Genomic DNA, 72,089 nt, shown 5'->3' on the forward strand with positions numbered 1-72,089 from the left:
AGTTCAGAATAGTGAATAGTTGTGAATAGTTCAGAACAGCGTTTATTACAAGATTTCGTAAAATATGAAGAAAGTTTGACATAATTTTTAACTCTAACTTACCTTCTTCTTATTATTATATATTGCAACTCTATATATTTAATTTTTTTATGTCTTTTTCCGCAGTTTTGGGTTTAGTGTTCCCTAATTTATGTGAAGACATTACAATATCATCGAAGTAATGAAACCTTTGAGATAAATCATTTACAAAAAAATGTGCTCTGCAATTTCGATATCAATGTCATAAAGCGCCAGTTTTTAGTATAGGAGAGCCCCAACTTATTTAAGTGATATCACTTGCAGTGAACTGTGGAGTGAACATTGTTAATAACAATTTATTTTATAAGTGAAGCTGAGATAAGATATCACGTACGCCTCTCCTAGATAAGAAATCAGTCGTTTTAGAGGCAATATTAAAGTGCATATTTGCCGCTCTTATAGCTAATTAATTAGTCATTTCATTACCTTCATGTCATTTACCTTCATATAAAGTAATTAAAAAGTCTAGACATATAATAAAACTGATAAATTATAGTGACATCTCATACGAAACAATATTAAGGTTGCTTCATTCTTTTACTAAGGTTCTGAAAAAGTTCAAACTTCTGTCACTTAACATACACTATACTTATTTGGATCAGAGAATTACAACTCCTAAGAATCACAACTCATACTCGCAAATATTTCCTCTTTAAGTCTTACTTCATATACTCCCGCCCCCACTCCTTCCATTGTTTTGGAGCCATCCGTGTACCACAGATGGTAGTCTCCAGCGAATGGAGGTATGTTCCGTTCCCATTCATTTCTGTCTGGTATTAGTATTAGGAACTTTTGGTAAAAGTTGAATTTAGGTAAGCAAATGTCAGATATGGTAAATATTTAGTCCTTCCTCTCTTTGCATTTCCCTACCTAACAGGGAGTTATCGAGTACTCTTATTGATTGATTGCTAGTCAACTGTAGCTTGGCCATAAAAGTCATTGCTTCCTTTTTGACTAGTAGGTGAAGTGGGGCGAGCCTCAATGCAACCTATAGGGCTGCTGTCGGGGTAGTTCTCATCGCTTCACTTGTCATTATGCAGGCTAATCTCTGCAGCTTACGAAGTTTATCTATCACAGTCTTCTGTTGTGTTTTTTGTACCAGATAGCTGACCCATAAGTAACAATTGGTCTGGCAATAGATGTGTACATCCAAAGGCTGAGTTTTTCATTGTCTCTTCGTATAACATTGTCTACATGAGAATTCCACGTCAACTTCTTATCCAGAATCATTTCCAGGTATTTTACTTGGGTAACGGCTGATAGCTCTTCTCCATTCAGGAATGGGTTACTGGAAAGTACTCTTTTCCTTTTCTTTGTGAAGACTACCAGACTAGTTTTTTTAGGATTTACATTTAATCCTACTTCACTGTATCATCTAGTTACGATGTTCAGGGCTTGTTGGAGTCGATATGAGATCATGTCTTCATATTTACCCCTGACAAGTATGACTATATCGTCAGCATAGCCTTGTGCCTCGAAATTTTTGGCACTGTATCGATGCAAGAGCTCGTCCACTGCAATTGACCACAGGAGTGGGGATAATACACCCACTTGTGGGCATTCTCTTACAATATGGCTTTTATTTCGGCATTGCCGAGAGTGGATTTAACCATTCTATTTCTTAGTACATTGCTTATCCATGTGCGTGTCGTATCATCTACTCCCCTGTCATGGAGGCATCTTTCGATATGTGAGTGATCATTATTGTCAAACGCTCCCTCAATATCAAGAAAGCATCCCACCGCAAATTCTTTGCAATCTACAGACTCCTGTATTTTATTAGTAAGACTGAGTAATGCATGTGTGGTGGATTTATTTTGTTGGTAGGCGTACTGGTTGGCGTGGAGTGGATTTATAGATAAATACTCTTCCCTTATATGCCTTTCCACTATATTCTCCATAGTTTTTAAAAGAAATGTAGTCAAACTTATAGGCCTATGGGATTTAGGAAGTTCGCTAGGTTTACCTCCTCCTTTAGGTATGTATTTGACAATTGCTTCCTTCCAATTAGTGGGAATGATTCCCATCGCCAGCCCAGCTCTAAAGATATTAATGAGGTAGGGCATAAGGTGAGTTAGTCCCTTTTGTAGGAGTGCTGGAAATATTCCGTCTGCTCCAGGGGCTTTGAAAGGAGAAAATGAGTTGATCACCCATTTAATTTTATCTTCAGTGAAGATTTTACGAGCAGTCTTCCAGTCATTGTTTCTGGGACTTCAGGTCGTTTCAAAAGCCCAATGGGATTAGTGTGGCTTTTCGAGATGACCCTGTGGATTTTTGCGCTACTGCTTATGTTTTGAATCTCTGAGCAAAAGCCTCTCTCATTTATAATGATTTTGCCCTTTTAATTTCTTTATTTCTAATTTCTTTAGGCACCCTATACGATTCCCTTACTTTCATATTTAGATCAATATCAAATCTTATCTGACGATGATCAGACATTGATGTTTCTGCTGAAACATTCCAGTTTTTGATAAAATGTTTTATAAATTGTGTAGCTAGGGTGTTGTCTAATACCTCTTCCCTGATTCTGTTTATAAAAGTGGGCTTATTGTCCGTATTCAAAATATTTAGGTTGTTACCAGTTATAAATTCAAATAGACACTCACCTCTTTTATTGATATCGGTGCTGCCCCAGATAGTGTGCGTCACTTCCAACGTTGAGTTGCCTGTTGCTTTTAACACTGTAGTCTACTAGTCCTTTCAGTGACAGGAAGTCCAGGTCTTGGGAGTCTCCAGGTAGGTAAGATGAGCAGACAATGAGCTCTGTCTTACTTACTAGGGTGTCCACAGAAATTATAGCTGCTACCTGGTCCTTGTTGGTGTGCTGTGGAATAATGAAAGCATTAATGTCATCTCTTACCATAATACAAGCACGAGGTCGACCATGGCTGGCATGATCGTACAGTAGCTTACCTTTTATTCCCTTTATCTGGTTCTCATATACATATGGCTTCTGGATAAAGGCTAGATCAATCTTTTCAGATAGAAGTCGCTGTGTCAACACCGCCGTAGCAGCTTTCGCGTGTTGAAGATTAACCTGCAGGCACCTTATCATTTTATTAGTAATGTCCCTTGCCGTTCCGCATCCACTTGGGCAATTTTGTTCCATGAGTGGGTGCTTCCTGTCGAGAGGATCTTGAAGCTGGTTTCTTTGGCCCTTGCTTCTGGTCCTTTATACTAGATACCGGTGTGCCACATTGCTGTTTTAAGGTGCTTTACTAAGTTACATTCATCTAATTAATTTTCTGTACAACAACAAGTTGCAGTAGTTTTGTTCAGATTAAGATCATCTGGTGAAAGCACATCCATTAAAAAAATGGCAGCAATTTTTGAAATAAAAGATGATGGAACGATAATGAACATAACACGCAGGGTATTTAAGGCTATTTTGTAATTACAACCTAATTATATCTTTTGTCCGAATGCATATGAACGTTCGAAGTTTGTTCCAGCAACTATGCACAGCAAAAAAGGAGGATTATTCACAATAGAGTCTTGAAAATCAAATATGCAAGAGGTAATTGGTGTTGAAAATATGGTCTTGAATATTGTCTTGCAAATCAAGAGCAGAATTATAAATAAGGAAATTGTTTTTGTGAAATTAAATAATTTTGCACATGCAACGATGCACAAACATCGTGAATACCCCTATAGTTTTGATGAAATAAATAAGTATTCAAAAATGATTTGAAATATATATACTAATATTCACTACAGCAATAAAATAGAAGACTTTAACACAGTAACGCGGTCATATAAACATTATTGACTAAAGTCAGATACTCATTTAGCAATAAAAAATAATTACAGTTAATGTTGTGTATGTACTGTGAAAGATTAAATTATTTAAGTCACATATTTGTTCAACAATGTAAAAAAATCTGTGTGTAAAATCCACTGTCTAATTGCATTAAGGATATAGCAGTGACATTAATGAAAACGATTTTAAAATGTTACACACTTAACAAACTGCAACAAGGATTGGTGTTAAAACGGCGTATATCCTGTGGGAATAATAATTTACTTCCCCTCCACTGTCGCTACTCACAGCAGCAACAGTGATGCGTTACTGCCGCATTCTATGCTAGACGCCAGTGTCGCTTTGTTTTCAGTTCGCCATTATTATGTGGAGATTTCACATGCAGACTATGAAATTCGTACTTCCGTTCTCATGTCCATACGTTTCTTTGCCGTCTGTTTAACTTTGTACTTTTTTTGATATTAAAATGTTTTTAGGATTAGTTAAATTTTGTATTATTGTAAGTAAGTAGAGTAAGTGGAGCAAGTATGAAGGACAGACTGATGGCGGCGGCATAACCGAACGTGTACATGTGAAACGGATAATGTCTCGAGCAAGTGCAAGCTTTGCATTTATCATTAGATTCGAATGCAAAAGATGCAAAACGTTCGTACTGCATTGTTTGCACAAAAGCAATTTAAGTGTCTGGATGAACTGAATTGTAGATTATGTTCACACTTACACTTGGTTAGAGTGTCCCGTGCCGCAGTTTAGCATAGATAAGTTATACTTTTAAATTTTATTTTTATACATCTCTCTACTTAAGTGTTGGTTAACGACTTACTAACGAAAGTTAAAAAGACTACAAAGAAATTTATCCAGTTATATCATGTTTCCATTCTAGCTAAAACTACTTATGTTAATGAAATTAAAATTTGGTCGTTTCCATTGTCATAAGTTGATTTATGCATGTGAAATACGTTATTTGTTTACATTTTACATATAAAACATATGACAATTATTTTAAGTTTTGATAATTTTTCTTGAGAAAAATTTATTTATGATTAATCATTAGATGAAATAAATCTGTTGATTTATTTATAATGATCTTATTTATAATGATATATTTATAATGATCTCATTTATTTATGATTAATCATTAGATGAAATAAATCTGTTGATTTATTTATAATGATCTCATTTATAATGATATATTTATAATGATCTCATTTATTTATGATTAATCATTAGATGAAATAAATCTGTTGATTTATTTATAATGATCTCATTTATATGAAAGTTCCTTTTATTGTAAATTATGCGTAATGGATCAATTCAGAATACTTTTCACATGTTTTTGCAATGCTAAATTCTACAGTATTTTTGATCGTTCATCACAGTTTGTGGCACGAAGCGAGAAGATACCCTTTATTTGTATGTGAAATGAAGTGAATACCATAATGTTTTCAGGAAGTGGAATTGAGAAAATCACTAAGATTGTGAAGCTTCTTCACAATAGATCTTAAAAATGAAATAATGTGTTTCCTCATAAAGTTCAAATTGTTCAGCAATTGAGGGCTAGGATTCGATGACTTAGACCGAAATATCGAGAATTCACAGTTAGTTTTTATTGCACGATAATGTACTTTCGCACAAAGCCAGCATGATACAAAAATCGCCTTCAAAAGATTAAAGAAATTTGGATTGATACTGTCCTGATCATTTAATAGACTTCGAAAAATACACTGAAGGTACTTTCAGATGGTGAATTCAAAAATAATTTCGAAACTTTTTTGAAAGTATCCAACGTTGTTTAAGAAAGCAATTCTTAATTAATTAGATTAAAAAATCAAAATAATAAACGCTTTGAGATTGTTTTGAAACAAGTCTTATGAGATTTGCTATTGCACTGGAATACTATCTTTGTATCTAGTAATACCATTTCTTTGTTAAAAGTAAACAATAATTAATTAAATAAACATCCAAATAAATAACAAAAAGTTTTTCCTTCAGAAACATAAGGCATTGATGTACTTAAGTAATTTTCTTATTAAATTAAATTTCAATGCCAACCTTAGATGTAGTGATGTTTCATTTTTCACATCACTAGTGGCGTCAGATGCAATGATATTTAAATTTTTAAAATAAAAATATTTTATAATTTCCCTTTAATATACAAAGATATTTTCAGAGCTCATACACAATAAGTCACAGTGTAATTCTATTCATAGTAGCGCATTTATTCGGTTGTCAATGCTGTCAAAATCAAGAACACGCCGAGCACTTAAGCCAGAACCGGAACAGTAACAATTGACGCAGCGAAACTGTTCATCGCTTTTGGTGGCACGTGATTGATTGAGTAGCAGAAATAGGGTACCTCAATGTCAGCTGAAGATCTTTTCTGGGAAATATTCCCAAATAAAAATTAAAATTCTTTTTTATTTTCATGCACTGACTGCGCTTTTTATAAGTTTTAGGGATTTTTTCAAAACCATCTCGAATATATAAAAAAATGAGTGTATTTATATGTAATGTTTATAAGTTTTGGATACGAGTATTTATATAAATTTGAATGTGCTCTTAAAACAATGGAAATGTTTACACAAGTCCCTCATCGAAAAGCAGAAATTATTTCTGCTTAAGGAACTCTTCAATCTCAAAGGGCCAGTCAGTTCAGTTTTTTCTTTTCTCAGATAAATTTGCTCTCTTCAGTTGATGTGTGATCTTTAAAATTGTTACAAATTTTTTTATTATACACTTTTACTTGCCATTGAGTTGTTGACGTCGACCCACCAAGAAGATGGGTTCAACATGTTTTTTATCTTTTATTTTTTGACATTTAGTACTAAAAACTTAATATTGGGACTCATATCTATAATTGAAAGCATGTTATTTTGCATTCAAATAAGTAAATCAATATTTAGAGTTGTAATCGGTAATAATTTATATAAATTATAATTCATCACATTTATCAAATAGTCACTTTAATAGATTCGATAAAACAAATAAAATAATGATAATAGGATAAGAATAGTTAGGAAGATACGAAAGAGACAATTTCACTTCAATTACAAAAAAAAAAAATATCCATTAAGTCAAATAATGGATAATGCCAAAAAGTACCCCTTCATATCATAGTAACCAATTGATATTTTTGATCTCTTCCAATTTTCACTTTCTAGAATCGATTTAAATTAAGATTTCAAGAAATAGATAGTCACAATACTGAAATTAAAGTAAGTACTGCATAATTCCAAGCAAGTGTGTTAGTAGAGGCACACCAGAGAAATGGGTTATTTTATCGTTAATATGGCAAGTAGTCGTGGATCGCATTTTTAATATTCTAGAGAAAGTGCCTTGATTTATAAAAGTCAAGTTGTTAACTAAGTATTAACCTGCGATTTACTGAACTGATGCAGTTTACCTTTGAAACTAAAATATCATTTTTTAATATGTATACATTAGATGGCAATAATTAAAACCGTTAGGACATGAATTTTCGGCTCAGCATATATGTTAGACACTTAATATGTTACGAAATAACCGGTGTCAGTAATTTTTTTGGAAATATTTCGGCTATATTAATTATTATTTATAAATAAGTTTTTGAGACTACAAGTATCACAACTCGAACTTGTACCCCGTCAAAATTGAAGCTCAGAATCGGTGTTAATTAGAAGCCGTTTGAAGCCGTACTTAACTTGTATTGCTTCAAATTGCAGTCATTTGCTAAGTTATATTAAAACGAAATCATAAACCAGCTACAGAATTATTGATTTAATTAAAAATAGTTTTGTAATTGTTAATTTTCAGTATTATTCTCTTTGTAGAGCTATTATTTACTAATAAAAATTCTTAAAAATTATTGACATATAATTAAATATGAGAAATTACTATGATAATATATCAAGATTAAAACAAATCAAATCACTTATTGGTACCTATAACAATAAGAGATATCAGGATTGTATGCACCTATCAAAAGAAAAACTTAGAATCATCACAGAAATCCTAAAAGGGCACTGTAAACTAAAACACCGCCTTACAAGACTGGGTATACTTATGGAAGCAAACTGTAGATTCTGTGAAGAGAATGAGGAGTCGGCCACTGAGGAGTATGCTGTTAGAATGCTCTGCGCTAATGCCCATACGGAATAGGCTCCTGGGAATGTATATTCTTACAAAATAGGCAATAATTGTCTGTAAAGTAGGTTTTATACTACTTTTTATTGACGCAACAGGGCTTAGAGGCCTACTCTAAACTCAAAAGGGGTACAATAGACCCTACGGTTGCAGTGCCATATCCTCTAACAATAATAATAATAAATATAAAAATTATTTCCAAAACGACCACTGATTATTGGTATTTCATCTAAATCGAATCAGCTAAATGATCACCCAAAAATAATATTAGAATTTTTTTAAAAAATTATATACTCGGTATATAATATCGCGTTATTTTAAAAATTTACTGTCCATTCCAGAAAATAATTGTAATTAACATATAATCAGACAATCATTCAACTATGTTATTATGCTTAATACACTGTTTTTATTTTTATTTAATAATTTCCTTGAATATCCTGACTAGATTACCTGAAATGCCAAAAGGAGTAACTGTGTAAATCAAAAGCAGTAATTAATGTAATCTACTTCAACTCCAATTGTTGTAATATTTCGCTTGTAATTTATTCTCACGTTAAAATGTTGCAAAACACTTTATAAACAAAATTCTGTAATTTAATTTAATGCTCATTATACATTATTAATTTAATTTGCAATGCTCAGTTTTGCTTAAACTTTCTTGTTGCCAAAGGCAGATTGAAACTTATACATTGTTGTTTTGAACATTTGTGGATGACTCGATTCCGTTAAAGGTTCACATAATTACACGCGAATCCGCGAATAACAACTACAACAACAACAGCAAGAGTCTTGTGATTGCCACAAACATTTTTATCCGGGATATTAATAGTTTACCCAAAGGCTTAACGAACTTCTAAGAAGAGTTTTCAGGCCGCCAGGCAGGCTTCCTTATTAATTATCAAACAAGATTGAACAACTGCATGTGTCCAAAAAATATGGGCAACTTCTTAAGAGTATCTGATTAAAATTAATTTTCGAAGTAAAAAGTGAAAGTATAAATTTCCTGAAATGAAAACTTCCACTACTCATCCCAACTAATAATAATTAAATTTTGTAGTTTAAAAACCTAAAAACATATTTAAAAAGCGATTGGTATAATTTTTATTTAATTTCTTAAGTATTTTTCTATTTTTTAAGAGTTATATTTTTAAGAGACATATTTTTATTTTATTTTGGGTTCGTCACATACTCAACGTCTTCACACGCTGAAGAAGATTTAGTTGTTAAGGCTTCTTGACCGAACTCATTATGAATTTTAAGTAACCACATACCGTACTCTTCAATTTTATCTTGCAATGAAGAAACTGAAGTGATTGATATATTTTATGTTTCCAAAAAGCATAAATTAGTTGAGGTAAATATTTATGAAGCGTTTAAGTATATGCGTTTCCTGTGTATTGAAGAATTGTCATTCGCCTGACAAATTATTCGCAGGTGCCAATCCGTTGGAAGTTGTATAGTGTCTCTGATGTGAGCCAAGCTTGACAATATCTTCCGCACGTGCTTAGCAATAAGTGACGCATTTCTTACCAGCAAAATTATGAGAAAATGATCGTTTGTATTTCAGAGATATATTTTTAAAATTTTTTGCTAAAATGCTGTCTTTCCCATTTAATTACTTAAAACTATTATAACTCAACAGAGTATCAGAAAGCACACCATAAATTATTTGGAATAGAATTAAAAACATTATTAGCATTACTGGTATAAGGTACTAGATTTTAATTAATAAACTTCAGTATTTATAGATTTTTTTTTTGTATCTCCAATATAACTCTCTGAAAATTGCACTAAATTTATGATTATTCGTATACACGGTAAACATTTCACAATAAGAAATATACAAGTTCGTAAAAAAACAATATTATTAATATTTTTTTTAAAGTATTTTAATTTTTTCTAAATTAGTTTAATTAAAAATTTCTATTTAGCATTTATTTCTTATAACTTAGAACTTATATTGAAGTCAGAGTTTTTACATCATTTTTCTACTATATTTTAAACTCGAATATTTAAATTTTTGGTACAAAAAAATAAATGGAAAAAGTGAAAAGAAAAATGTGGTTGGTCTTTAGGAACGAGTACTCGCATTAAGAACTTTAGTAACTAATAGTTATAAATACGCACTTAAAAAAAAATCAATAATAATAAACATAATAATAATAATAATAAAATAATAATAATAAAAATGGCGTACTCCGTTCTATCTTCTTAAATCCATGTAGACTTTACGTGCATTTGCAGACTCTTCTTTAAGAAGACAAGTTTACGTCAGTCTGCATAATTCAGTTAAATATTAGTATTAGCACAGTTTTAGTATACCTTTATTTCAATGTAATCACCCTAATTCGCATGGGATTGGACAGCGATCAATACAGTACAATCATATCATATTGTTACAAAAAGTCCAGTCAATATTTAAACATATACCATATATGTTCGATAGTTCTGAATTTTAAGTTTTACTGAATTTATTAATTTTTTTGCACGAATTAAACATGCACACCCATTTAAGAACAGATTTCAATAAAAACAGTTTTAATTAATCCAATTTATCAGTGTAGCTCAATTTTGGAAGAATATTGGAGTTTATTTTTTTGCGGGTAGGTGAAAAATATAAAAGCCACAATATGTGACTTGAACCCACTAAAATCAACTCTTTGGAATGAATGGAGAAAAATTTCACAGAAATGTAGAGACTTCATTCAAGTAATTAGGGGAGAGAGATATGAGCAGGAGCATATATCTTTGGATTCCAAGTAATAGATGCTTTAAAACGTCCTATTATTACTATACTTGCTGTGGGTATTAAATTAATTATTCCGGATTAAAACACAAAAGTTTTAGCTAAAACTAAAAGATTTATTTGTTTTTCATTAAACTTATATTTCAATTTCTTAAATCTTCTTTAATACTTTTTCCATGTCAATTTTCCGTCTGGATTTAGGTCCAGATATTTGATACGTTCGTTTTATGAATTAAAATTGTATTTGATTTAATTTTCTGACAAGTTTTTTTTCCACTTTACGTAAATTTTGTGTGAATAATATTCTATACATTTATTTTAATTCGACACTTCGTCAACTATCTTTCAAAAATATTTTAGTGGGCGGTTAAATGGACTGCAGCAACTTGAGATCAATAATAAAGAAGTGCTGTGTCGTCTACAAATGTTTAAATAGATGTATTGGAATGAGCTGGGTAATTGGGCACATAATTTGTTTAACTAAGCTTGACTTGTTAAAAACCAACCATCATATCTTATATTTTGAATATAAAATATTGTTATATTAGGACAATTTGATTGGCTTCCATTGCTTAGATCTAATAACTAGCGCCTAACTTTTATTCGGTAATGACTCAAACTATCTGTTAAGTCGTCTCAATATGTTATTAATATTTCTGTCATTCAATATTTCTAAAAGTTTGATACTAATTGTATTGTATGTATATTTATATGTCAGATATCCTTTATTATTGCTTAGTATATTCTTTTTAAATTTAATTGGAATATATTTCTAAAAAATTTTGTCGTTAACTATATTATATCATCTCTTACTATGTACCCATAAAGTTATTTACATATATTATTTATACTTTAATTTGACCTAATAAAAAAATATAAGACACTCAGATATGATCTTTTATTATACAAATATATTGCGTAAAACTATTATGAATAAAATTAACTTGGTTTACAAACAATTAAACATCTACTGAAAGGTATTGAATTGAGTATTTACACTCAACTTTTGACCTTTGATGAATCCACTGCACACTTTGTGCCGAACAACCCTCATGTTCTAGGAACATCTGCCTCTATACTATACTACTTTTCTTCACAATAGACAATAACTCATCAACGAATCAACTTAGTCTGACTATACCTTGTAATATTACTACTGATCATACTCAACTATAAATTTTAGTTAACATTTAAAACGATAATCGTCGAATTAAAAAAAATATGTTCTTCGATATCTCTTACAGTATTTGGGTGTGACTTACTTAATAAAATAATTATGCCTATAGGTACAAAAATACTCTTAAATACTGCTTTAAACTATTTTGAGGTACTGAAGTGTGAATTTAATAGTTTCATTACCAAAGGTCTTATCTTTAAATATGTTAATCTTATTTAAAGAGTTCTATGTTGGGGACTTTTATGTTGGTCGTAACTCGTGTTTATTGAACTAATAATAGTTATCTTTAGATGAGGGGCACGAGGTGGTCACTCGTTGGTGGGCTTTAAAAAACGTTGGTTTCCTAATAAGTAATTTAAATGGTTAGAAGAAAATAATATGAGAAATTGTAACTAACTTTCAGATAATGTAAGTATATAATACATATGTAATAAATCTTCTTAATATTGTTTTAGAATTTATTTTTTATTTATATAAACACAATGTTAAGTCTAAATTTATTATTAAATTTAATTAAATTCAATTAGAATGGAACAAAAGTATAACCTAAGAACTAGTTGGGAATATTCAACTCTATTGTGGTATTTTTTTTTAAATTCTATGCTTTAACAATATTGAATGGTGATCATTCGGAGAAGAAAGTCTTATTATAATAATGCATATAAATTTGTCAAATATTGTGAAAAACCATATTTATTTAATCAATTTTAATTAATAGGCCCATCAATTTGTTATTTTTATCTGTCTGCATAAGCTGAAGATTCGATTATATAAAATACTGAACAATTGGTTCACACAAGAACAACCAGATAAGTTAATATATAGACAGTAAAAGTCCAGCACCAATACTAATAAATTTGAATATACCCTTTTAGAGATATAGAAAATTTTTTATGGCATAATATTTTTTTCAAATAGAATTTCATTTGATATCTTGTATCTTGGTGAATATAGAAAATAGACTACTTTAAAATATTAACAAAAGGAAATATGTGCAGTATACAATACTAAAGATCATTTGAACGAAAACTTTTGTAATATTATTTTATTTTACATATAATATATTACATATAATATTTCATACATAATATCTAATTCATACATGAAAACAGATTAAACAAAATTCTAAGTATTTTATACAAAGATCTGCCAAAAAATATCTTATTAATTTAGTTTCAACATGCTCACATCTGTACCAGCATTTAGTACAATATGCTCTGGTGTCATAGGTGCACATAGTGGTATCCAAATCTTTTTCAAGCCTGCATCATTGCGAGCAGATTGCAAAGCTTCTTGTAAAGCAAAAGCAACAGCAATCGCTAAACAAATTGCTGGCTCTCCAGTAGCTGCAACACAAAAATAAATGTATGATATATCTATGTTATTACCAAATCTTTGAATCATTTCGAACCTTTAGATCTCATGAAACCTGCCGGATTTGAGCTTTGTGGCAACATTTCAACCCTAAAATCGATTGGAATATCCTTGGCACCAGGTGGTTTATAATTCCAAGTGCGATTGGTTTTCAGTTCACCAGTAACCTTATCAACCACAATTTTTTCTGTAGTCCAATAACCCAAGCCCATCATAAATGCACCTTCAATTTGTCCAATATCAACGCTAGGATTTAAACTCTCGCCGGCATCTTCAAGTATATCCACACGATTTATTAAATAGTTGCCAGTTAAAATATCGACTTCGACTTCCGTAAGACAAAGCGCACATACAGTATATGGTTCCATATCACCTTGCTTCATGTCATCACTGGCTATCATATTAACTTTGCGATTGTAAGCTTCACTTATAATTCCTTGCCAGTCAGAATCTTTTAAGTCTTCCTTAACTGCTTTCAAGCGATCATTCAAGGTGTTGCAACATTTACGCACGGCCTACCAATTAAACAATTATAATAATAGAGCTTATAATAATAATAAAATATATTATAATTTAGTATATTATAAAATATACTATACTTACGAAACAAATCGATTCACTGCCGATCGAACCACCAGTTACCATGGAGTTCGCTCCATTTACTGTGTTACTTCCTTCGATTTTGATCATTTCTACGGGAATTCCTAATACATATGCAGCAACTTGTGCTATTTTCGTATTCATACCCTGACCCATTTCAATACCACCATGTGAGATCACCACAGTACCATCACCGTGATATATAGCGACAGTAGCTGGGAATTGCCCAAAATAACCCATATGATATTCCATAATAGCAATACCCAAACCCTTCTTACGCCAACGATTCTCTGTGTTAAAAATGTTAATTGCATTTTTACGCTCCTTATACTTTGTAGAATCTACAAAACGCGGTAACATTTGACCCATTTTGTGACCTGGTAGTAAATTTTCTGTTCGCACATCAACTGGGTCTGCGCCAGTTTCAAAGGCAATATGTTCTAGAATATTTTCAATCATTGCAATACCTTCCACTGATCCTGGAGCTCGACATGCCGAATTACTGGGTGAGTCGGTAAATACCATGCTGCCATCTAATTTAAAATTATCACTGAACATGTAACAATTTTTAGAGACCAGCTGTGTATGACCAAGTGGAGTTTCATTAGGCAAATAGCCAGCATCTTCAAAGAAAGTGCTGTGTATGCCAACTATTTTGCCAGTATTCTTAACAAAAAATTCATAGTCTGCTTGGAAGGCCCAGCGTTTACCTAAAGTATCCATCATTGATTCTATGCTCTGCACAAAGCGCACTGGTCGGTTTAATTTATAGGCGGCTAAAGCGGCAGCACATGCAACTGGATTGCATCGCGTGCCTTTGCCACCATAACCACCTCCAATACGACGTACCTTAACTTGTATTTCATTGTTCTTCATATTGAGTAAATTGGATAATGACATTTGTATGAGATCCATCCACTGCGACGCTGTGTGCACCTCTAGTGCACCTTCTATTGGCACAACGACAGTGGTTTGTGGTTCCAAGCAGTAATGGTATTGCAAACCCATATCAAGTTTGCCAGTTGCTGTATAATCATAGGGATCATTTATATTCAATTTATTTATTATTGACTTGACGCTGTGTTCAATTCGGTTAGTTGGGTTTTCACTATTGAGTACATCTTTCAAAGTTGGCAACACCTCTTTACTGCCACCAGTGTAAGTCAGTTTTACTAATTCAGCTGCTCGATTGGCCAAAGCATTTGATTCTGCTAGCAGCACGCCAACTGGCTGATTATAAAACATTACCTTGTCGGCAACAAAAAGTTCTTCTTCACGTGGAAAGAAGAAATCATCTAAAGGCACAAATGAATTTTTGCCGGGTATATCCTTTGCTGTGAAGAAAGCTACAACACCAGGTAATTTCATAGCTTCAGAAGTGTCAATATTGGTGATTGTGGCACCAACCTTTTTAGCAGGTACAAATGCGGCCCAAACTTGATTTGGTTGCACGGGTAAGTCATTAGCATAGGTTGCTTCGCCGGATGTTTGTATAAGACCCTCCAACTTTTGAGTAGGCTTGTTAACGGGATAACTTTTTTCAAGAGTTTCGTAGCTCTGCTTGCCACTTGAAACTGGCCTATGTAGTAGGCTGCCACCACTCTTGAGTTCTTTTCTTACAGCATTTGAGGGTGCATGTTGTAAAATAAATTTATAAAGTAAACCATAAGCAAGTTTCTTCCGATATGCTGGGGAAGGTTCCGGAAGCACAACATTTGGTTGAAGCTTTTTATGTAGTTCACTAAAAACTTCATTCAAAACGTTTTGATCAAAAAGATTTTTATCTTTTAGAAGATTCTCAATTGTGTCGGCATGTATAAAATCTTCAGTAATACCACCGAAGCAAATTCTTGCTAAATGTACTTTATAAGTGGGTTTCTCAATTTCAACTAAAAAGGCAGCATTAACATAGGCGTGTGCATTTTGTGCGCGTGGCATGATCTTTAAATTAATTAATTAAATATAAAAAATTTGAACGATTAAATATGAGTATTAGTACCTTATAAGAATCGAATATATAGGAATCTTGAGAATAAGGTTTCAATATAAACGCGGTTATAACCTTCTTTATCATCGGTGTTTTGAGGTACTCAACAAGTGATAAAGTTTTCTGTTCTGTAGCAGTCATATTTACTACAATTTTCACATCCAAAGCCTCGAATACGATGAAAATATCAGAAGGAAACTCCTTGTTCTCATGTTTGATAGCAAAGTTACCTGCCAAAGTACCAGCCTATAGAAAAATGAAAACATTAATATTATATTTAAATTTAATCGGAGTCTAATTAATTATAGATAGATTTATTTGTAGTATAATAATTAGGGAATATAACAAATTATTTTTATATATGTAACTTGATTGGTTAAAAAGATTAAAAAATTTTCTTTAGCAATACATAACTATATAAATAAATCCTTTAACACTTATGATCGCTTAATTATTTAGATTAAATAGTAGAGCTATTCAGACCTAACTCAGTAATTCGGTACTCGGTGAACTATTACGTATAATTTATTTTAGTGTTATAACAAGATACCAAATTACCGACTTCGATCACTAATATTAAAAAGCCTTGTACTAAAGGCTGATTATTAATGGGACTACATATATTAGATTTAAAAATAATTGTAATATATATACATATTCTATCTTTTTAAAAATTTCTACAAATAATATGCGCTCGTAAGAAATAAAATCAATTCAGCTTTGACAGATGCCTTTTGTTTCTTTCCGCCAGAACTCCCAGAACTCTTGCCCTAAAGTCGCAGCTTGACTTATAATTGTTTTCTCCATATGTTGTGTGAACGCCTGCATGTGTATTAGTTGCATTTCTAAGTTTCTACGATGTCAGTTTATAGAAACAAATTAATAAGTAATACTCTAAGAACATAAGTCTAAACCCATTGAAATCGTTATGGAACCATGATAGTGACAAAGCTCCAGTAATAAAATAACTTGAGGTTCGGACACATAAATAATGACATCTAATATTTTTTCTATATATACCCATTTTATAATATATATTTAAATAATATAAATAGAAAGATAGTAAGCTAATTAATAAACTCTTTAATTAATAATGTTAGGTAACAGTAGGTAAGGTACGTACTGGTATGGTACACTTTGGTATGCACTTCTCTGAGATGTATGGGTACTATAAAATAAAAGCTGAGATTTATTATATTTTCAGTTAAAACTATTTCATTCTATGTAAAGAAAAGTATGTATTTTAATTGTGTAAACTATGTCTAGTTCTATCTGTTCGACAAAGTAAAAATCTACTATTGAATCTCCTATGAATGTCGCAATAAGTTTAACAATTCTCTCTATTAGGGGGCTTACAAATAATCTAAAGTAGTTGTGCTATTTTTTGGCTGCATCTATATATTATATGTATATATAATATTAAAATCAAATAAACAATATTTAAACAATTCTAATAGATTGTATTACTTTACAAATATATGTACTAATATATGTATATTGATAAGATAAGTACAATTTCGATTTTTAATTGCTTAAAGAGTCTAAGAACACTTGTAAACTGAGTACCTGTTCTACTTTGGCTTATATCTCAAAAACAGATTTTTATCAGAATCTCAAGACAATCTAATCTTTTTAATGTAAATTATTTGATTAATAATTTGCTACTAAAATTAAATTCTTTTTTCTTCATTCAGTTTATATTATGTTAATACACTGATAAAAAAACATTTTTAAATTATTTAAATAAAAATGTTGGGTGTCTAATAATTTCTTTTATATGAAAACTTCTAGAATACAATAAAATAATTTAGTTTTACCGGAAATTAAAATTTCATTTAAAAATAGTGTTAAATACAATATATAATTATAAAATTAAACATAGTATTATTCTTAAATTTAAACTTTAAAATACACGAGTAAAATATTAATAATAGTAATAATAATTAAAGATTATTGAATAAACATTAAAGATGTATTTATTTATATATTATTTTCAGTTCTTCTACTCACATTTCTGACTGGTACATTGGCAATCCAATCAAAATGTTGCCACAACTGTTTACAGTACTCAAAACCAGATGTTTTGGCAGCTTCTGTGAAAATTTCCATAGCCTCTGTTAAGCTAAGATTACCGCCAAGTGTAAGCGAATCATTATTGAGTGTATATGTCTTAAGTTCAGCTACGCCGTTAACGTCAATGTATGCTTTAATATTATTGTCACGTCTGTAAACACCATGAGCTGTATTACCAGCTACTAAAATGTACTTTTGCTCTTCTAACTGTTGAAAAGCATTAAAAATATCAGCAATAGATTTTGGCCAAAACCATTGACTGCCATCCTCATAAGACAAAGGCTTTTTAACACCATTGCAAGTACCACTGCAGCGTCCACCAGTTTTTGGACATGTTTTCGTTTTTAAATCCTCAATATCTTGGCATTCTGCTGGTACTTCAATATTACTATCGACAGCAAAAGATTTCATAGCATCCAATATAGGACGATAGCCAGTACAGCGACAAATATTGCCACCGAAAGAATTTTCAACTTCTTCCATAGTGACTGTACCATTTTTCGACTGCAGCAGAGCATACATATTCATAACGAAACCTGGTGAACAGTACCCACATTGAGTACCATTCATTTTCGCCAAACGTTGTTGTATGGCATGATAGCCCTCACGTTTGTTGCCAAGGCCTTCAGAAGTTGTTATTTCAAGGTCAGCACAAGTATTAAGCAAGGTCAAACACTGATGTTTAATGAAAAGTATAGTAATTAATAAAGCTTGTGTTTTATTCAATAAATCAACAAAACTAAAACTCACTGAATTCACTGCCCAAGTGTGTACTTCTCCAGTACCAGGATGCTTACCGGTTACGGCACAGACACAAACGCCGCAGCCTCCTTCTTGACACATAAATTTTGTTGCTGTGAGACCGGCATGTTCTCGGATGAAAGTATTCAATGTGATATCCGCCGGTAAGTTGCTAAGATTTACTATATCATTTTATAATAATTATTATTAATATTATTATTATTTTTATGAGATTATTTGATCAAAACAATTAGTTCTTATGCATACCCGTATGGTTGATACCGTTAATCTTAAATGTTGTTGTCATTTTAATGTTTTATACTTTTTTGTTTTTATCAGCTGATAAGTTCTAGAGTCTCTGCGGCCGTACCAACGTCTCGTACAAACGCTCTTGAACAATTAAATAAATTCCAAACAATTTTCCAGTTCCATGCAGCTTTTAATCGAAAATTCAAAACCTAATTTAAGTGATGTTATCTCTATTCACTATCAAATTCTGCTCAAAATTTGACTCAACTATCAAGTGCGAATTCTCTTCCATGTTGTTTGCAGATTGATTGAAACCGGCATAAAACCAACAACAAAATTAACGTTAATTGTTATTTTTTATTTTTGTTTATTTTTCAAATGAGCTCAGCATTTTTTTCCAAAAAAAAAGAACACTTTTTACACATTTTGCTGTGTTTTTTTCTTTCTAAACATAGAAGTCGGTGATGACGACACTCGATAACATTAACTAAAGCAGTGTGTCAGCGAATGTGCAAACTATTAAAAAATATATAAAATAGCAAATAAAAAATATTATTAATGAAAAAAAAATACTAATAAAAATACATTAAAAAAAAAAAAAGAAAAAGAAGAAATAAGGAAACACACACAAAACGAATTGTAAATCGAATTGTAAACGAATTGAAATAAACTAAATAAACTAGCCAGATCAGGTTGCTTCAGTCTCTTCAGTCTCGTATTTGAATGTCCAAATGTTTATGTCTGGCATAGAAAGATAATGTAGGCAAGTAGGCTTGAATGCAAATATAACATATGTCCGCACCATAAAATACGACATTTGTGACCTGCACATCAAGTCAAGTTTAATGAAAAACGTTTAAAATTAATTAATCTTTACTAATAAAAAAAAAACTTGTAATTACTTGTTTTATGGAAGCTTGAGCTCGGATGTTAATTATAAACAAATGATTAGGAGAAAAAAAAAACAATTTAGAAATTTAAATTTAAATTTAGTAGAATTTTTAGTATGACCGTATATGTATATGTATAGCTCCTATAAATCGTATAAATATCGTGCAAAATATGTATTTTAAAAAAATATATATTAAAATATGGTATAGTTCATGTAGTAACCTATCGGTAATGTTTTCACGGCACATAATTTGGTACAATCCAAGATCAATACGAAATAATCTTGTTAAGATAAAAATTCTCAAAACTATAACGTATTCCACTCCGTGCATGCTAGACCGTATTTACAAAACGTTTTTTTTAAATCAAACTAGGGAATATACAAAATATGGTAATATTAGTTTGGCAGCGGTATTATCTGTATATTATATTATCAAAGAGATATGTATTCGCTAAGCTTCATTGGATACGCCAAAGCCACATTTAATTAATTATCAATGTTTTTAGTTACTTTTTTACTAAATTAGCATAAATACGAGTTCAAAATAAAATTGCAAGATTGCATATAAAATTGTTTATTATTGATAAGATTGATATATGATATATAGTTGAAAGTATGTAATATGTAAACATGAATACAAACTACTTAAAACTGTTTTTAAAAATTCTGAATATTTAAGGTTAATTATTTTAATCCCCCACCGATAATATATCTAACCACTGATGATGCCAATATTTTTTATGTACATTTAACAATATTTCTTTCGAAAACCTATATATAAGTGATCAAAATTGACCCTAAAAACGAAAACACTAATTAAGGGTGAACATGTCAACTTCATGCCCAGCTGCTAATACGATATCCTCTGGCGTTGTTGGCGCACCTAAGCGAATATATTCCTTTCTGTGTCCAGCGTCATCACGTGCCGATTGTAGTGCATGCTGTAAAGCAAATATTGAACTCACTGCTAAGCAGAATGCAGGCTCTCCAGTTGCTTTTGAACGCATGAAACCATTTTCATTTGGTATGCTCTGTAACAATTCTATACGAAAATCAATTGGTATGTCCTTTGCACCAGGTGGCTTGTAATTCCAAGTTCGATTGGTTAGCAGTTCCCCAGTTTGGCGATTATAAACCAATTTCTCAGTAAGCCAATAACCCAAACCCATCACAAATGCACCCTCAATTTGTCCAACATCAATGCGAGGATTCAGACTTTCCCCCGTATCTTCAAGTATATCCACACGCTTTATCAAATGATTTCCAGTTAATAAGTCCACTTTCATTTCAGTGCAAGCTAAGCCGTATATATAATAATTTTGCATATCGCCTTGTTTATAGTTTTCACTCGCAATAAGATTAATGGAACGCTGCCAGGCTGTTGCGACAATTTGTTGCCATGTAGAGTTTTTTGCAAGCGAGTCTTTGACAGGTTTGAGTCGATCGTTAAGGACATTGCAAGATTTGCGAACTGCATAGCAAAGACTCTCACTACCAAATGAACTTAAAGTAGACATAGCATTTGCTCCATTGACAGTATTAGTAGCCTCTATGTTGACTAGCTCGAGCGGTATGCCTAAAATGTAAGCAGCAACTTGTGCAACTTTTGTGTTAATGCCTGCAGGAGAAGAAAATTAAAGTTACAAATGTAAAAACAGTTAAATATTAAAAATTTATATAATAAAAGAAAATCCAGCAAAAGAACTAACTAATATGTTATAGATTTCAAAGCGATAATTAAGCCTACCTTGCCCCATTTCGATACCCGCATGCGATATGGTTACCGTGCCATCACAGTGATAAATTGACACCGTAGCACTAAACTGTCCAAAAAATATGAGATTGAATTGCATCACTGATATTCCTAAGCCGCACTTAACCCAACGATTTCTTTTATTGAAATCGTCAATTTCTGCTTTTCGTGTGTGATATTCAATCGACTTAATAAATCTGGGTAGTAACTGAGCCATTTTGTTTGTAGGATTAATATTAGCTAAACGTACACTCACGGCATCCAGTTTAGTTTCAAATGCAATATGTTCCATTATATTCTCTGTCATAGCAATACCTAAGATTTTAAAACAATGAAATGTTAACTATTGAAATTAAAATTTGGAATAATTTTCAATAACCTACCTTCAGTAGAGCCTGGAGCTCTACACCAGGTTGCACTGGGTGCATCTGTAACTACTGCTTGGCCGTTGTACTGATAATTACTTGTGAGCTCATAACAATTTAATGTAGATATATTCGTAAGTAAATTGATGGGATTTTCATTTAGTGAGCACCCCGCGTCTTCATAGAAATTATTTCTTAAGCTCAAGATCTTACCATTCAATGAGGCATGAAACTCGTAGTCAGAGAGACATGCCCAACGTTTGCCATTACAGTTCATCATGGACTCAATTGTTTGGACAAAACGCACTGGACGATTTAATTTGTAGGCAGCAAGTGCTGCTGCACAAGCCACTTGATTACAGCGTGAGATTTTCGCTCCATACCCGCCACCCAAGCGTCGCACAACAAATTGTACACTATTCACTTTAATATTCAACATTTCTGCAATAACGCATTGTGTATGATCCATCCACTGAGTGGATGATGATATCTGTAAACGTTCTTCAAATGGTATAGCAATAGTTGTTTGCGGTTCCATCGTAAAGTGGTATTGCGAACCCATTTCAAAGATACCTTTAGCAGTTATGGTTCCCGCTTTAATGTTGGAGATAGTTTTCGTTTCAACATTAGTTTCTATCTTATGATTATCACTTAAAATCTGTTTTAGTGATAGCTTGGGTGGTTGATTTTGAATATTCGTATAAGTAACACGTACACGTGTCGTAGCACGATGCGCTATATCATGTGTTATGGCGACTATCAAGCCTAACGGTTGATTATAGAATTGAACGATATCCGAACAAAATATTTCTTCCGGTATAAACCATTGAAATCTTTCGTTGACAAATGTATTTCTGCCAGGTATATCCTGAGCGGAAAAGAAAGCAACAACTCCAAGCATTTTTAATGCCTCTTTGGCATCAATGTTCACTATTTTAGCACCCACCCGTGTAGCACCCACAAAAGCGCAATATAAGGAATTATTAGTGGTAAGGGTGTCATTCATGTAGGTTGCTTCACCTGCGCATTGTATAATTGCTGTAAGTTTTATTAGGAGTTAGATAGGGGTTTTGAAATTAATTGCAAAGTCCATACCTTCTAATTTTTCCACTGGCTGGTTTACAGGAAAATTTTTCTTTTTTATCTCATATGTTTGTGAACCGGATGAAATTGGTCTGACAAGTAATTCACCACCTGATTTATATTCCGGTTTGACTAATTCTGCTGGTACCAAATTTAATATCAGTTTGTAAAATAATCCACACGCAAGTTTTTTTCTATATTCTGGAGAAGCGTTAGGTAAAACATCGTTTGGTTGTATGATAATTGACAGCTCGTGAAATATCTTAGCTAGAGTCTCTCTGTCGAATAAATTCTGGCCTATTACCATAGCTTCGACTGTTGTAGCATGCACGAAATCTGGTCTGATACCTCCGTAACAAATGCGTGCAGAATGTACTAGCCCTGTTTCCAACTCCATCTCTAAGAGGAAACCAGCATTCACATAGGCATGAGAATTCTGTGCACGTGGTAGTATCTGTGAAGAAATATTAATATTCAATTTAAAGAGTTCTTGATATAAATAATAAATTATTATTGGTGGTTAGGTCGTATTGTTTTAGTGGTTTAAGTGTATAAATCTATATAAGATAAATTAATTAAGGTTAATTAAGTGCCATTAATAATAACTTTGATGATAGATGCACGTTTGGATATAGCTCTGAGTAAAAATTTTATGTTTATATTTGTACTTTTTTTCCATTTTAAATAATTTATTACAAATTTTTGTTTATGAAAGAAAAAATAAAATTAACAAAACAAAATAATTAATTTTTTTTATTGACTTTGCATTAATTAAAGTTAATAATTGTTTTATTTGTAATTCGAAACAATCACAAATACCGCGATCCGGTTAAATAAAATTGGAAACATACCTTATATGATTGAAAAATGTATCTCTCCTTTGGAAAAGATTGCAAAGAAAATGTAGCTATCAACAACTTTTTCGACGGCAATTTCAAATATTCTAATAGACCCATTACTTGCGGTTTATTTGCACACTCGTAGCAAATCAATTGCACATTCAAAGTCTCAAAAATTATAAAAACATCAGAAGTAAATTCCATATATGCTTTTTTGGTAGAAATATTTCCAGCTAATGTACCATTCTATTGAAATTAAAATATATATATTCTTGAATAATTATCTCTTTATAATAAAATACGTACATTTCGCACAGGTACATTCGCTATTAAATCGAAATGCTTCCATAACTGCTCACAATATTCAAAACCTGGTCTTTGCGCTGCTTCTTTAAAAATATGCATAGTCTCAGTTAAGCTTAGATTTGCACCCAAAGTCAAATGTTCATTATCGATGTGGTAAGTTTTAAGTTCACGTATAGCATTAATATCTATAAAACTTTTTATATTCTCATTGCGTCGATATACTCCATGTGCAGTATTTCCACCTACAAACATAAACTCATTATCTCTAACTTTACTCAAATCATCAAATAGTTCTTCAAATGTCTTTGGCCAAAACCATTGACTTTCATCTTCATAAATTAGACGACTCAGTGGTTTTTGCTGAAGTGCTGGACATTTATTCCCAGCTTTTTTACAACTTTTTCCATTTAATTCTTCTATATCAAGCAGCATATCGTATGTGTTATCGGCTGCAAAAGACTTCATGGCTTCCAAAATTGGTCTATAGCCCGTACAACGGCATAAGTTACCGCCAAAACTATTCTCAACTTCTTCTGTTGTAACTTTGCCTTCCTTGGCTTCGAGTAAGCCATACATGTTCATAACAAAACCTGGTGAGCAAAATCCACACTGGCTGCCATCTAACTTTGCAAGCATCTTTTGTATTGGATGATAACCAATACGTTTATTGCCAATGCCTTCAGAAGTAGTAATTTCCATATTTACCAATGAGTTGAGCAAAGTGAGACACTACCAAAAATTGAATAATTAATATAGATAATAATAAAATAATATTATAATAAAGTTTAAAATACAATATGATGGTATCAGTAAAGAAGCTTATCAAATCTCTAGAGCTTTTAGAATTGCACTGAGTATAACTGAGTAATAAGAAAGTATAAGTATACTTTTAAGTAAACATTATTTTAAATTAGATTCTACATCCAATGATCATACCTAATATGGGAAGGAGAAAGAAGATACCAAATTAAATCAATCACTGTGTTCTTTTCTACTACATGTAAAAATAATTGCATTTTGTACTTTCTAAACTCGTTTTTTTAAATGTTTCATTTATCACGGATTATATTTAGGGTCACATTAAAAAACGTGTTCATAATGTGTTTATAGTATTGCTTGAAATCAAGCAGGATTCATAATGATCAATCAATTTATGTGCGTCAATTTGTTACCCACTGTTGACGGAATCTTCCTACTAAGCTGTGATCAGCTATAGTATGCCCTACTTAGTTACTAACCGAGTTAGCTGCCCATGTTCGTAGTTTCCCAGTTACAGGATGTTTGCCTCTTATTACGCAAATACATGCCCCACACCCGCCTTCAAGACACATATATTTTGTGGCTGTTAGTTGCGCATGCTCTCTTATGAATGTATTTAAAGTTATATCTGCTGGAAAATTTAATAGGTTCACTGAAAAAATAAAAAACAATGTTAATAAAGTTAATAATTTAGTAAATAAAAATAGCAATAATAAAAGAAATTTTACTTATAACCTCTATTTTTTGTATTTTATCTAATCAAACAGCCGTTTGGAAATTTAATTTTTTTTCATTATTCTTCTTTTTCTAGAACTTGTAGTGAGAGCCTTAGCAAGCGCTTAGTGCTCTAGGGCTATATGAAAATGCGATATGCATAAGATAATATAAAAAAACTTGCAAAAAACAATGTTGTTTCGTTAATCGTAAGAGTTTGTTTATTCTAAAATACATTATATATATATCAGTGCAATTACATACTGTTTGCATGCGTGAGTAGATTCGGGAAAATCAAAGAAGACTCTATATAAATAAATGTTTAGTTATAAGAACCACAATATCGTAAAACTACTTTAATGTAGAATTAACTTAATATTGCTCCATTTACAAGTTTTTATATATAATTTTACTCTATTTTGCACTATATTAGTAATTTTTATTACGAAAGCTATAAATGTTATCACTTATTTGCATTAAAAATTAGACACTTAACTCTAAACACATTAGAAATATTAGAAAAATATTTCCCAATGACACTTACCAACGTATAACGTGCCATTAATAACGATAGAAGCGCTCATTGTATTTTGATTATAATTAAAAAATGTATATTATATTTATTTTTTTTAAACAAATTAGTTTTATTTGTGCAATAAAATATTTTACGTGATTTTAAATGAATCTAATATCCCAAAATTATTTGCTTTGCTTCACCCAACTGCACTCTAAGCCTTTGTGAAATGCACTGTTTCTCAGTTATTGGATGCACTTAGTGTCTTGCGTGTGTGACCACTTCAAGCATTGCTCCAAACTGCATTCCTTGCCAAATGCACAGAAGTCACTCTTGAAGTTGCAGTTGTTGTTCTTGTTATAATGAGATTAAATTAACACTGAATTGATTTCAACTGTTTGTATTTGATTTTTTGTTAATTTTTCATATATAAAAGCTGGAATTTTTTTCCACATGGTGTACTTAATAAATATTAATTATTGCAATTATTAAAATAATTTCGATTATTTTACTGTGAATCACTTAATGAATGGCATAATATTTGTTCGCTGTTTTTTTTTTTAACGTAAGTCTTTTAATACATCTGTAGTTCCCGATTCCGAATTCGGTACGAAATCCGTTCACTTACCGCAGTAGTCAACTTCGTTGATGATAAAATTTGCTTTCATTTCGAAAATTTCTTCTCGCTGATAAAAATTGTTACTTTGACTGTAGCTGGTTTTAGACTAACTGTTTATTTAAAATTAAACTGATCTGTACTAGATGTCTTCCAAAGCATTTGACACGAAATCCGGTATTTGTCTTTAGTAATTCGAATAATTAATAAAATTTATTAAAGGCAAATATAAAAAAGTAATTATTTTTATTTCTTTTGTAGTGAAAAAGAGAATAATATCTTTTTTTATCTTTGCATTTTATGTTATAAAAAAATAATAATATCTTAAATACACATATACTTAATATTAAATAAACAACATGGTAACGAGTAAAATAAAACTTTAATTTAAATAAGTTTTGCAATAAACAATATTGTTCTTTAATATTCTATATTAGTTTCAGCCTTTCATCAAAACGTACTCCTACAAAAACATTCTTATATTTTTAAATTTAAGGTTTTCATTACGGATTTCATTATGGATCATAACGGTCTAAAATATCACTAACACAAACTTCGATTATCTGCTAATCCGGAATGCAGATTATGCCTCAGAGATGAGGAAAGAAATATGCATATTCTTTGTGACTGTCTAGCTTTAACAATGCACAGAAGAAACTTATTTCATATTAAATTTCTATCACCAGAACAGATTTATAGTAAGAGCACTTCTTCAGGTTTAGTTTTGGACTTTGTTCACAAAGCTTTAAAGGGCTTTGTCTTATTTGCAATAATAGGACTCTTTTGACCATAGTATCGACTGTTGCGCGATTTCACGACAATAGTTTTAATAATAATAATAATATATAGATCCTTTTTTCAGGCTTCATAATTTCATTGGTATAAAAGTTCTGTAATTAATCGGTGTAAAACTTGTCCAAGTGATTTTCAACACCTCTCCGGTGCTATTATGCACGATGAATAGTCAAACGATGCAAGGTTCGGGCTAAACAGTGGATATATGAAAATTTCATATTTTTATTAATTATGATATCTATTTCAACAGATTCCACATCATCTAATCTTACAATCCTGATTTTGTTTGGATTCATTTATACATATTACATAAATTATTACCAGAGATGAAAGAGAAGATAATTTAGGATTAGCAAGAATATGATATATAACTGGAATTGATGACCTTAACCATCACCTTATAATTTTTCTGGTTAGATCAAATTGTTTTTTTTTTTTTGAAATTTAACCTAATTCATATTAGCGACTGTATCACGATTTGTGTCACTTTTACAAGACTGATATATTTATTCCAAATTTTCTCTATGTTTTCGATGTCATTTTTGTAAAATAATTTTTCTTTACTCTCAAAATAGACTTCAATTCTGATGACTACTTCTTCATGCAAAACAAATTTATTTTCTAAAGCATGTTTTGGGTGTCTGTAATAAACAAACAGTCCTAGCACGGTGGGTGGATAAGCAAATCAAAGCGTGATTTATTCCATTTAACCATTTTCATCGATTACTGATTTTTTAAGTTTAGTCAGTCTTGAGCAAACACCGCAACCAGTTCAGCATTGTAGGTGCTTGCAGTACTTTGTGTATACTTAAGATAACACTGGTTTCCATAGTAACCTGATTACCCCTCGTTTATGCTACATGGGGTCTCTACAACAAGTCTCTATATGAAGCTTTCAACTAAAATAGAATTTTCAAAAAATAATCAATAATCAAATAATTCAAAAAAAAATGTTTAATAAAGCCACGAAAGTCTTTTTATTCATTGTTTTGTTAATTACATAAAAATTGTACATATTATCTTTCATTTTTATAAATGTAAGTTTTTTTAGAAATATAGCTTCCGTCGTCATTATTGACTTTAAAAATCATATTTTTAGAAATACACGAACTTTACTGCTTCCTTTAACTATTTTTTTTTGTTGTAAACTCTGTAAAAGATCTTATGAAATATGATATATGTATTTTAAGTTTGAATCAACAATATTGCATAAGCATCCTCAATCCAACAGTACTTGATCCATTGTTCAATTTATTAGGTATGGGTACAATCTAGAAATACTTTATGTGATGCCAGTAATAAAATTTTAATCCTCACTTTTAAATTTTTTTTTGGAAAATTTTTACAGTAAAAAATTAAAAACATTTTAAATTTTAAACAAAATTATTTATTAGTATTGACTTAACAAAACTTCAAATCGTGTTATTTAATAATAAAAACATCGTATGACATAAGAAATATATTAGCGGGATTTAGTACCAAAGTCGACAAAATTGAATTTTGAATTTAATTGCTTTATAATAAAAACAAACAACATAATTGCTCCTTCAAAAGATAAACAATATATTAAACTTATAAATTAATTAGAAACATTTTTATATATTTTGCATAATTTTTATATCTTTTCAAATTTAAAGGATAATGTAAATTATTATTGGGAGCTTGTTATATCTTTAGTATTTTATGAAGGCGTAAATTCTGACTACTTCCATTTTCTAAAAAATCTTAAAATCTTCTCTTTATTAACTTTTAAATTCAAAAATTGTAGACTCTTAGTCTATTATCCTAAAATATTAATACTTATAATTGCAGCATGCTAACATCTGTGCCAGCATTCAGCACAATATGCTCTGGAGTCATTGGTGCGTTTAGTGGTACCCAAGCTTTCTTCAAACCTGCATCAGTACGTGCAGATTGCAATGCTTCTTGTAGAGCGAAGACAACTGCAATTGCCAAGCAAATTGCGGGCTCGCCAGTGGCTACAAAAAAACAATAAATAAGTTACATTTTGAATTTTGAACTAAAAAACAACATTCTAATATTACCTTTCGATCTCATAAATCCTGCTTGATTTGCACTTTGTGGTAATAACTCCACGCGGAAATCAATTGGAATATCTCTAGCACCCGGTGGTTTATAATTCCAAGTACGATTTGTTTTCAACTCTCCATTAACTTTATCAACTACCATTTGTTCAGTGGTCCAGTAGCCTAAGCCCATCAAAAATGCTCCTTCAATTTGTCCAATATCAACATTAGGATTCAAACTTTCGCCAGTGTCTTCAAGTATGTCAACACGATTAATCAAATAGTTGCCAGTTAATATATCCACCTCGACTTCGGTAAGACAAAGACCACAAACAGTGTATGGATCCATATCACCTTGTTTACAGTCATCGTTGACAATCAAGTTAATCTTGCGATTGTAGGCCTCATTGATTATTTTCTGCCAGTCGGCATCTTTCAATTCTTCCTTCACTGGCTTCAAACGTTCATTTAAAGTGTTACAACATTTACGTACGGCCTATAAGTGTAACAAAATGAATTTATTACTCATTAAGTCAAAGATGTCATTAAGTCTGACATGAGTACTTCATATAGATTTACTTAAATACTTACAAAGCAAAGTGTTTCACTACCCACTGCACCACCAGTTACCATCGAATTTGCTCCATTAATTGTGTCACTGCCTTCAATTTTAATCATTTCCATCGGAATACCCAATACAAAAGCTGCAACTTGCGCGATTTTCGTATTCATACCCTGGCCCATCTCAATACCACCATGTGATATCACAACAGTACCATCCCCATGGTAAATAGCAACAGTTGCTGGATATTGTCCAAAATAACCTATGTGATATTCCATAATTGCCATACCCAAACCTTTTTTAATCCAACGATTTTTCTTATTAAAATCACTGATCTGTTGCTTACGTTTGCTGTATTCTGTGGAGTTTACAAAACGTGGCAACATATCACGCATCTTATGTGCTGTTATTAAATTAGCCAAACGCACATCAACTGGATCCACTCCAGTTTCAAATGCTATATGTTCAATCATGTTTTCAATCAAAGCAATACCTTCTACTGAACCAGGCGCACGACAGGGTGTGTTACTTGGCGCATCAGTAAATACCATATACCCGTCCAATTTATAATTGTTAGTGAATTCATAACAATTTTTGGATAGCATAACTGTATGCCCAATAGGTGCTTCATTCGGTAAGTATCCTGCATCTTCGTAGAATTTGCTACTTATGCCCACAATTTTAGCATTATTCTTGACAAAGAATTCATAATCAATGTGAGCTGCCCAACGCTTGCCTAAAGTATTCATTATTGACTCTAACGATTGTACGAACCGTACTGGGCGGTTCAATTTATATGCTACTAGAGCTGCAGCACAAGCCGCTGGATTACAACGTGTAGCCTTACCGCCATAACCACCACCAATCCGTCTAACTTTAAGTTGTACTTCATTGTTCTTGATATTAAGAAGATTTGCTATGATAATTTGTATAAGATCCATCCATTGTGTGGCAGTGTACACTTGTAGACCACCTTCGAAAGGCACTATAACACTAGTTTGTGGTTCCAAGTAGTAGTGATATTGCAGCCCCATGTCTAATTTGCCAGTGGCACTTAGATCATACTTCTCAGTTAGTTTTAATTCCTCTATTTGAGATTTAATCACATGTTTATATCTATTTGAAGCAGAATCATTGCTTAATACATCATTTAATGTAGGCAAAATCTCTGTGCTACCTCCAGAATAAGTCACCATAACTAATTCTGCAGCACGATTGGCTAAAGCATTAGATTCCGCTACTATAACGCCGATGGGTTGATTATAAAATTTAATAGCACCAGTTGCAAAGAGTTCTTCCTCTGATGGAAAGAAGAATGATTCCTTAACAACAACATTATTTACGCCAGGTATGTCCTTTGCAGTAAAGAAAGCCACGACTCCAGGTAACTTCATGGCTTCAGAAGTATCAATATTTGTTACCGTCGCACCAATTTTTTTTGCTGTAACAAAAGCAACCCAAACTTGATTTGGTTGCACTGGTAAATCATTAGCATATGTAGCTTCACCAGAAGTTTGTATTATGCCTTCATGCTTCTCAGTGGGTTTGGTAACCGGATAATTATTTTCAATAGTTTCAAAAATTTGTTTACCAGTTGAAACTGGTCTATACAGTAGATTACCACCAGTTTTCAGTTTTTCTGGCACAGTGCCAGCAGGTGCATGTTTCAATACAAATTTGTATAGTAAACCATAAGCAAGTTTACGACGGTATGCTGGAGATGGATCGGGAAGAACAGCAACCGGATCAAGTTTTTTTTCCAATTCTGAGAATACTTGATATAAAGTGCCATGATCAAATATGCTTTTTCCTGCTAATAAACGTTCTACGGACTCGGCGTGTATGAAATCTGCATTTATGCCACCAAAACAAACTCTAGCTGAACGTACTTTGTAATTCGGTTTCTCTATATCGACTAAAAATGCAGCGTTAACATAGGCGTGTGCATTTTGGGCACGTGGCATGATCTGTAAATTTTTAATTATTTTATATTTTAAGTTTCGAAAGTTAGGAAATTAAAGTCAATTAATTATTAATTTACTAACCTTATAAGAATCAAAAATAAAAGACTCCTTGGGATAAGGTTTCAAGATGAAAGCAGTTATTACTTTCTTTAACATAGGCGTCTTCAAATATTCAGTAAGTAATAGAGTTTTCTGCACAGTTGCAGACTCATTGATCACAATTTTCACATCTAAGGCCTCAAATGCTATGAAAATATCAGAGGGAAAATCTTTGTGCTCATGTTTGATAGCAAAGTTTCCAGCCAATGTACCAGTCTGTGAAAATTTAATTTAATCAAATAAATGTTGTTCAATTTTATGTATATTTAAATAAAAAGCAGGAGAGCAGGAGATCAGGAATACATTAAAAACACTCTATAAGGAAATTTAGTAATAACTTTCCTAGATAACTCACAGCATTCACCTATGAACTCAACAAGTAAAATAATAAATAATAATAATAATAATAATAATAATAATAATAATAATAATAATAATAATAATAATAATAATAATAATAATAATAATGCTAATAATAATAAGATTAATAATAAGAATAATAATAATAATAAAAGGTAAAGTATATAGTGAATTTAAAGGACGTATTCATAAGACAAATCTGCAGGGTAAATGTTTGATAAAAGCCATCAACACTTTTGCTATTCCCATTCTGACTTATTGTTTCGAAATAATACAATGGACAACGACTGAGATACAAGCGATGCAGCGAAAAATACGACTTTGCTCACAGAATACAAATTCAACCATCCAAAATCATGTTGTGAGCGAATGACTATGCCTAGAAAGGAAGGATGTAGAGACCTTATTGATATGCAAGAACTACATGATAATCAAATTATATCAATGAGAGAATATTTTTTAAAGAATGCAAAAAATGATGTCTTGTTTAAAATTTTAACCGAAGCAGACAAACATTACACACCATTAAATTTGGAAGGAACTTTTGAAAGAAAAGCACAAGATCGGCAGTGTAAAGAGCAAGCTTTGGCAATCAAACCGCTACATGGAAGATATTTTAGATCCACTAACGCCGACAATGTCGATAAAATAATGTCGCACAAATGGCTTACATGTGGAACACTATTTGCTGAAACTGAGGCGTTCATGATTGCAATACAGGACCAAGTAATTCCGACAAGAAATTACTGCGAATTTATAATGTCAGATCCTTCGCTAATTAATGACAAATGTCGGCAATGTGGAGAACAAACGGAAACTGTAGATCACATACTGGCAGGATGTACATGCTTAGCACAAAAAGAATACACAAAGAGACACAATAACGTGGTTAATATTTTACATAAGCAAATATGCAATAAATATAGACTTATTGATAGAGAAAATGTACCATACTATAAGTATACATCACAAGCAGTATATGATAATCCAGACGTAAAAATTTATTACGATCGAACTATTTATTCCGATCATACAAGGTTGCACAATGGACCAGATATAACTATTGTTGATAAAAGACGTCGAGAAGGACTCTTCATTGATGTTGCAATACCAATGACCAAAAACATGGATCGGACTTATTTTGAGAAACGTAGTCGATATGCAGAATTAGCTGTGGAAACAAAACGTAATTGGAACCTTAACAAAATTCAAATTCTTTCAATTATAATTAGTGCTGAAGGTGTAACGCCAAAAAGTTTATTGTCGCATATTCGAAGACTTGAATTAAACCAGCGAATTATTGATGACATCCAGAAAAGTGTTATAATTGATTCCTGTCATATTACTCGGTAATTTTTAAATATTAATTAATTTGAAATCAATCAAATCAAATACTAGTTAAAATAGTTTAAATAAATATATAGATGATGTGTTATATTTTGTACTGGCTTAGGCCACCAAAACTTACCAAAAAACCCACTAAGGAGATTTAAATAAAAATAATAATAATAATAATAATAATAATAATAATAATAATAATAATAATAATAATAATAATAATAATAATAATAATAATAATAATAATAATAATAATAATAATAATAATAATAATAATAATAATAATAATAATATTAATAATAATAATAAATAATTGTTCGTATTTAGTTTAACTTGTTCGTGCTAAGGTCATTAAAAATAATTTAATGATATGTACAAGATCTAACTGATGTTTTATAGTTTCAATTTATTTAAAGTATTTTAAAAATATTTTTTTTTAAGAAATTTTGAATAGATTAACTAAGGCGCAGCAATCTTTTATTTCACAGGTTGTGAAATTCATTTTTATCTTGGATCGCGTATTTAAAATAAAAACTCATTTAAAGTGAAGTATTAAAAATTAATTCAAAGCTTATATAAAAACATTTAATCTAAAACGAAAACATTATACTTATCTACTAAAAATAGAATTTTAGCGGTACGAATTCTAACCTCAAAAACTAAAAGCGTTGTTGACGCCATTTATGTGACTACGTATATATTCTATATGTGACTACTTTTATATCTATAGAATATCTTCTAACGGAGTGATATAATTTCGGTAGATGTGTTGTTAGTCCAATAAATATCATTTATTGGTTTTTATTGGACTTAAAGTAATTGGATAAAAGTCCAATTAGACTAATATAAAAATTAAATATATATATTTATATGTATTTACAATAAAAAATATATAATTTATTATATTGGTCTGAAGGCCCCGATTGCCATGATTGTTAACATAATTAGGGCTTTTTTTCTTAATATGTTTTTCTAACTGTGAATAAAAAATAAATAGATGAATAAATAAATTATTATCAATAATTATGTACAAGTACATTATTTTTCATTATTTATAAATTCTATTTCAATACTTGTGAAATTGGGTTGTTTAAAAACTCAAGAACTCTTCAGTGCTTGTGAGGTATTTATTTGTTTATTAATTTTTAAAGAAATTGTTATTGCTTTTGAAAGCAATGATTCCGATAAAATTGATAGCAAATTTATTAAAATATTTTCAAAATTATTTGATTAATTTTTAATATTAATAAATAACAGCGAAGTACTTCAATAACTGTTATGTTCGGTATAAACGACTCTGAGATACTCTTGTATGCATTACTTGTATATATACAAAATATTAATACAAAATTTAATTTAAATTATTATTATATTAAAAAGAAAAATATGTACATAACGTCATAACTAAAGATATCTCTATAAATCTATTTAAAAAAAACTCCTCATAACTATCTAGCGCCACAAGGCAGCTTAAATAATGTATAGTCTTCATAGTTCTAAACATAACCTCCTAAGCTTCCTCTTAACGTTCATGTTAAATAAATAAAAAAGTTTAAAAAAAAAATAAATAGGCAGTTAAAAAAGAAATATAAAATAAACTTTACTACAACCCAGTATCAAAATGTGTCAAAAACTGATGTAACCACATAACGCATTGTAGCTCAACTAATAGTTTTGTAACATTTAACAATTTATCAAGCCACTACACTTTTCAACTTCATTACGAATGTCTTCTTTATCTAATCATAAACGTAAATAATATTTGTGTGTTGATATATATCTACTAGTATCTATAATCACTGAATATTCTTATAAATACTTTTGTCATATGTTTTGAATTTTAACTATAAATACACTTAAACTGTCTAGTCATGCTGATACTTACATTTCTAACCGGCACATTAGCAATCCAATCAAAATGTTGCCACAACTGTTTACAGTACTCAAAACCAGATGTTTTGGCAGCTTCTGTGAAAATTTCCATAGCCTCTGTTAAGCTAAGATTACCGCCAAGAGTAAGCGTATCTTTAGTGAGTGCATATTTCTTAAGTTCGGCTACGCCATTTACATCAATAAAAGTTTTAATATCGTTCGAGCGTCTATAAACACCGTGAGCTGTATTTCCAGCAACTAACATATACTTTTGTCCTCCCAACTGTTCAAAAGCATTAAAAATATCAGCAACAGATTTTGGCCAAAACCATTGACTGCCATCGTCGAAGGTTAAACGTTTTTTTATGCCATTGCAAGTACCACTGCAGCGTCCACCAGTTTTTGGACATGTTTTCGTTTTTAAATCCTCAATATCTTGGCATTCTGCTGGTACTTCAATATTACTATCGACAGCAAAAGATTTCATAGCATCCAATATAGGACGATAGCCAGTACAGCGACAAATATTGCCACCGAAAGAATTTTCAACTTCTTCCATAGTGACTTTACCATTTTTCGATTCCAGCAGAGCATACATATTCATAACGAAACCTGGTGAACAGTACCCACATTGAGTACCATTCATTTTCGCCAAACGTTGTTGTATGGCATGATAGCCCTCACGTTTGTTGCCAAGGCCTTCAGAAGTAGTTATTTCGAGATCGGCGCAGCTGTTAAGCAAGGTCAAACACTACAAAATTTCAGAGAAGATTTACACCTATATACATATATAGATCTTGTTGAAATTAGTAAAAAACTTACTGAATTCACTGCCCAAGTGCGTATGTCACCCGTCGCTGGATGCTTGCCGGTTACGGCACAAACACAAACGCCACAGCCACCTTCCTGGCACATGAATTTCGTTGCTGGCAGACCGGCATGTTCTCGGATGAAAGTGTTCAAGGTGATATCCGCCGGTAAACTAGCAAGATTTACTGCGTAGTTTTTAAAGGGTTTTAATTATATAATTACTTTTCAAAAAAATGTACACTAATTTCAGTTAATTTTGTTTTACTATTACAATATTATTATTATTTTTTTTTGATTTTTGCTGTCATCATTGTAATTACAATGTAATTATAAATTGCTTACCAGTGTACGGTGTGCCGTTTATTGAAAAGCGAGTCATGATCTGGCGTACATGCGATATTGGGTGATATGTAATGAATTATTCTTTTAATTAAAATTCCAAAAAAAAACTATTAAAATATTTTTATTAAAAATATTAAATATTTCTAGTGCGATCACGTAGCTCCGAACGCTTCAACTAACAATGTTAGTTTATTGTTTGAGACTTGCGAAGCGCTATTTTTATTAGAATTTAACTACTCAAAATATTGACTCGTCCATTCGGTACGTCATAGTTCTTAGCAGAGAGTTTTTATAGTGAATCTCATATCGCTTGATATGTGTACATTTTGATAAGCACATACATAAACTCTTATAATTTATATTCTCTTATATTTCATAAATATTTTTTTAAATGTTTTTTATATTTATTTTAACGTTTCTTATTAATTTAGTAATATATATGTATAAATGTCTATTTGAATGTATTTACTTTTTTTGTTTATTAGAGTAGTTTATATTTTATACAATTAATAAAACGTTAATAACGAAATAATTAATATCGAAATATAAACAATTGCAAATTAAAGAATTCTCTCATTACAGTCCATGTCTCTTATATCTACGTAAATACTTCTGCATGCCAAAATTAATCGATAAATAATGACATTCATTAAACGTTTCAGTACAGAACGTACTTCTAATCATTTTGAATTAACAATACCAATACCAATACCAATACATTACAAACAAATTCTAATACAACTAATACATACTAATACTAAACTAATACTAATAGAAGTACTCTCTTCTAAAATAAAAATAAATTCAGTATATCTACTATATGTGGGCTATTGATATACTGACCTGACTGAAACAGTTATTTCTGCTCACATTCACACTACCTCTGCACTAATTTAAGATAGTAATAGACTAATAAGATGAAAAGTATAAAGGGGTGCTATCTAAGTACATCTTTAGCATATGTGATTCTCTTCACATGACGTTGGAATACATGTTGAAAATATTTTATAACTATTATTATATAATTATAATTATTTTTTATATATTTTATTCTATTACTACTATTTCAACTCACTTTGGACGATCTTAAAATTGTATGTGGGTTAAGATTAAAATCTAAGACTTTATGTCGAAGAGCACAATCAGTTATTGTCATCGTTCGAATTTTACTATCAAATTGCTACAATTTCTAGCAATATATATTTTATCGTTGTCATCACTTAACATTTCCAATCGAAATGGATTTTAGTTTTCTCCTCAAACTTACTTTAAACTCCTTAACTCTAAGTTTTCTTGTAAAGTATTGCTTATTTTTATCGATACAATCATTAACGTATACTAATGTTATTGGGCGTAGTCCGTGTTTGACATACCCTAGTCTATGTACAATGTTTACTATTTATACCAATCTCTTTGATTGGGTATATTTCACAAAGTCCTTCCTATTTATCAAGTAAATTTATTCTTCTTTTATATATTCTATATGAGTTATGATCTGCAGTAAAACCTTTGCGTAAAATCTTTATTTAAATTATTCACTGTGTTTATTCGTCAACGAAAGTTACAGTCGTTCCTATAATTGTATTGCAGACAGATAATTAATCGCTTCATGGTTAGTTGGAATATCACCACTTGCAAAGTTGGAATACTTGACATGTCCTTTCGGAATAATCTTAACACTTCCTTGTAATATCCTAGTTCAGACTTCTTGGTTTTCCATTAGAATCTGCGGCATTAACCTTTTGTTTGCCTAAAGTTTCAGCTAGATATTTAACATGCGTTGCTTTTTAGTGTTCGAGTTTCCTCTTCGATGAGTCTCGTTAGCGTTAGCTTCAAAGCCTTTTTTTGATTCTCTCGATGTTTTCTTCATTGCGATTGGTTTTTGGTATAGTGCTTGGTTAGTGTTTGCAAGATCCTCACAAATAGTCCAAACCAATCCAAACCGAAAGCATATGGCCGGTACCCCATTTAACCTGATCCAATTTAAAACAGAACTTAATACTTACACTTTGTTTCGCGTAGTTTTAAAATAACTAAATGTCAAAAGAATTTGCTTAAATCTTGACTACAAGTATATAAAACAATTGCATTTTCCTACCGTTGTGCACTCGCAAATGCGGCTGCACTAAGAATCGTTATGAAATAAATCATTGGATCTTGGACGAAGTTCGTCCGACGAACTATGTAAGCGAATTTTAAAACAGTTAATTTAAAACAGTCTTCAAAAAAGTAAATTTATTTCTTGTTTGGAATTAGTGTCGATTAACATTTTTACTCCAGACTTTGTATGTTATTTTAGTATATATTTTTCATGAGTCATTCTTCTACATTATGAGATTTATCAGATTTGCATATCTTCCTCTAATTGTGCTTGATTTTATAAATATGGTAAATATGATTATTTGGTACTACAATTTGATTTAATGACCTTTAATTAATGTCTCGTTCAAAAAAATTTTGTATTAAAGATTTTTAAGTAAATTTTTTTTAAACAATTTGTGGAAAAATATTTGTAAAATACAACAAAAGCAAAATTATGTCATATCACTTTAAAATAATTATTAGTTTTGTCGAGTGTATATCAGCTTCACTAATACAAAAAAATAATTATATAGTATATGCTTTCCGTAATAGTTTTTGATTACTATTGTTAGCAGCTTTTATTTAGTAAGTATAGCAATCAGAAATTTGTAAAAATATGCATTATCTTTGAACTAAAATAATGCATCGCTGACTACACTAACCTGAAGTAGTGTTAATTCTACATAAGTTCCACATAAGCGAAATTAGGAAATCTAGACAAAAAATTTTAATCAAAATACTTAAAAAAAAATTTTAAATGCAATATTTTATTTAAAATGTAATATTTTCATATTACAGAAATATTTTGACCAAACCGAGCGTTGGTATAAAATTAAATTTACAGTAATTCCCTTAAATCGATTAGATTATTAAAATCACAATAACATAACCTCTGGGCTTTAGTCAGGAGAAAAAGTTATATCATCATCACAATCACAACTTCTTGCGATCAGTTGGCAATGTTAATATTGTAAAATTTGTAAATAATTAATTAATATAACTGTAGTTTATTCGTTAGTTCTAATTAATAACTAAACAAATGTACTGGTTGCTTATAAAGCAAACTAAGGCAAATTAAGTGCACATTGGCTTCGGTTGCCGATAATTACAATCCAAATATTAAATCCGGACAATTCGTATACGGATAAGTGCTTCCAAAATGACAATGATAGAAATTTCGAAATTTCGCAATACCCGAAACAGCTGTATGGTCAAGCCCAAGAATTTACTTAATTAAAAATTGTTTAGAATTTAAAACCTTATTCCCGTTTCAGTTCGCAATGGTTATCTTGTTTAGGACATAAAATTCATAAATGAAAAAAAATAGATAAATCTTGTTACGCCCATTTCAGTCTTCAATCAATCATAAAAAAATGTTAGCATATTATTTAGCAAATACCCGTAATTACATTATATTGAAATATTTTATGCATTTATTATAACATAATAATATATATTTATATATACAGTACAAGTAATACTTTGAATAAAAAGAGTTTTTATAACAAACTATTCTAAGGAAAACTTGTTAATATCATTTCCTGCCATTTGCACAATTGTTTCTGGGGTAGTTGGAGCACCTAAGCGCACCCATTCCCTCTTTAAGCCTGCATCTTTACGTGCCGATTGTATAGCATGTTGCAAAGCAAAAATAACGCTTATCGCTAAGCAACTAGGGGGCTCACCAGTAGCCTTTGAACGCATAAATCCGCCTTGATTTTTACTTTTCTGCAATAATTCAATACGAAAATCAATTGGTATATCCTTTGCTCCTGGGGGCTTATAATTCCAAGTACGATTAGTCATCAATTGACCAGTTTGACGATCATAAACAAGATTTTCGCTTAACCAATACCCCAAACACATAACGAAAGCGCCTTCAATTTGACCAATATCAACAAATGGGCTTAAGCTTTCGCCCGTGTCTTCGACTATATCAACACGTCTAATCATATTATTACCAGTTAATATATCCACTTCGATTTCTGTCAAGCCTAGTCCATAGACTGTGTATTGCTGCAGATCGCCTTCTTTGCAACAATCACTGGCTATTAAATTAATCGATTTTTGAAAAGCTTTTTGCACCACTTCTTGCCAAGTAGCATTCTTTTTCAGTTGCTCTCTAATAGGTCTTAGACGTGCATTAAGTATATTACATGTTTTGCTAACAGCAAAGCAGACGGACTCACTTCCCACACTTCCACCCGTGACCTCTGAATTAGCACCATTTATCGTATCAGTGGATTCGATTTTAACTAATTTTAGCGGTATTCCAAATACGTAGGCAGCGACTTGTGCAACTTTAGTGTTCATACCTTAAACAGACAATAATATACAATTAACTTTGCTTATTAAAATATTAAATATTAATGCAAATATTATTATTGATTTGGTTTTGATTATCACAGTTTTGAATAATTTTGTTTCTATTACCTTGTCCCATTTCGACACCTCCATGTGAGATAACAACTGTGCCATCAGAATGATATATTGATACCGTAGCTGTAAATATGCCGAGATATATTATAGGATATTCCATGATAGCAAGACCCAAACCACGTTTGCGCCAACGATTCTTTTCATTAAAAGTATCGATATCTTTACGTCTTGCACGGTATTCGGTGGATTTTATGAAACGCGGCAACAATTCTGTCATTTTGTTGCCAGGTTCCAAATTAACAAGTCTAGCGTCTGCTGGATCTACCTTAGCTTCAAATGCAATGTGTTCCAATATGTTTTCAATCATAGCAATAGCTTAATAAAAGTAAAAGAATAATATAATTACTTTTAAGATATATACCGATTAATAATAACATAAGTTAGTACATTCAACTGAACCAGGAGCTCTGCACCAAGCTGAACTAGCCGCGTCGGTAAGCACTGCTTTCCCATCCAACTTAAAGTTGTTAGCCGTGAACTGGTAACAATTTTTTGAGCATAGCGTTGAATACACTGGAACTGGGTTTTCATTTAGAGTACAGCCAGCATCTTGCCAAAATGTATTCTTGAGTCCCGTGATCTTTGCGTTCGATCTAATTTTAAATTCATACTCAGATGTACATGCCCAACGCTTTCCATTTGAATTCATCATTGACTCAATGGTTTGGACAAAGCGAGCTGGACGATTTAGTACGAATGCCACCAGTGATGCCGCACATGCCACCTGATTGCCACGCGTAATCTTACTACCATAGCCACCACCTAAGCGACGCACTCTGAGTTGTACACTGCTAATGTTAATTCGAAGCATCTGGGCAATCGCAGCTTGTGTATGATCTAACCATTGTGTGGCAGCCCAAACTTGTAAGCCATCTTCAAATGGCACTGCTATGGTTGTTTGTGGTTCCATTGTAAAATGATATTGTGAACCCAATTCTAGCATGCCACTTCCACTTATATCTGCAGCTTCGGAAAGTTTGATTTCTTTCACTGCTGACTTTGATACATCATATATGCGATCTGTACGACCTGATTGCAGCACCATTGCAGTATCGAGAAATATTTCACTATTTTCACTAGAATATATAACTTTTACTTTATTAGTAGCACGATTAGCTATATCACTAGATGTGGCAACTATAACACCCAATGGTTGGTCATAGTATTTTACTTTTTCAGAACAAAATATTTCCTCTAGATCGTAACCACAACTAGCAGCAGTGAAGCTATTAACACCTGGTATATCCTTTGCTTTAAAAAACGATATAACACCAGGCGTTTCTAGCGCTTCCGTAGCATCAATATTTTCTATCTTAGCACCTACTTTTGTTGCGCCTACAAAAGCGCAATATACGGAGTTATTAGTGGTAAGTGTATCATTCATATAAGTGGCTTCACCAGCACACTGTATCATTGCTGAAAATTTAACGATAAATTAATAAAATTTTTAAAGAAATTTGAATATAGCAATTACCTTCCAATTTTTCCACCGGTTGGGATACAGGATAAAATTTCTCATTCGTATCATATTTTTGGGAACCTGATGAAATTGGTCTAACCAGTAATTGACCTCCAGATTTATATGCCTCCTTCACTAACTCTTTTGGTGCCACATTCAATAAAAACTTATAGAATAAACCGCAGGCTAGCTTTTTGCGATAGTCAGGTGAAGCATCTGGTAAAACAGCATTAGGTTCTAAGACTTCTGAAAGTCTCTTAAATATTTGAGCTACAGTTTGCTGGTCAAACAATTTCTGATTTTGTAGCATATTTTCTACTGCTGTCGCATGTATGAAGTCAGGTCTGATACCTCCAAAACAAATACGAGCAGAATTTACCTGACCACTTTTTTTGTCCATCTCAAAGAGAAAGCCAGCGTTAACATAGGCATGTGCATTTTGTGCACGTGGCATAATCTGTTAATGATATCATATATATTAGGTATAGAAATTAAATACTGGTGTAAATCAAGTCTTTTAATTTCATCAAGATCTTAAAAACCTTTCTATTGGATAAACCTTTCCATGTATAAAGGCATAGACGTGCATTATATTCATATTGTTGTGATATTTTCAGAATTGTCATATAGAGAGAGATGAACCACGAATGAAAGAATTTGATACTTCAATCGAATTCTTTCGAGATGACCGGCTTCTTAATCCCTCTTATATTGAAATTTTTTAGGCGATTTACAATTAGTTTAGATTAAAAATAAGCAGATTTAGGTTTAGTTAGTAAATCTAAATTCACTAAATAAAACCTTTATGTAATAATAGTTAAATATTGAACGGATGGAAAGTGGCTCTGAAGTTTAGTAATTTCAGCAATTAAACAGTTTTGAAGTAGATTATTGCGAAAAATGCCTATCGAACATATCGAATAATTGGAAGAATATGGAATAATTAACAATTATTATATTATAATTTTTATATTATATTAATTATTATATTATATTAATTATATTATATTAAATATTTATCACTTAACTAGTGATACGGCATTGTGAAGAAAATATTGCAATGGCTTCCAAACAAAAAATAGACGATAGAAAAAGAAGAAGATAGGAGAAGAAGAAGATAGAAAAAGAAGAAGATATGAGAAGATGATAGAAAAAGAAGGTAGAACAATAAGATAAAAGAAAAAGAAGAAAGAAAGTATATCAAAGGATGTCGTAAGACTGTGAAAATAAAGTAAAGAAAAAGTACAAACTATATAATTTATTCCGAGAGACCAAATCCACAAGAGAAGAAAAGTAAATTTAATCCGAGAGACGAAAGCTATATACGACAAAAGAGTACAGTGTTTTTTAAAAAGCCACAAATTACTAAAATTTGTAAACGAAAAGTTACAATAATTAAGATAATGGGTTTTAAATTCTTTGACAAGTTTTTATTGGACATAGATAAAAGTTCATATAGGGTAGATAAAAGGTAGATGAGGTAGATGGCTAAGGCTAAGTTCATATAAAAAAAATAACCTCACATTTTAAGTTTTTGAAATTCACTGAACAACTCTTAACTCTAATCAGTTATTAAAAACAAACCAATAGTGCAGACAGTGTATAAAAAGTGACTACCTTATTGAATATAAATGTATTGAGACAGGAATTGTCACTTTCTATTTGCAGTATCAACTCAATTTCACAATTAACCCTATTTTACTAAGAATACAACTTATGATCATAGTTCAAAATCAGAAAAACTTGTAATCAACATACCTTGTAAGACATAAAATTAAAATTTTCTTGGGGATATGCTTTTAAAATAAATGCGGTTATCAATAACTTCTTTTCGGGCAATTTCAAAAATTCTAGTAATTCCGTCGTTTGGGTTTCAGATTCACTCTCATGGTAAACCACCTGAGCATTCAAGCTTTCAAAAGTTATGAAAACATCAGAAGGAAATTCCATATGCGTTTTCTTAGTTGCAATATTACCAGCCAAGGTACCATTCTATAGAAAAACCAAACAAATAAAGATTTTAAAATATTTTATATAATAATGAAATACTCACATTTCGCACAGGTACATTCGCTATGAGATCAAAATGTTTCCATAATTGTTCACAATATTCGAAACCAGCTTTTTGTGCTGCTACTTTAAAAATATCCATAGCTTCGGTTAAGCTCAAATTCGCGCCTAAACTAAGAGTTTCATCATCGATGGTATATGTCTTTAGTTCGGGTATTTCATTGATATCTATAAAACTCTTAATACTTTCAGTACGACGATAGACGCCATGTGCAGTATTTCCACCTACAAACATAAATTCATCCTCTTTAACTCCATTTAGAGCAGTAAATAGCTCTTCAATTGTTTTCGGCCAAAACCATTGGCTTTCATCTTCGTACATGAGGTGATTCAATGGTTTTTGCTGAAGAGGACAACATTTGTTTGCAGTTTTTTTACAACATTTTTCATTTAATTCCTCAATATCAAGTAACATATCGTATGTGTTATCGGCTGCAAAAGATTTCATTGCATCTAGAATAGGTCTGTAGCCTGTACAACGGCATATGTTGCCACCAAAACTATTTTCAACTTCTTCTGAACTAATCTTGCCATTTTTTGATTCCAGTAAACCATACATGTTCATAACAAACCCTGGTGAACAAAAACCACACTGACTGCCATTCAACTTGGCCAACATTTTTTGTATTGGATGATAGCCTATGCGCTTACTGCCAATACCTTCAGAAGTAATAATTTCCCAGTTTGTGCAGGTGTTAAGTAAAGTAAGGCACTTAAGTCAAAATAAATATAATATAAAAAATTTTATTATTAACAACATATTAATGAGTAAAATACATATACTAAAACTGTGTGATCAATGAGGATTTCTAAATGAGGGACGTTTCAGAAACAAAATATAATTCGATACACTATGCCATCTTCTTAAGTATAAAAATATATTTTACAACAAATTAAAGGACATTTCCTAATCTAAGGACTAATAATAAACTTAAAAAATTTAAATAGATTTTAAAAAAGATTTCAAAATTTTACAATATTTTTCCGATAGGCTTTTCTATAATATATGCGTATTACGGTTAATATCAAAAATGAAAACCGCCTAATTATTTGGTCGGTGATTAAGTTACGATATGAAAATAGTATATTCCTGAGATGTAAAGAATTGTAATATTTTAGTTTTTTTATTGAAAAATACTTATCTTTGACACCCATAAATCTTTTTATTGAAATCCGTGTATATCGGTTGATATCAGAAAATGAAACCCACTTATTTGTTTTGATAGGTGTTTAACTTAATATATGTGAATAGGTTATTCTTCATATATAAGGTTTTAAGGGACTTCAGTTTTCTTTTTTTTGGAAAAGAGTTTTCTTTGACACTCAAAAATCTTCGTTAATATCGTAAATGAAACCTTACTAATTATTTTTGTTTCTGTGTTGAAAAACGTATATGCCTTGCAGAGATGCTATATCTTTTAACATGTTTGGATCCAAACGCATTTTAAAAGAACATATTGGGTTATTAGGAATAGTATAGCGAAATACTGTTAAATAACCTTTACAACAGAATTAATACAATTATTTTTAATATCACTAAAATATTATTTAACATTATTTAATTTACAATAAAATCCACGGCATATCTTAAAGAAAACTTATATTTTTCTGATTATGTATCATGGTTAGGTATAACATCTAACTAGAAAATTTGAAGGATATCAGTATCCTGTTATTTTAGAGTGTAAATTTTTTTTAATATAGTGTCATTTGGGAGTGGTAAGCAGCGTTTGGTCGTCTTAGTTGATATGTGACTTCAGGGCGTAGACCCGATCGCTCCTGAAACCATAACAGTTTCCTAAATATCATGATCACCAATACTTATGGGACTTTTTTCCTTAAGCATAGTTTACTTAGTTACTTACCGAGTTCGCTGCCCATATTCGTAGTTCTCCAGTTGCAGGATGTTTTCCTTTGATTACACAGATGCATGCTCCACAGCCACCTTCAAGACACATGAACTTCGTAGCTGTTAGTTGCGCATGCTCGCGTATGAAAGTGTTAAGTGTGATGTCCGGAGGAAAATTTAAAAGATTAACTGCAACGAAATAGTAAATGTTATATTTTATCATAGTAAAAATTGCTTATAAAATAAAAAAAAAAAGAATTTAGAAGGATTATTTCCTTTTCCTCTTATTATATTTCCTTATTTTGTTTTATTAGTAGGAATAGTATAAACCGCGACTCTAGCGTTATATTATGCTAACACCGGTTGTTTAAACCGATCATTAAACATTTTTCTATTATGTATAACATATAAAAAAATTATTAACTTTATCAATTTATTTGTTACTCAGTAATGTGAATTTCGTGGCACACATAAACCATAAATGTTCATGATCAGCTCCCGAAAACATATTGATTTGTTAAGATCCATTTGCCTATCTGTTTGATTGCTTGTCTATCAACTTATTAATCATTTTATTCAACTTTGAAGCTTATCGATAAAGGGATTGCATTAGGAAGTTTTTATGAATCCAAGCAGTTCCAATCTAAGTCGACAAATGGTTTATCTATTGTTTGATATTTCTGTGTAGAACTAATACAAATGAATTGCCTAAAGTTAGCTTAAAATTAATAATATGTAAGTAAATTAGATAAAGCTTCTTATAGCAATTATAGAGGTTCACAATTTTTATTACTTGAATGTTAAATAATCCCTTCGAGATTCATAGAACAACATAACAATAATAACTTAAATTGTAAATAATTGAATTTGTGTGAAACTATTTGTGTGTAGAATATTAAGAACTTTTAAAGGCCACAATATTTTTTTTTTGTGTTTGTTTAAAATTTTTTGATGTTGACTATTAGTGGCAATAAAAACTATATTTATTGATTGTGAAAAAAGTTCAAGTTAATGTGAACAAATCGTATTTGAAACTAAATGATGATTTTAGCTCTATTTCTAGTGCTACTTTCTATTGAAATATATGAGTATCTATAAATAATTCAGGAAATTGAATGCAATTTTTTATATATTTTTTTTCTTCTTGAATAATTTACTTTTCTTTGAACATATATGTATGTATAATATATACATACATATACATTAAAGTGTAATGTATAAAATATATAAAAATGCAGCATATGTACATATGTACATATATGTTGAAATGCAATTTGTGACAATTATTGGTAAAAGCTTAAACGGAAAAATGTGATAAAATTTTATAGTTGTAATGCAAGTTTTGGTTAACTTAAAATTATTTATTTAATTCAAGAATGCATTGTATTTATTACTTGACTTACCAGTGTACGGTGTACCATTAATAACGAAACTTGTAGTAGACATCTTACTGAAGTTAACTTTCCACAGAAAATATTTGTTTTTTTTTAATAATTTGAACTTCACTTTATTTTTCACAAAATTTGATTTTAGTTGATTTGCTGTTATTCCCCGATTTGCACTATCACAATTTAATACATATACGGAATATTTTTAGCGATAAGAACCTTGCAACTATTGCGTGTGTGATCACTTTAAGTACTGTTCCATGTCAATTGCATTTAAACTCTGTTTAGTAGCTCGAGTATTTTTATTTTCGTATTTCGGACTATGAGACCCGCTTCACACTGAACTACTTACAGCTGTACAAACCGTTGCAGAGTTAATATTTTTTTTTACTACTGACTAGGCTTTAAAATATAATTAATATTTATTTACCAGTTGGATTTCAATAGTTTTTGCTCACATTCGTAGATGTTGATGTCTGGTACATGTACTAGTTTTTTCTACGATACTGTAAAAATGAATAGTTTGCGCTTAACTTTACTCAATGTATGATCACAACCTTACGAATTGGTGAACTGATGACAGTCTACGTTACAATCACATATTGTACCCAGAATTGCAGAATGTGAATTCGTGCTTACCACTTATTAGTTGATGAATTGAGCTGCAACCGCAAATTACAATCATTAAAAGAGATGCTATTAAATACGAATCGTTTTATAACAGCTATTTTTATTGTATTTTGGTTATAAATTTTGTTGCTTGAATCACTTTTGTTTGGATATTTGGATATTGTTAAGGTTCGCAGAGCTATAGCTACTTGGAACCCTAACCACCATTCGATATAATCTATGCACATACATACATAAATGATAATGAAAATCATTGGATTATGCATCTGTTTAGTTCGATAGTTGCCAAGATTGCGTATATACATATATAACACATATATATGTATATATATATAATATATATATTTATATATATATATATATATGCCTACACAACATTCTTAAATAGAAAGAATTTTATTTTAAATTGATAACAAAATGTTTTTAATGAATATTCTTAATATCACATTTATATATTTTATTTATATTACTTATTAAAACTTAATAATACGTACTCCTATGTGAACACTTGATCGCACCACAACACAAAATGTAAGAAAAATAGCATATATTATAATAAAAAAAACATAGAACTTTCTATGTTTTTATTCAATTTGTTCAATATTTTCTCAACATTAGCTTATTGTTTTTGAATGCATGAAATATTATGACATTTGTTGCGGGACCAAAGAAAAAGTTTCTTCCTGGGTAACTTAATCCACAGACATGAATGTGCTATTTTGAGAAGAATTATATCATTAGACATACAGTTTGAGAGTGATTGATAAGGTAGAGTTTGAGTAGATTTCAATTCCTCTTTAAATTTATTTAATAAATAGATCTTTTACTGTTGTTTGTCATTCTTTTGTTCCTCTTCAGCTCTTTTTGTTCTAGCCCATGAAGCTCTATATAACAGCAGATATGCAAGAAATTACAAAATACGAATAGATGGCATATGAGATATGGTACGATTATGTAAAGAGATATGAAATAAGAGGAAGACGGGTTGTTAGAGAAAAAAAAAAGATGATATCTGGGATTCAACTAAAACTAGACTGGATCAAAGCATAGAAATGATTCCATTCTAATGGATCGGAGTTTAAGATCAATATTTATTTTGAATTAGTAGTTTGCTGTCAGGCTTGTTACTGTTTCCTTGTGTTGATACCATTTTATGGGTAGGTAATAAATATGCAACTTATAGAAAGTTTAAATGCAATTTAATATCGCCTATGCGAATTTGTGTACTTAAATTAAAATATTGTAATTTTTATATAGTGTGTGTGTAATTTTAACAATATATCAAAATATTTACTACTCTTTACTTTCACAGTAGATTTATTTTGAATTTGTTTTATATTCAAGGTGGTTATATTTTATGCTATCTTTTGCTATAATGTATTTAATATATTGTATATTAAAAATTCAACTGACATTTAAATCATGCATTTAGTGCGAGTAATATTTTGAGTCGGTTAAATTTGGCCCAATCATTTTATTTTAAATTTAGTTTTTTTAATGTAATTTGTTACTCTATATTTACTCGAAACAATATGTTGTTTTTTACTTCAAGTAAAATAAAATAGGTTTCACAAAATAACTATTTGCAACTTTTAATATGTATTTATTTCCACTAGATAAAATAATATGAAATGAAAATAATAATGTATAACTACAAAACCTAAATTCAGAGTAATTGATAAGCAGTAGCGTAACTACATTTTTTAGGCCCAAAAGCAAATTCTAACTAAGGGCATCCTATGGTACTAACATTTTTTTATACACTTTACACGAGAAAGTGTAAAAAGGGTATATTAGGCTTGTCAAGATTTTCGTAACGCATTAAAAGAAACGTCGAAAATACCAAAGTATATATCAGTATATGTATATAGGTATATACCTTTTCAGTTCAAACTACTCTGTCAGCTTTGAACTCTTCGAATGAAACTTTACACACATATTTTTCGGGAGCGGACCCTGTTCACAATTTGATTTGATTGAAATTGGCCTACTAATTCTTATAGATGTATGTATTTTTATTTTTCCTGACAAATTTTTCCAATCCCGAAATCCAGAACACCATTGATTTGTTTGATTAGAAAATAACCAGCACGGCTTACAATATACTGAATCCAATAACTTTAAATAGTATAACCAAAGTCGTGGCTCTGTTTCATATTTTGTTTTTAAATTATAGTATGAAGGATTGAAACTTCTATTTTCTTGAATAGGATCCTTCGGAAATGGCCCTTGTAATTTCTGATGGTCGGAAGAATTATTAATTAATAAGCGTTTAATATCATCAGTAATTTTGACATTAATAAAGTGGCCAATATCAGTTGATTTGCTTATTGTTTCATCAATGATTTTGAAGTCTGTTTCAGTATTTGAACAATGGTCAATTTATTCTGTGTATTACAATTAGAAAAGACATCATTTCAATCGTTTACTTCTTCACTTTTGTTTTCATTTATTTTTAAAAAATTGTCTAGTTTTGGTAATTTCTTTAATGTTTCTTCTCGTTCGTTTTGCTCTTTTCTTTTCTTGGCTCCACTTAAATGTCAACACAAAGAAATTTTTAAAGGTTTTGTTCAAAAACCAAAATTTATGATATTTCAACAAAAAACGTTTCGTCCCGCTTTTGAGAATTTATTAAAAATATATATAATGAATACATAAATTTATAATGGGGCCCCCTAAATTCGGGGGCCCGAAAGCGTTGCTTCCAGTCGCTTCGCTGTAGTTACGCCACTGTTGATAAGCCAATTATTGTTATATGTATATATATATATTAATATATATATTTTTTTGAGGCTCTCTTATTTCTATGAGTGCTTGTAATTACTGTAAAGTAGATAATTTGTGTTTTATTGTTTCATTTTAAAAACTAATATTAGATCAAATTAAAACTGATTAGCAAAAAATATTTAAAATTTCTATTTTATTTTTAATTATTTAAAAAAAAGTACTCTACTAATCAAAATCGAATACTTTGAGTCTCATATTGATCTTTGCAATACAAAGCGTGTTTTCGACTTATGGAAAAAATATTTATTTTCTCCAATAAGTACAATATAACATATTAAAAAGATGAGCGGGCTTGTTTTCTTAATATTGACCAAGATCCAGAGTAGTTCAAAGTTCTCTATCTGAAGAAAAACCTGTAGTCAAAAAAGCAAAACATCTCAAAATATGGTTTATCCGCAGGTATAATTATATGTTAACTTTCAGACACTTGAAAAGAATGGATATGGATCCCTTGATATCTGCTGCTTAAACTCAGAGTAGCCTTTCAGTTAGCAATTAGATGAAAGGCATTTACAGCTTTTTGATAATAGATTTTAAACATTTGTTAGAATGACTAAAACTAGTTATCTACATCATACAGCTGCCATATAAGTCAAAGCGTTAGAACCAATACGATAAATTTCATTTAACATGCTTTCAATTTCAATATAAGGAGGTTTTCTTTTCACAGGAATGCTTCAATAGAACAACTTCTGGTTGCTTAGGAATAACTTGGCATCACTGCCTAAGTCATGAAAAATTAAACAAGTTAGTAAATAAAATTAAATACAATTAATATAAATAAAAAAGTATTATATAATTTATATGTATATCAAAGCTGTATATCAAAGACTTATTATTGAACTTAATATATTCTGTAGGAACTGACTATACACATAGTTGCAATAGTAGAAAGAAGTATATGAACGTAAAATGACAACCTTCTTCAGTATATATAGTTCTAATTAATAAAGTACTGATATAAGTTCATCATGGTTGTCATGGTTAATATTGCTGAGTGTTTGGATTAGATTTTGCTTCATCAAATTTAACCATATTTGAATTGTGAAATTTTAATACCCTAAGCACATTCAGTTTAATTTATTATTAATTATTATTTCAACAACTATTTTAGATATTTTAATATTTAAAAAGACATATCAAATCTTTTGTTATTTCAGTAGAATTAAAAATTATTATGTTTGTATGTATAACACATATAACAATTTAATGAATGAAGTATTGAAGTATTGGTTATCCACTTTTTTGCACCATAACTTATAGTTACAAAAGTATCTATTTTTTTTAAATTCTATTACTTCAGTGTTGAAGTTATCATTTTCTCTATGTAATTTATAATTATTTATAATTTTATAGAAATTTATAGACATTCTCTAAAACATTTAAAATTTGCAACAAAATATTTCAATAAAAATTTTCAGCTTACAATGTCACATTAAAACGATTATTTAATTAATAATATTACAAAAATTCACACTCACGATTAAGTATCTTTATTGTTTATCGTCTTCTCTAAAACTATAATGCACATGCGACATATTTCACATATCAATGTGAAGTTCGCTTGCACTGCATTTTTTCAAACAATGCCTCATCGGTTTTGTAACCTACTTATAATTACATAGCTAACATAGCAAAAAACAATATAGAGATATAGAGTTTGACTTTGTATTAGCTTTAAGTACCCTTCACACAAATTTATTGAGAACTATCAGAAATAATATTTAGAAACAGATTTCCATTAATGAAAGCTTATATATCAAAACCTTTCATGTATATAACAGCTGGTTTCGATTCAGTTGGAATCAGTGACCAGAGTATCTAGAAGTATATTTTGGATGCAGTATTTAAATGAGAATAAAGCTATCAGTAACAATAAATTCAATATTGCTTGATAGGTCAAGATTATTCGACTTATTTTAAATATAATATGAGTTGGTTACTTAAACTATTTAGAACATAGCTTTTGCCTTAATATATGAGTTTTTATATGAAACTTTTTATTAAATACATTTTTTAAAAATGTGTGAAAAAGCTACAAATATTTATTATCTTACTACTGTTTTATTATTATTTCATTATTAATTCTTTAGTTGAGTTTACTGTTTTTATAGGTTCGTCAAAGGTACGTAAATTTCGAAACCTTATAATAACGGATGTAACGTTAGATCATTATAAAGTCTGAATGTTTATGTATAATATATTTTGATTGAATTTAAGACCCTTTTTCTGGTCAGTTTAAAAACATAAGTTTTCTTATTTGACTTAAGTAACTTTATAAGATTCTATGGAAGTCACATAAATGTACTCACACAGATATATATATTTACATTGAAGTTGCTTAAAATTATTGCTGACTTCACATACAATCCAGAATTTATCGTTGATAAACTATTGTTTCTATAAAAATGTCGACATATTCCCATACACTTTGCTGTGAACTATTTAACATATTCCAAACCAGTTGATGTCTGCTCACACCACATAGTGTAACATCGTATCTCCTTAATCACTATCAATCAGGGAGTTAACTCGCGAAACTATAACAATAAAAAAATATCACCAAAAATACTAGTAACTAATTAATATTAAACTAATCAATTCATATATTATTCGTTTTCAGGTAAATTTTTTAAGTTATTGGTATAATGATTTTATTATATTATTATACATCAATATTTTATTTTATAATAGTTCTTGTTCCATGATTGTTCAATTATTGTTCAATTGTTCAATTTTCACGATGTAAAAGCCAAGTATAGTTTAAAACACTCGGTATCTCCAGTGCTCCAGTCAAAATGACTGATTTTACCTTAAGTATTCACACAAAGTTGTGAATATTTTTTTCCGAAACTATTATATTATTTTTATAACGACAACTAAATATAGTTAATTTGAAAACTTATTTTGATCTTGAGTCCACAATAAAAAAAAAACTTTTTTGGTACTTATGCCGGTGCCAGCCATTTTGACTGGTGTGTTTTCCTATGGCAGCGATAGATTTTTATTTAGAGAATGTACATTCTCTTGCAATTTGTCGGAGGACTCCCATTTTTATAGGGGAATATCGTTGTGCGTTAAGTTCGGTAGAAAAATGCCGGTGATATTTACTGCGATAAATAAATATTTCATTTGATATTGAAATTTTCAAAAGTGGACTAGTTGGTATGATAAAATTATTTTCATTACCATTAGAAACTGCAAATGGAAAATCGGACAAAACGAGCTACTTTGAATTTACAAGAAATACAAGACATACATACTATCGGAATGTGCAGAAATTGAAGATGAAAATTATGATACTGAAGGCGAATTTTTGGGAAACCAAAGCGATATGAGCGATAGTTGTAATAAAAATTTCCATATCGCGAGCAGTGATGATGAAGATCTTGGTAAAAATAATGGAGTTCCTTTACATAACATACAAAAACGAATGTGTATGCGGTTTGCTTCCAGTTCTGAAGAGGATAATGAAAGCGGGGAAGATACACAACTTGAAGTTTCTGCAAGTGGAACTATTTGGAAAAAAAATAAAAGAAGGAGGTGTTATTTGAAGGTTACCAACTCATTGCATATTCAAAGCTTTATCTGGGCATATTTATGTACAGCATACGTTAGAAGAAATATTATGGAAGAGAAGCCAAGCAGTGCCTTTTTACTATTGATTGACCACCATATATTAGAGCATATCAGAATTTGCATCGAATTAGAAGCCTTTAGAGTTTTATGGACACTTTCACAGGATAAATTGAAAGCTCTCATTGGAATATTGTATGCACGTAGTTCATACGAAGCAAAAGGTTTAAAGCTGTCGTATTTATGGAACAAAAAATGGGTTCCTGAATTTTTTTCTAAAACTATGAGTAGGCATGACTTCGGCTGGCTTCTGACGTTGAAATGAAGTACATAAATGGCTTTCCTTAGGAAAAGATGAAACACTATATTTGGCAACACCTCTTAGTGAATTTGTAGTAATGAGACTACTTGAGCCTGATACCATGAAAGATAGGACTGTAACAACCGAAAACTTTTTCACCAGTTTTTCTTTAGGCGTCAAAATTGATACCGACAGCAAGAAACTGTCTGAAACTGTGTCTTTTTACAATAAAACCAAATTTTATGTCGACATCACAGATCAAATGACACGAAAATATAGTGTGATATCAGGATCTAGAAGAAGTCCACTTCAAGTATTTTTTAATATTTTAGATATTGTCGGATTAAATTCCTGGATTTTCTATACAAATACAACCGGAGAGAATATTTCAAGGGTGAATTTTTTGTTTCGTGGCTAAAGAACTCACTTTTGATTATCAGTCATCAAACTAAGAGATAGCGACTGAAGGTGACTGTCCAACACCCCAACTTCCAAAAACACCCCGCCCAATACGTAAATGTCTGCAAGAATATGTTTGGGGAAAATGCACAGAAAAAAAGTTTATATTTGCAAAATATGTGACAAGCCTTAACTATTTTGAATAAAAACTAAATTACAGCTCCCGACTTTTTATTAATTTTATATTTTACCAATAATTCTATAAAATCACACTCAAAACGTTATTTTTCAACAGCCGTCATTTTGCTTTAATATGTCATCCTTGCTTAATTGAGAAATATAATATTTGACAGATTGCAGCAGTGATGCCAATATGTCGGCAAGAGACTTGTGATTTTTTGCCAAACTTCCTAGCGGTCGAATTCTCCAAATATAGATCGTTTTTACAGACATGATGATTACTTGTATTAAGTTTTCTTCAGAAATGAAGCAATTGGAGTAGTGAATATCCATTAATAATTGTCGAAAAACCATCAAAAAATCTAGAAGTGTGATAGGCTTATATTTTTTTTTCCAATAATAAAGGTGTGAGCAAACTATTAATTATGATCGCTACAACCATTGAAAGATATGTGATTTTAAAACGATGGTGCCAAAACCAAAACCATGTCATTTTTCACCCCTGCATTTTTTATAAGAAGCATATACCTACATATTTATGTAAATAATCCTCAAAGTCTTAACGATTTAAAAACGAATTATTCGTTAAGAATAGTCGTAATTTTTTCTTTCAGAGTAGTAAAAAAATACTCGCAATTTACGAAAGAAAACATATAAAGCAACAACAACATTCTTAAAATCTTGAGTTAGGTTTTACTCGTAAAACATTTTAAGTCTTAAGTTTCAGTGCAACCAAATTTTAAAATCAGTCTATTGTGAATGTTCACTGGAAATATGTGTTGCAAGATTCCAGTCATCTGTTAAAATCATAAGAGCATTTCAGTTACTAATAATTTCAAATACATAAATAAATAAATTAGTTTAAATATTTAAGAGAAAGTAGTTACTATTTGCCTTCTAATATTCATTTTGTTTTTTTTAAGTTGATTACTTTTTAAGTATTTACAATTTTTATATTTCATATTTTACATAACACAACCAAAAACATATGGCTTTTCATTTCCCAGTAATCCCTATTACCCTATTAAATTAAGTATTGAGGTGTTGAAAAGATTATAGGCACAAGTCATCAAAATAAAAAAATGATATGTTAGAACCGTGAACATTCAAATAGATTTTTAAATATTAATGGACAACTCTGGAAGAATTGAAAATTTCCAATTAGGCTTATATGTAAAAGACATAATAAAATTTAAAGTTAAAGTTTCGAAAATGAATAATAATTCTTTGCAATTCTTACTTATGAATATTAACTTATTTTATATAATTGCGAATAAAATTTGTATTTTCAGGCTTTTTCAATGTTAAAAGAAAAAGGTAATAAACTAAAAAGAATTGAGTGTTGTTTCTATTTGTTGATAGTTAACCTGAAATTTTGTACGTATTTCCAAAAATCGTTCACAATAGACGAATTTTTAGTCTTGGCAACCGTGTGATTTGAGCTGCTTATTTGTTAAGCGGTTTCGTAAGGGTTGGACTAAATAGGCCAGCAGTGGTGTTGCTTCATATGTTATTTATTAAAATAAACGGTTGTTCTTTTGTGACGTCCTTACAAAAGAAAATGCCTGATAGTAAATTTTCGATTTTCACTGAATTGTAAATTGTAAATCTATTGTAAATCCATATACATTTATTAACTTTTACAGATAGAAGACTTGCTTTTGGGACTACAATCGCTTTTGTAAAAAGACCACATGGTTTAGCAATTAGTCCGTCATAAAGCATGTAATAACGAACCACATTATTCCCGATTACCGATTGATAATTGGCTCATTTCTATTTAAACGAAATCTGTAGTACCATTTTTATTTATTATATGTGACTGTTATCTGAATAATTATAATTTATATTAGATTTTTCATTTAAAAGAAAAAACGGAAACGGAAAAAAACGGATAAATAATTAAAGGATTAAAGTTTATTAAGGATTTGAAAAAAGATATAATTTAGTTTCTTAAATATTCCTGAAGGATTCATTAAATCCTTGTATTCTCATGCAAAACTTAATAATTCCATATTGCATAATAATAAGTATCAAAGTAAATATTTGTTAATCTTTTGTGATATTCAAAATTATTTATTATTAAATGATATAGCAGTGAACACACAATTGTGAAAAGCTCTAATGGATTTCTTTACACGTCTCTTAAGAAATATAAGCCGCACGCTTAAATTTATCAACTCGTTAACATCGATTCGTTTTAAGCTTATTTAAAAGGTGTTAACTAAAGATAAGAAAAAATTATTTCAAGCGAATAATACGTATTTAATGTGACTTCTATCGATAACGTTTGCCTTCGTTTCGTACAGATACGTAGCGAATTACAGAACATTGAAGGTATGTATCTTCGTATCTACATCAACGCTCGGATACAAATGTGCACATTATTGAACTGTCAAGGAAAGTGACAAAGGGTTACGCGTACATGTCAACGCGTGTTCCCTCAATGATATTTGGCTTTTGGGTTACAGAAGTTTCTGTGTCTGTAGCCAAGGTTTTACCCTTTTTCGGTGTGTTTGGTACATGGTTTGAGCATACACAAAGTCGTTTTACATTAAGGTTATCCCATTTGTTGGCTGGAAATGGCAGAAATGATCAGAATTTTTTTACTCACTCGCTAACGTTCTTCTTTTCCTTTTGTTAGTTTAAACCTAAAATTCATTAATAATAAACTCAACAATGCGTGGAGACGATAGAATAGATTCCAATCGAATCGAAGCCAAATGGCTATTTTTAAGAGAAAATAGAAGCACGCAAGCGAAAAGGTCCACATACGGTCTATTTTACCCTTTTTTTGTTTTGACAAACTCGCCCATGGACATGTGACATGTGATATTCATTTAGAGTTGTAATATAGTTGTAATGTAGTGTTACATTCTGAAGTTAAGGTTTTCGAAGATTACTAAATTAAATGTATCATTGAGTGCTCATATGGAAATAGGTAAGCTGAAATAATTTGAAAATAATTAGAAGTAAATGAATGAGTGAATGAGTTTTTAAACTATAATAAAATTGTGTTTGTAACTTTTGTGTCAATCAGGTAGATAGAGACGTTGATATGTTATTATAAAAAATAAAAAAAAAAGATTCAATAGTAATTTTCGTAATATTAAAGGTGTACAAATTACGTTAAGACAATAATAATTGGTGTCCGTTTTTTCAGTAAAAAATATAATTTGCTGAAATAATTATTTAAATTTGAAATAAATTGTTAAAAAATGAATTGTGCTTAATAATTAAATGGAACACTTAAAAAAATACACAGAAAGAAAATGATTAAAAATTAAAACATTTCAAGCACCACATTTAATATATAATATAATATATATAATAATGTAATACATATATAATATATATATATATATATATATATATATATATATATATATATATAATATATATATAATACAAGTATGCATTACAAGCAATGATATACGTAAAATATCTTATTTCATACAATATATGTCACATGAACTATCTTTAAAGACACACAATTATCTCTGTTTATATGAGTCCTATAGTATATATGTTTCCCAACACTTAAGGCCAGTTTTACTATTCACACATGAGCTATGGAATCCTATTGGTAATATTGGTAATGTAAATTAACTTTAAATTTCAAATTTTTAAAATGAAAACTTATATTTCAAAATTTAAAAAAATTTCACTACGTGTCATATCGTCAACTGTGTCAAATGTGCACTGTTAAATTCTTCCATCGACTCTTAGATTGTAGATTATGATTATTCTCAATGGACGAGTTGATTTTTTCAATGCATTTTATTTAAGTTGAATTATACAGGGTTAAGTGATTGAAGTGTTAACTATTCAAGCGACTACATCTTTTTTGTGTGAAATTATTTTTTATTAATTCAAATTACAAAAATTTTTACAAATAATGAGAATTTTAGAATCCATTTACTCTGGCTTCAAACGGTTCAAAAATGAGTTCCATGCTTCACGTATGTTATGGTATCTTTCGGTATTTGGACCCATTCCTGAACAATGAGTTTCTTCAACGCAACCATACTGGCATATTCTTAGTGCTCATCTTACTTACTTTGTGCTCCATCCGATGACCCAGATGGAATAGTCCATCGGATTTGAATCTGGCAAAGCAAAAAGTCATTGTGTGAACAAAATGAAGTGTGGAACATAATTTTTTAACCATTCTGGGCTCACACGAGGTTTGTGAGACGATGCCGAGTCTTGTTGAAACGTCCATGGTCTTTGACCGAAATGTTTGGATGCCTACAACTGTAAAGCAAATTCCAAAACATTTTCGTAATAATAAGTCGCATTGACTTTGACACTAGATACGATGAAAATGATTGGATAGCGTCCATCGGCTGTCACAGCTGCCCCTGCCATTATTTGAGATGGAAAATTACTTCGGGTGGTCATTCGTAGTGTCAAATTTTCGGCACTGCGTTCAGTTAAGTAAATACGATCATTTTGGGAGTTTATGAACTGCTCAATGAGGAAGTTTTACTTATCAGATAACATAATCTTTGAAAATTCGCCATGTTCATGCAACCGTAACAACTCCCTTACTCTTTCGAATCTAACGTTATGTTGCTTTGGCGTAAGATCTAATGCCTTTTGGAACTTGTAAGGCATTACCTTGAGCTCATTTTGGACTACTTCGGATACTTCGCTAAGTTTTTTTTCAGTTATTTGACTTACTTACCACTTCTACGTGAATTTCGTTCAAGACAAACCTTCATTTTCTGAACCATTTCAGGTGATGTTGCATTTTTTTTCGTCCATCACCATAACGTTTAGCAACTCTGCCTGTACTTTTATATCAATTTATGGTACGATACACAAACATGTTATTCACTTTGGGGTATTTGAACTAACGAACAATAACTGGTTGTGATTTTCCAGTCAAATATAACAAATCAATTCGAATAACTTCAAATTGGTTCTATTAGTGATTATATAGCACATTTACCATACTAAAGTAAATAGTATTATCTATACAAATGACAATAATATATAGTATGTAGTAAAATAATACATATGTAGGTAATATATATACGAAAATATAATACAGATATTTAATACAGATATTTGTGTTCATTAACTGCACTTTCTCCTATTTTTATAAAAATGTCTGCTCTGGATAGCCAGAAGTAGTGTTAAAGATAAATTTATATAGAAACTTGATATAAGTATATCGTGTTAAGATCTGAGTAAGGAGCACATAGAATACCATTAATTTAAAATTTATGTATTTTTAAATTGGGGTTCATAGTTCGTTTTTAAAACAAACACCCCATTAGCCTCATTAAAGTAAATTAAGTTTATAGAATCTTCCCCTTGTTGTATTCAATACACAACCATCTGAAAGGAAGAAAGGTGAAATTATTGTTTCAATTAAAGTGAACTTCATTTAAATTATAAAATTCTTTTAATGAAATATCAACGTATTTAACACTCTTCAGTTTCACTGTTCATAATATCAAGTGCTATTACTTAACGAAGCAAAATTAAAAAGCGTGGAAATTATACGAGAATAACCATTTTCATATTTTCATATTTTCATTTTCATTAGTGTTGACAAGGAAATCCCCCTCAGCGACAAAGCCATGTGATTATCTTTATACTTCTCGAATAATTCCTAAAATGGTAATAATAAAAAGGAAATATTAAGCTCAAAATGTGCAATGTATTGTGTTTTCATTTTTATTCTCGTTCGCATTTTTGTTTGGATATGGATTTGCGTTTGTGCTCGTGCAATAGATACTTTTCCGCACTTATTTGGACATAACAAGATAGGCTTTTGTAGAGACAGCACATTAAAATTTTGCTGTGTTTGTTGATTTTAATAACAAAAGCACGCATTCGGTTAGGAGTAGCAGGAAACAATTCCAAAATTGTAAAAGTATCATTTACATTTCCAAAATAATAATGCAACATTGGTCGAATGCCCAATTTATACCTCATACCTCATTGGATTCTGGAGGAACGATTTGGTGTACAATCTTAAAATTTAAATTTCATTAAAGGATCCCTTGTCAACCCCCAAATTTGTTTGTAAGTTGCTTGTTTGGAAGCATTTGGAAAATCCTGGGAACATTTCATTATTAGAAATGCAATTAAACGCTATGACAAATACCAAAAGTGCTGAGTCTGTTCACTTTATGGGTATTACTAAGGCAAAGGAGTAGCAGAAATTACAAAAGTAACAAACAGTTTAACTCTAATTTTTACGGGCGTGTATAGTATAGAAAATAAGAGTAGGTAAAAAAGTTAAGAACAAAAATCGTGCAGCAAGCTCAGAATGGACATGGACCCATACTTTTCCTTTTCAAAATTTCAAAAATTTACCTTTTACTGAGTAAATTCGTTACCCCAAAACTGATTAAAATTCTTATTCATGTTTTTTCTTGCTGTTTTTGTTGTTCTTGGCTCGTGATTAATAGCCACAGGCTTTAATTTAACACAGCCAAATTCCAACCTTGCATAAATACTAAGCTCACTTGGGCCACTTTGAAGTTCCTTCTTCAGAGATTTGTTTTGTTTTGTTTGTGCTTTTATTAAATATTAAAATTGACTAACAAAAATAATTTACTCTTCGGAAATTGGACTAAGCTTTGGTAAAGAATTCACTGGTTGTTTATGTCACATTAAAAGTTTAGTAAACAGACTTGACGTTAAATACCGCCTTTGTTTCAGCCAAGTTTTGCATGTAAGCAATAACTTACAGGTCCTGCTTTAATGTAAATTAGCTGGTAAATGTTTGTAGAATTTTGGTAACTTCATGATCTGATTTTAGCAGTTAGTCAAAACTCTCTTCTTGGGAGTAACACATCATAAATACTACTATAAATGGTACACTAAGTGAACTAACTATACCAATTCTGACATAACATATCATAAAGATACAATAGTCCAACAATGTACACAATCTTATGGGACAGTTAGTGTTCGAACTTATATAACAATTATAACTATAATGATTGATATAAAGATAGTGAGGCAGGTATAAAATGATTTGAGTTATTACGTGATAAGTATTCATAAGTACGCTACGAGCTTACACATCCCCAGTAAAAACTGCTAAAAAACTGGCATGAAAAGGCATGAAAGAAAGTACTAATGTCGTTGTTCGGTTCTTCAGACGAGGGTTTAACTTTTTGGAAGATTTTTACTTAGAGGAGTATATAGACCTGCATACAGCCAATCAAATAAGCTTTTTAAAGATAATATAGAAAAACTATAAGAGGATTTTTTTTTCAAAAGGTGTTGAGAAGGCGCTCTAAGTCTTTCCATCTGACACGTTTACTTATGTATTATTATCAGTAGTTTTATAATCAACGTAAAAGTTGCGCTAACTAGTTTATTTGTTTAAAGCTTTTGTCTAGAATAATGCAAAAGTGATATGTCCAAGTTAAATTCAGTTTAAGTACCAAGTCATTCCAAAATAGTAGGGAATAAGCGAACAGATAATCTTGCCAGTCTGGGCTAATCTTCTATGGAAACTCGAGTTCCAATCCTTGCCCTTGCCAATCATAGTCGTAGGTTAATTTGTGATAATTTTTTGTGACAAGTAAGTAGGGACTGAGCGCATACTTCCTCAGTAGTCTATTTAGTCAAGGGCTTGGCAAATTTACTTAATATGTAGAAGCACTAACTTAGTACACAAAAGCAAATCAGAAGTACGTAGGTTAATATCTGCTCTAACTGGGCACTGGACTATATGATGGCATAGGGCTAAGCTCGACCTATCCTCTAGTATTATATGTAGTACATGCTCCTTAAAATATTTCGTAAAGAGGTTGTCTAAGCATTTCTGCTTACATCGTCAGTTGGTTGTCTCTATTCGCGTCAGTTTGTCTTACTTCGTTTGCGCTATCTAAGTTCACTCTTTCTGTTGCTCCTATGCGTTCATTACATCGCAGTGCCGTCTTTATGCTTTCTTTCGCCGTTTTTACTATTTCTTATTTTTGGGTTGAACTGCATATTTGTCTAATGAGGTTTTTCACTGTTATGGTTCTTCAAAAACAGTCTGTAAACTTTGTCGTTCTTCGTGGAATCACGAGCATTTGAAAAATACGCGTTCAGCATTTCGGTTGGAAATATTTTATTTCATCTTCATGATTAATGTGATAAAGGATTTACTTAAAGCAACCATGACAACTAAGTATTTGGCGAAGGAAATTGTCATGTTCTCCATAATTGCAGAGCACCCAAAGGTTGATATCATATATCAGTGCGAATGTCCATCTTCCTGGTTCTAATGTTGCCCATCTGCGCGGAAGGCTCTAGCGACTCTCAATGCACAGAGGCGATACGTTAATTTTATGCTAGATAGTTAAGATTTGTTACATGTGGCATCAGCCAAAAATGGTACTGCATAGAGTATAATGGAGCTTACTACATTTGCTAGTAGTTTCCGTTTGCTTTCTCGTGAATCACCAATATTTGCCACAATGCGTGATAAGGCGGCATTTACACGTGTTGCCTTATCATTCACCATGTTAAGATGATATATAAAAGGTATACGATTGTCTATTAAAACTCCAAGGTACTTTATATAGGGTTGGGATGTACATTGTATTCGGAAACTTTAATATTTTTCTGTTGAAAATTCGATGACACTGAAGTATTTTCCTTTTTTATACAAAATATAATAAAAAGCGAGTTGATGTTTTCGATTTCCTTAAATTTTTAAAAATCTGTGTTTAATATATTATATGGCATAATGAAGTAATCAAAAAATTGTAATTAATTCAGCCACCATTTAGGAAACACACAACACGAGGCAACGACCCGTATTTATGGTATGTCTGGCAGTACCTGACCAAAATGAAATTGTTCAATTTTTTTTAATTATTAGTAAACTACCAGCAGAAAGAGAGTAGAGAACCAAATGTACTATAATAAAACAATTTTTTTCTAACAAACCGCACCTGTTATCGAAAACTATTGAAACCCCAAAGCTCATCGTCAGTTGTCACCAGTTTCGCTGTCATGAATTCATTTCATAACCAATTTCAAACATAACAATTCTATTTTATTGCGACTCCAAAAACAAACGAAATCATATAAAGTTTTTATGAACACTCAAAATGGACTAGAACGGAGCAAAACAAATGGCAAGAATCACGCATATTGATGCAGTCATGCATGAAACCATTTAATTTTGGTTCACCATAAACTGCAATTGCATTCCGAGAACAGTTCCAATTGCGCCCACAGCAAATTATCGGCCCGAAATTCAATTGACTGCGAGTGGGAAAAAGGCTGCATTAGTACAAATTATAGGCATAACAATTCAATATAAACGCTGACATCTGTAATCTTTCATGGCAACAATTTTATTATAAAAAGTAAACAATCAAATTAAGTTTGTTTCCGGCTTTTTTATAGAATTGTCAAAATTTGTTGCACTTCAATGGAGTAGGAGTTGCCTCTTATTAAATCAAGCAGAGTAAGTGTGACGGACAAGTGAAGTTTTTGAAGAAAATTTATTATGGCAATTAAATTTATAACTAACATTGCTCTCACAGGATAAGAAACAGGAACAGTATGGAATTCAATCTATGTTATTCCTAGAGTTTTGCAAGTTATTATACTATATTAGCTATGTCTTCTATTTTTCCTTATATATACAGTGGCTCACAGCTTATTTGATGCAAGCAAAAATTTTTTGAAAAATGTTGTTTATTTCAAAATATTTTGCAAAATTAAAAAAACAAAGTATGCAGAGTTATTGTTTATAGTGTGTTTATTCATTTTAAGATAAAAAAATCCAAAAATCTTCTTCCATTCCTTAGTAATGCATCAAAAACCAAAACCAAATGAAAAATTCATGTCACAGCTTAAATGATGCAGTTAAGAATACCGTTATTTTTGTCGCCAGATTACACAGAAATTAAAATATTTTTATTCTGCGATCATTTGTAATCTAGTTTTTGAGCGAAAATATTATAAAAATTAAAGTGAGTGCATTTTGTTAACCATGGGACGGCGCACATCAATTGAAAAGCGTGAGTTAGTGTTGGAGTACTTTAAAAAGGGAATTCCCCGGCGTAAAATTGGTGAAATGGTAAATATAAGCCCTTCAACAGTTCAACACATAATTGAACGCTTCGTACATGAAAATCGCATAGAAAATAAGGGACGAAAGGCTCCCAATAAAATTTTTACAGAAAAAGAATCGAGGTATTTGGTAAACCAAATTCGAAAAAATCCAACAATTAGCGCTCCAAAGTTGACAGACATGGCCAAAATAGATTTTGGAAAAATTTGTCATCCTGAAACCGTCCGCAGAATATTGAGAGAATCAAATTTCAATGGAAGAATAGCTGTAAAGAAACCTTTCGTAAGTGCAAAAAATAGAATTAAAAGGTTGCAGTTTGCACGAGAGCATTTAAATAAGAGTCCAGCATTTTGGCGAAATGTACTTTTTGCAGACGAAGTCAAAATAAACTTATTTGGATCAGATGGAAGATCTTATGTATGGCGCGAAGTCAATTTTGAGCTCAAACCACAAAATTTACGTGCTACCGTAAAACACGGAGGTTGTAATGTTATGGTTTGGGCATGTATGTCATCAAATGGAGTAGGAAATTTGGTCTTCATCGAAGAATCTATGAATAAAAATATTTACTTAAAGCTTCTTCAAGAAAATTTGATTCAAAGTGCAACGAAATTGCAGATTGCAGATGATTTTCGCTTTTGCCAAGACAACGACCCTAAGCACAAGTCAGCATTAGTACAAACGTGGTTGATATGGCAATGTCCACACATTGTCCAAACTCCTGCACAATCACCAGACTTGAACGTTATTGAAAATTTGTGGTCCGTTTTGAAGACAAATATCAGAAAACATGACATCCGCAACAAATTTGACTTAAGAAACGCTTTACAGCAAGAGTGGAGTAAAATTAGTCCAGATTATACCAAAAAACTGGTTGATTCCATGTCAAAAAGGCTTCATGCTGTTATTACTAATAAGGGATATCCAACAAAGTACTAAGTACTTAGAATTAGTCCGGAAGTTTGTAAAAATATAAGTTTTTTTGATGTTGCATCATTTAAGCTGTGACATGAATTTTTCATTTGGTTTTGGTTTTTGATGCATTACTAAGGAATGGAAGAAGATTTTTGGGTTTTTTTTTTTAAATGAATAAACACACGATAAACAATAACTCTGCATACTTTGTTTTTTTAATTTTGCAAAATATTTTGAAAAAAACAACATTTTTTAAAAAATTTTTGCTTGCATCAAATAAGCTGTGAGCCACTGTATCTATATGATGAACTCAAAAAATATATAACAATATGAGTATTTAAATGAATTAGTCTAGCAATTTTTACAGAAATTTTATATTGAAATTTAATTTTTAAATCATTTTACTCAACCTCTAACAGGATAGAGGTTGTCTCAGGCTGACTTCATTGTTTTTAGATGGAGTCATTATTGTACTGTTTTGAGCCAAAAAAACACTTTACAATACTTGACAATATCTTTAATTAATTTTATTGAGATTATCGAATAGTTAGCTGAACCCAATGCTTTCTAGAACCTACCTTATTCTTAGTTAACACAAAATTCATTATCTGACTTTTCGCCATACTTGAAAGAATAGTGAAATCATATCCTCTCCGTAGATGTCATATGCAATAACCTCATACTAGTGTTGACGCACAAGCTTGGTAGGTTTTTTCTTCTTAATTTTAGAGATCCTGAAAAGAACGCTATTTCCCATCTTAACCCATTATCGTGTTAATTAATATAAGAGTCAGAAAGTTTCTTATAAGAAACTTATCTTCCTCCCATTTTTTCTTTCTTAACAGCGCATTTTCATTTCCCTAATATTCACTTTATATTTAATATGTTTCTGAACATAAAAATCTCCATAATATTTTTTAATTACTGAAATAAGATTTCGGTTATAAGTTCTCCATAAAAAGAAAAAAGAATACTGAGCATATAGACTTTCTCGTATTTCTATAATAACTGGAATGAGATTTCAACTATTTACTCTTTATAAACTATTCTTAAAAATCTTTTCGCAATTTATAGTTAAGATGTGGATTTTGTGGGTTAAAATCACTTACGGAGGTATATGATGAGTTTTTTTCTCGTGATTTTTTAATAACCGAAATGATATTTCGGTTATAAACTCTTCATAAATTACTGTTTAAAATTATTTCACAATCTATTTTTAGGAGGTGGATTTATTGAATTGAAGTCTCACATGGAAGATAAAATGAGTTTCATGTACAAAAAAATAATAAAAATATAAATGTATATTTTTTTAATTTTGGAATGCACTTTTTACTATAAAAAAGTGTAACTTTATTGATTATTAGTGGGCTTAGATCGTTTATTTAACACATAAAAATGTTTTTTGAAATAAAAAACTACACTTATATATATTATATTATATGTTTAAATTTTTATAAAAAATAAAAATTATTTTTTTCGAAAAGCAGTGATTAATTAAATTAATTAATTAATACATATTATGAAATAAATAAAAATAAAATTTATAAGAAATTAAAAAAATTTAATACATATTAATATAACTGTAAGTTTTTTATTTAAAAAATCATTATTTATAAGCGCGAAAATAATCAAAAAATGTATTGTAAATTAGTTGTTATAATAATTAAATAAAAAAATATAGATAAAGTGAACCTTTGATAGATAATAATAAACTATATAAGGCATAGTATGTAATAAATCAAATTTTGTTAAGTAAATGAAACATTTATCTAAAAGCACTTATATATTAACCAGAACTATGAGGGAAAACAATTACATGGAAGATATTTTATATAATGAATTATAGATTTTTAAGTATGAATACAAATATTTACATTAAATTCTGTGTTCATATAATAATTATCCATAATATTATTGCAATTCTACCCCCCCTTGCACACTTTTCCAAGAATATTTAATTTTTTTATTAATCAAGTGTTTGGTTTTACTTAATCTCCTAAAGGCAACAGCAAAATATTCTTCCTCCCGTCAAGAATATTCTATTGACAAAAAACAAAACAAAACCACATGGAATGCCGCTCATAATTTGCTACAAAAGGATATATAAGGATATATATATATAAATTGTTATATACGAGGATGTATGCAATAATAATGAATTTTACACATTGTATCAGAATTTTCTGCGCATCGCAGTGCGTTCATTAAAACAGCACGCCAAAAGGGGGGGTGCATATAAATTGCGTAATTTTCTTAAAGCCCACGTCTCTTTGTGCTTAAATTAGCACCTCGGGATCGTGAAATTCTACACGATGGCCAGTGAATGACTGGTTTCACGTTACACTTTGCTTTTAGACAAAACGTGAAAGTATTTACTTACGTAGCCCTAAATAGAAAAAACGAAATTACAAAGGGGATGATAACCTGATTTCCCATCAGGCTTTAAAGAAAATTTGTTTGCCTAACCATGTTTTTTTCCTTTTCGCTTATATTTTGGGCTCTTCATAGAAGTGTCTAAGCAGTGTGTTTAGGTTAATGAAAGATAAAATAGGTTTTATGACGTCAAATCACAAAATCAAATTGTTGCCTTTTTACACATTTCATTTAATTTTCTGGAGTGCACTTATACTTGTGAGAAATAATCGCTGGGGATGTGCAAACATGTAAGGTGTAAGTGGTGCTTCTTGGAGCACAAATCAAACAAACGCACTAGGGAAACTGGATATTGCGTAAATACGCATTCTCTGCACCTGAGGGAATTTAATTCGAACTCAAGTTTAATGAAATTTTAATATTATTTTTGCAAAATGTTAGAACACAAAATAACATTTACTTTACTTTTTATATTAATGGCAAATGAAGTGCGCTGATGTGCACTTCAAAGTTAAAACATTTTTTGGGATCCTTTGTGTGAGGTAATTTGTTTTAGAAAATTTGTAGTATTCTAATATAATTGAAACAACAATTTAGAATAATAATTTTAAAATATTCCACTTTGAGTGATTTACACAATTCATATTAAACCAACTGAAGTTGGCTAAATATCGGAATAATATATAAGAATTAATATAATAGAGTAGTAGAGTAACCATAGAGTAATAAGTCTATTAATAAGTCTTATTTCTTTTATAAAGTTGGTAAAAGTTTTAAAATACTTAGAAAATAGATTGAAATGATAAGGTTCATATAAAAATAAACCTTATTCATGTGATATAGAAGTAGTTATCTCATTTATCAAATTCAAAAGTAGAAAGCTTGTCAAATAATTTTTCTGGATCATTTTTTATAACTAGCATATCAATTTAGATGTCATTTATTTAACTAAACATATCATATATCAACGTGTTAAGAAGTGCATATATATGTTAAGTATTTAAAGGGTTGAAAGGGTTAAACATTTTAATTCACTGAAAGAAAATAATAAAAAAGAACGGTATAATAAGGGAGTTTCCAAATAAACTTAACACCAAAGTAATATTATGAAGATCTTTAGTAATGGCCAATATCTGTTCGTAATACTACACAAAAAGAAATAGGTTATTTTCAAAGAAAACAAACAAACAAACAATAGTTTATCAGTTCTCGTCTTGAAAGAGAAGCCTACCTCTGCCTGCCATGCATTTATCGTCGGAGTCACATTTTTAAAAGATTCCAAAAACTTAACAAATTTTTGGTTTTTTGATATTTCTTGAAATCGTAAACATAGACTTTGTGCTATTAGTTCTTTCTTTAAATAAAAGAAATCTATAATTTTCTAATTGTTTATAAATACATTTTACTTTACTTGTTATGCGTTTGTGAGTTAGACTATTAGACATGTTCACTTTAAGCTGCCTGTGTATTCGTCGTTCAAATACTTTATATACGCAATTTCTGTTGAAGGTCTCAGTTCTCGCCCTCATAATTCCTTTATGCGTAAAAAGAAGTAGAACTCTCTTCCAAATGAGAAATTGGACGTTAACACAGGATATTAGGTATGCACAGGCACTGTTATTTCTGTAGAAAAATGAAGATAAATGTTCTTCATAAGATCTTTGGTCCTTTACAAGTTGGCGACGACTATTCCTACAGAATGAAAAACGTGCTTCATTAACACATTGATATAATTTAGTGAACTAACACCCACCTGCTCCGCCGGCTTGGTTATAAAGAATTTTAAAATAAAACAATGTACACAAAAAATTATACATGTCATATTAAGTCACATACATTTACATTTCCATTTAAATACATACTTGGGATTGAAACTAGACTTCAAGTTGACCTGTTGGGCTCAAATTAAATAAGCAGCGACAAAAGTAAAAAGTTGTTGCATTGCTAGAGAGACTGATGCCTAACGTGAGTGGTCTCACTCAGAGTGCACGAAAATTAAACTTTACGAGTGCAAAATATGGGCAGACGGAGTTTACGGAGCTGTACAGCGAACTTTTGTATTCTAGGTACCTTCTGGGTACAGAACCGTAGCCAAGGCAACAGTTTTCATGATCAGCGCAGTCATCCCTATGGGTCAACCCCTCAATAAAATACATAATACATAATCAATACATAATAGAATAAGCTTTTTAGACTTGGAAACATCAGTAGAACACTGACTCAAGTGAAAGTTGACCAGCAAAACTTATTTCAAATATAAAATCATGAACAAAAAAAACTTTAGCAATAAAGATTTCTATATCACACAGTTTCAAAATGAAAAAATCAAAGCCCTCCAACTCGAATTGCGAAACAGAGGAGAACAATATTAAGCACACTTTTCTCTCAACTGCAAAAGATGGCATGGAGAAACCACGCTACTAGAAGAGTATATAGGTCACTTCACTGTCAAGAATATTATTGAAAACATGAAACAACAAGGAGAAAATTCAAACAAAATCACACAATTCATTAAAAATGTGCTCCGGAAAAAGAAAAACGATCCGAAAACAAACTTGAGCAAAACAAAAAGTTATCTGGAAACTATACAATTAGGAATAGGTGTGGGGATCTAAGTGCAGATTCTACACGTAAAATACGACGTGAGTAGCCAATGAATAAGAGATC

General features: G+C 30.6%; 4 protein-coding genes across 5 annotated transcripts; all 4 read right to left on the bottom strand.

Annotated features, from left to right (window-relative positions):
• Positions 1–12,967: 12,967 nt before the first annotated feature.
• On the bottom strand, positions 12,968–19,167 carry LOC119678388 (indole-3-acetaldehyde oxidase-like). Its single transcript, XM_038090190.1, has 7 exons — positions 18,929–19,167; positions 18,671–18,843; positions 17,858–18,595; positions 15,860–16,093; positions 13,864–15,801; positions 13,298–13,775; positions 12,968–13,232 (listed from the first exon to the last, which is right to left on the bottom strand). The coding sequence occupies exons 1-7, from the start codon at positions 18,966–18,968 to the stop codon at positions 13,051–13,053; spliced, it is 3,783 nt and encodes a 1,260-aa protein (XP_037946118.1). The 5' UTR covers positions 18,969–19,167; the 3' UTR covers positions 12,968–13,050.
• Positions 19,168–20,360: 1,193 nt separating this feature from the next.
• Positions 20,361–26,846, bottom strand: LOC119678389 (xanthine dehydrogenase-like). 2 transcript variants are annotated; one of them, XM_038090192.1, is made up of 8 exons: positions 26,764–26,846; positions 25,387–25,559; positions 24,149–24,877; positions 23,855–24,088; positions 23,016–23,457; positions 21,939–22,958; positions 21,550–21,870; positions 20,361–21,420 (listed from the first exon to the last, which is right to left on the bottom strand). In XM_038090192.1, exons 1-8 carry the CDS (start codon positions 26,801–26,803, stop codon positions 20,615–20,617), a joined length of 3,765 nt encoding a protein of 1,254 aa, XP_037946120.1. In that variant the 5' UTR covers positions 26,804–26,846; the 3' UTR covers positions 20,361–20,614. The 2 variants fall into 2 exon arrangements, with proteins under 2 accessions (XP_037946120.1, XP_037946119.1); XM_038090191.1 differs by lacking the exon at positions 26,764–26,846 and adding an exon at positions 26,166–26,479.
• A 2,480-nt stretch (positions 26,847–29,326) lies between these two features.
• Positions 29,327–37,101, bottom strand: LOC119678391 (indole-3-acetaldehyde oxidase-like). The gene is made up of 7 exons (XM_038090193.1): positions 36,921–37,101; positions 36,591–36,763; positions 35,782–36,519; positions 32,181–32,414; positions 30,165–32,102; positions 29,592–30,069; positions 29,327–29,525 (listed from the first exon to the last, which is right to left on the bottom strand). Exons 1-7 carry the CDS (start codon positions 36,955–36,957, stop codon positions 29,347–29,349), a joined length of 3,777 nt encoding a protein of 1,258 aa, XP_037946121.1. The 5' UTR covers positions 36,958–37,101; the 3' UTR covers positions 29,327–29,346.
• Positions 37,102–40,436: 3,335 nt separating this feature from the next.
• Positions 40,437–48,839, bottom strand: LOC119678392 (indole-3-acetaldehyde oxidase-like). Its single transcript, XM_038090194.1, has 9 exons — positions 48,638–48,839; positions 48,223–48,561; positions 46,836–47,008; positions 44,954–45,682; positions 44,659–44,892; positions 42,916–43,357; positions 41,829–42,857; positions 41,436–41,756; positions 40,437–41,317 (listed from the first exon to the last, which is right to left on the bottom strand). The coding sequence occupies exons 2-9, from the start codon at positions 48,263–48,265 to the stop codon at positions 40,512–40,514; spliced, it is 3,777 nt and encodes a 1,258-aa protein (XP_037946122.1). The 5' UTR covers positions 48,266–48,561; positions 48,638–48,839; the 3' UTR covers positions 40,437–40,511.
• Between the last annotated feature and the right edge of the window lie 23,250 nt (positions 48,840–72,089).

This window comes from Teleopsis dalmanni, chromosome 2, assembly GCF_002237135.1.
Source record: "Teleopsis dalmanni isolate 2A chromosome 2, ASM223713v2, whole genome shotgun sequence".
In the NCBI taxonomy this organism is placed as follows: Eukaryota; Metazoa; Arthropoda; class Insecta; order Diptera; family Diopsidae; genus Teleopsis; species Teleopsis dalmanni.

Coding starts and splice junctions, on each gene's coding strand:
- LOC119678388 (XM_038090190.1), bottom strand. CDS start 18,968: ATGACAACAACATTTAAGATTAACGGTATCAACCATACGG. Junction 15,802..15,859: donor ATATATTCGATTCTTATAAG/GTACTAATACTC, acceptor ATTAATTTAAAG/ATCATGCCACGCGCACAAAA. Junction 13,233..13,297: donor AGGTTTCATGAGATCTAAAG/GTTCGAAATGAT, acceptor TTTGTGTTGCAG/CTACTGGAGAGCCAGCAATT.
- LOC119678391 (XM_038090193.1), bottom strand. CDS start 36,957: ATGACTCGCTTTTCAATAAACGGCACACCGTACACTG. Junction 36,764..36,920: donor AAACGGCACACCGTACACTG/GTAAGCAATTTA, acceptor AAAACTACGCAG/TAAATCTTGCTAGTTTACCG. Junction 36,520..36,590: donor GCACTTGGGCAGTGAATTCA/GTAAGTTTTTTA, acceptor GAAATTTTGTAG/TGTTTGACCTTGCTTAACAG.
- LOC119678392 (XM_038090194.1), bottom strand. CDS start 48,265: ATGTCTACTACAAGTTTCGTTATTAATGGTACACCGTACACTG. Junction 45,683..46,835: donor GAATATGGGCAGCGAACTCG/GTAAGTAACTAA, acceptor TTTTGACTTAAG/TGCCTTACTTTACTTAACAC. Junction 44,893..44,953: donor CGAATGTACCTGTGCGAAAT/GTGAGTATTTCA, acceptor GTTTTTCTATAG/AATGGTACCTTGGCTGGTAA.
- LOC119678389 (XM_038090192.1), bottom strand. CDS start 26,803: ATGAAAGCAAATTTTATCATCAACGAAGTTGACTACTGCG. Junction 25,560..26,763: donor CAACGAAGTTGACTACTGCG/GTAAGTGAACGG, acceptor TTATTTTTTCAG/TGAACCTATTAAATTTTCCA. Junction 23,458..23,854: donor ACATTTTTCAATCATATAAG/GTATGTTTCCAA, acceptor ATTTCTTCACAG/ATACTACCACGTGCACAGAA.